The sequence below is a fragment of the Rattus norvegicus genome, chromosome 17 (assembly GCF_036323735.1).
Source record: "Rattus norvegicus strain BN/NHsdMcwi chromosome 17, GRCr8, whole genome shotgun sequence".
NCBI classification, from domain to species: domain Eukaryota; kingdom Metazoa; phylum Chordata; class Mammalia; order Rodentia; family Muridae; genus Rattus; species Rattus norvegicus.
The window spans coordinates 58214816-58286904 of record NC_086035.1 but is presented as its reverse complement, the minus strand read 5'-3'; the positions used below and the strand labels follow the sequence as shown (position 1 = coordinate 58286904).

General features: G+C 43.8%; 1 protein-coding gene across 2 annotated transcripts; it reads left to right on the top strand.

The window, feature by feature from the left end:
* The first annotated feature begins 47784 nt into the window (after positions 1–47784).
* On the top strand, positions 47785–61241 carry Lyzl1 (lysozyme-like 1). Of its 2 annotated transcripts, NM_001108882.1 has the most exons (5): positions 47810–47926; positions 49520–49683; positions 50181–50339; positions 60126–60204; positions 60901–61236. In NM_001108882.1, the coding sequence occupies exons 2-5, from the start codon at positions 49545–49547 to the stop codon at positions 60968–60970; spliced, it is 447 nt and encodes a 148-aa protein (NP_001102352.1). In that variant the 5' UTR covers positions 47810–47926; positions 49520–49544; the 3' UTR covers positions 60971–61236. The 2 variants fall into 2 exon arrangements, with proteins under 2 accessions (XP_038951908.1, NP_001102352.1); XM_039095980.2 differs by lacking the exon at positions 49520–49683 and having other exon boundaries at positions 47785–47926; positions 60901–61241.
* The last annotated feature ends 10848 nt before the right edge of the window (positions 61242–72089 follow it).

Sequence of the window (72089 nt, the reverse complement as noted above, 5' to 3'; positions counted from 1 at the left end):
GAAGCATTTGCTTTTAGAGCAGTTAAACACAATGGCTTCCTAGTAAATCTATTTGCAAGTCTAAGTCTTGTGTGATTATTCTGCCTCCCCAATCATTAACTCTCTAACATGGGGCAGTATAATCTCTGTCATGTAAACTCTCCCTGGGGATTTACAAGCACACCATACAATTAGGAGGATTCAGACAAGACAATGCTTCTCTTGAGGCCTTACCCTGAAGACAGAGCTGGGAATGAGGGCACGGTCAGCAAGACAGACCACACGTTGAGCCCGGAAAAAACAGTGTGAAAGGCACCATGCCTAAAGGGAGTGTTGGGGAAGGCCAGGATCATACCCCTCACAAAGAGACTAGAGTGAACTGATGACCCTGGAAGGGTTTTCTTCAATAACCAAAACCTCAGGACAGAAAGTTGTGGATAAGCCCTAAGTGACTTTCAGGTCTAAAAATACACCTCCTGCAAACTTGCTGTATGGTTAGACCTAAGCAAAACTGAGCCTCACAGAGAGTCCTCACCACACCTCAGGGCTCTCAAAACGAAAAGTCTGGCCTGCCTTGCCTGTCCCCTTCTGTCTTCTGGCTTTCACTGGTCTGATGCGCACCACAGCCCCTGACTTTCCTTGACTCCTGCACCTTAGCTAGTGCCTCACTGATGAGCGCCACCTACTGGCTGAAGAGGAAAGAGCAGACAACGGTCCAAGAAAGGAATCATTTGTTCCTAATTCCAAATTCTGGCCAGACAACCTTGTTCTGAGATGCTTTGCTCACACCAGATGTAACAAAGCTGTGCCTCTTGGTTTTCAAAGTTTTCTAACTCAGATGTAAAATCATGTTGGTACAGGACTGCACTGACCTGGAACAGGGGTGGAAATTAGTGTTTGTTCCAGGACAAGTGGAATGGCAGAGCTTCAAAGATGCTAGAGGGAGGGCCTAAGGTTTCTCAGTAGCTACAGAAGCTGCTGACAGCCACCGCTGCCTCCTGGGCTGGGAAGACGGTAGGAGCTCCACTTCCTGTCCCGAGTGATAGAAACCCAGATAGTGCTAGTCCAAAGAGAACTGAACAGATTACCAACATGAACCAATTCAGAAGTCAGAAAATTAGGATTTTGTTCATACTTATTAAAGATCCCTTGTTTCCAATTAGGACTCCAATTTAAAACTCCTACATCTAGTAGACTTTGAAACATGGCCGAGCTTAAAGCCCAGTGTGACAGATCCAATTTATACCCAGGTAAGAAAGCAATGTCATTAAGAAGCTGGCCCTGAACCCTGTGTTCACATTTTGCCTTCTGAGAAAAGAGGTGTTGATTTATTCCTAGTAAATTAGCCACTATCATCCTCATTTAGCTGCTTCCTAGGTGTGAGGTCCCCCTTGGGTAAATTAGTTACTTTTCTAGTGCCCTCCCATCGGCGTCCCCTGAGGTTGATGCTGTGTACATTTGGAACTAGAAGAACCTAAGGGACCTCCCAGAGCTGGGTGGAAAGCCTGAGGTGGCGGTGTTTCCGCACGCAGAGTCTGGTTCCAGGATCACAAATGAGTCTCTGATGGTGGACCGGGTTGGAATCTTCAGAATCTCCTAAGTGAGAACAACAGAAATTCTGTACGGAGATGGTGGGCCTGAAGACAAGGGGACACCATCGGAGGGACAGAAAGCAGAAGGCAGAGGTAAGCACCCACAGGCAGTTCCAGGATCTCTCTTCTCTCATCTCGCAGACTGTCTGGGAATGCAGTTCAGATGTCTGACCCTGTATTTGATAAATACTGACAGTGAATACCTGTTTGGTCCCTGTTCATGATGGCTTTATTAATTAAGCCTCTTTCCTCTAACAAGTTTAACTAAAGTAATTAAGTTAGGACTGGGGATTTGAGTAGATGGAAGGGCTGCCTGTGGTGTGAAACTTGTGCCTGGCTTTTCCTTCTCTCAGAAGAGTGTCCAGCCAGAATAGACCGAGCCCCACAAATAATATGTCTTCTATTCCTACCTCCATGCTTTATTGAAAATACCATTCATTGTTCCTCTGTCGAGTTCCTCCCTTCAACAATCAGAGCACTATCCCCGAGACTTGGCAAGGCTCTGACATAAGCAACAGTAAGGGAAATATTTTAACAGCTCTGTTAATGCAGCAACAGAGGTATATTGTCATCAAACGGACATTTCAAGTGAAGCCGCCGCTGCCTCCCAGGCCCACCTGCTCAGCTCTGAGGCTGGCTGGGCAGGCTGGCTGGGCCCAGTCCAACAGGGCAGAGGAAAGCTGTCAGACTGCAGGGCAAGCGGGACTGCAGAGAGTGGGGGCTTTGGAGCCTGGGATTCAGAGTCTGAGTGAGTTGAGTTGGCTCCTAGAGTCTGGAAGCTGTGGTAAATTGCTTAATATTTTAAAGCCTCATGTGCTTAGCACTTGCCTGGCACATAGTAAGCACTCAATAAACAGCCGCAATTTCTTTCTCTTTGATTTCTCTTTTTCTAGTTTGAGTTACATGTGTGTGGCAGGAATCTTAAATGTGCAGGAAGAGTTTCTACTCTAGTATAAACACACTGAGATCAGAATGGGGACTTGCTCAGTCATGCCTTTGTCCCCTTTCTTCCTGACAGCCAACGTCACACCGGAGAAAAAAGGAAAAAAGCCTCCCAATGTCTGTCACCATACTTGCATTCAACTCTTCTGGAAATTTCTTTCATACTCTTGTGAGACTGGTGCCCCACTCTTGGCTTTACATCTCTGCTCGTGCCGATTAGGGGCCAGCAGGCTGTCTTGTTGAGCTGCACTGGACTGTGTGGGAAAGCCAGTATGCATGGATCCATTCTACTGCAGATAGGCTTTGGGCTCCTTCTAGTTCGGGGCTACAGGGAACAAAGCCGCTAGGAACCGTCTTATGTTTCTCTTGTTATTTTTTATAGACATGGTCTGAGTCTGTTTCTGTCATTACTGGGAGATGGGCTGCTCCTGACCCATTTTCCTGTCTGTGTTTCTCATCTCTCACTGCACCTCGGTGACTCTACTCCAATACTGGCTGTGGAGACTTTTAATTTGTTCCATTATTGCGGTTGTCTTTTTCCCAGATTCTGACACCTAGCTTCTAAAACAGTATGCCAGGGATTGGTGGAAAACCCCATCGTGATATCTCTGATCCACTTTTTTGACTGGAGATATAAAACAAGTGATTCATGAAGATCGACAGCTTCAGCTTGTTTAAGAGTTATTTCTTTTTTTAATTATTTACTTTATGTACATTGGTATTCTGCCTGCATGTATGTCTGTGTGAGGGTGTCAGATCCCCTAGAACTGGAATTACAGACAGCCATGAGCCTCCATGTGGGTGCTGGGAATTGAACCCAGGTCCTTTGGTTAAGAACAGCCAGTGCTCTTAATCACCAAGCCATCTCTCCAGCCCCCCCACCTCCAGCTATGTCTTTAGAGTAAATTATAGGTTCACTCTAAACTTACAGTTTTTTACCTATAAGGTCAATATTATGTTCTGGAGTAGCAGGCTAATGTGAAATCTGACTGGAAGTGCTTACAGTCTGGCCTGAGGAAGATGCTTAGAGGTAATCGAGACAGCCACAGCACCAGCATGGGATATGTTCACTGCAAGAGCAGTCTAAATAAGTCTTCAAGAGTTCACCACACAGAACCCAAGACTTCATCATCCTCTTGAAGCACAGAGATCCACCCCCAAGTCCAGAGACATTGTCGGGAGACATTCCACTAGCAAATGCAGATGTCTGGACCTTAAGTCTGCCAGCATTTCTGAAGTGAAGACATCGCACGAAATAACATGCTGCACATTTGGACAAACTTGTGATGGCTAGGGCTACTGGACAGAGAGTCCCTTCCAATGGTGGAGGAAGCGATGTTTTCTAATCCTGGGCGCTTTAACATCAAGTTGAATGCTGACATAGCTATCATGGCTTCATTCTGAAACTTCATCGGAAGAACATTTAGCTTTTACCAAGCCACAGGGGGATAGTAAGACACCAAGGAATTCATCTGAAAGCTGTAAGTCAAGGATACTTGCTTCAAAACAGATGAGGAGGAGCTTGTGCAATCCTAGATGTGTAGAACTGGAGCTGGTTCCTCTCACCTCAGACCTGCTAAGGCTCAGGGCTGCTTTGAAGACCAGCAAAGATACCCAGCCCACAGTAGAAGTTCCCGAATGTGAAAGAAGTAAAGCGAATGACAGCACATGCTAGTTATGGGCTGGAGGCCATTCTGTAGAAAGTATATTTCCCTCTGTTTCTATGTATGTGGGTGTCTGAGGCCTTCTACTGTAAAGCTAGGTGACTGTCTTGTCCACTACACAAGATCATGAAGCCCTCCCTCCTAGACATATTTTAAATATCATTATTTGGATCTGAAATTTCAAAAGATATTTTACTGCACCAGCGTGGGAAGTCAATCTTTGCTGTTTATCTGTTTTATATTCCTGAGGTCTAGAAATTGTGCAGTAAAATATCTTTTGAAATTTGAATATTTATGCTTGAATTCACTGTAAGGGTGAAGACAAGTACTCAAATTGAGCCATCCAGCCTCACTAGTTAAGGCTGTAATTGCAAACACTCAGACAATCAAACACTCTTGCCCTGGCATAGATCGTGCTCCACCCAGTGTTTTGAATCAACGGTGTGGGAGTGTGTAGGGCACCGCCTTCCTTCTGCCCACGGGGTTTCCACTGACGTAGGTGGGAACCCAGGCGGCATGACCCCAAGTAGGCTCCTCACCAAAGCTAAGGCATAAAGGAAATCTGTCTGAAACCTCAGGTGCTGCAGCTTTCCTGAGGCCATCACGGAACTTAATCTTCTGTGCTAATGAGCTTAATAGGTAGATTTTAATTAGAGAAGCCATTCATCTGTGACTTTCCATCTGGAGCCACGGTGAGGCTTCAGCAGAAATCCCATTTTACCTGGATATTTGAAAAAAGAGAAGGTTAAACAGGTTAAGGGGAGGGCTCAGTGGGGAAGGAGGCATGAGGCCATACAGGCATGAGAACCTGAGTTTAGACCACCCTCCCCCTTAGAATCCAGTCAACCTGAGTAGCACACCTCTGCGATCCCAGAACTCCTGCAGAGATTTGTGAGATGGGAACAGCAGGATTCCATCAAGTTTTCATGCTAGCTAGCCTGGCAGATGCATGGACTAGCAATAAGAGATCCTGTCTCAAACAAGGCGGAAGGCAAGGACCAGCAGCACAAGTTGTATTCTGATTTCCACATGCATGTCACGACATGTGCATGGCTGTACTAACGCACACACACATAGACTCACACACACACACAGGACTATATTCCTCATACATGCAAACATACACATATAAACACACACACACACACCATTCACATATACACTACAAACAAGCTATACTAACATACACACATAGACTCATATCACACACACACACACAGGACTATAGTCATCATACATGCAAACATACACATATAAACATACACACACACAATTCACACACACACTACAAACAAGCAAACAAAAACACCAAGGCAAGCAGAACCAGGCATAGTGCTGCTTGCGGATCTCAGAAGGGGTGGGGGAGGGGGAGACTAAGTACCACATCAGAGTTGTCTGCGCAAGGATTCAGAGCAAATGTCAGCTGCACGTGGATTATCTCACAGACGCTCTGGGATGTGCCTAGCGACATGTGTGTTCAGCCATCATTCCCTTACCACTTGTGTGCCCTTCACGACATATGTGTTCAGCCATCATTCCCTTACCACTTGTGTGCCCTTCACCGTCACTCCACTTTAGAAGATTGTGTTGTGGTCCTGATGGTAAAATGGAGAATGAAGCTGAGGGTGTGTTCCGGTTACAGCAAGTTAAAGTAACCTTTGAGGGGAAGGTGGGAGAGAGAAGAAGGGTCTGTGGTAGTCTGGAAAGAATGAAATGAAGTTGAAGTTCCTGTGTGTTTGAACTTAAGCTTGTGTGGTCTGCAGGCATTGGATAGGTAAGTCTGCCCCCTTCCCTTTCAGACTAAGCACCAGGCCTACAAGTGGCTTTCAAAAGGTCACCGGTGAAACAGTTCTTTCAAGGGGCCCCGGTGTGTGACTGTAATTTCATGCAGCTCACCCAGCCATCCTGCCGGATAGGGACTCAGGAGTCTGTTCCCTACACTGGGACATCAAGCCCAGGGAGATTCTGGTCAGGAGTCCTGTATGAGAAGTTACTCAGCACGGCCTCTGGATACACTTGGATGTCAGAAATGGGTGCCACGTAGACATCCTCCAGGCTCAGCTCAGCCATCCTCTGAGAGGGTTTGCCCCCTTCAGCAAGCTTTTACAGCCCATGCCAAATATAAAAGAGCAGGTTGCAAGCTTCAGATGCTTGAAATCAACAGTAAGACAGAATCCCTTAGCCAGACTGCCAACCAACTTCCAAACAGCCAAGCTTCCCCTAGCCCTTCCTCCCATAATACTGAATGGAATCCAAGCATAAACTCTGTCCCCATGTCGTCAAGAAAGATGTAAACCTGCTACAGAGATGAGAATTCTCATCAAGCCCCACACTGGACAAATCTCATTTGAGGAAGCAGACAGACCCAGTTAGTTAGACCACAATTTAGTTAATACATCCTCACTTCAAACACCAAACAATTTACATTCTCATTGTACTTTGGAGTTCATAAAGGATATTTTAAGATATTAAAGAAGGGCTGGAGAGATAGTTCAGCAGTTAAGAGCACTGACTTCTCTTCCAGAGGTCCTGAGTTCAATTCCCAGCAACCACATGGTGGCTCACAACCATCTGCAATGTGATCCAGTGCCCTCTTCTGGTGTCGTTGAAGAGAGCAACAGTGTACTCATGTACATAAAAAATAAACAAATCTTTAAAAAAACAGTCTTTAAAAAATATTAAAGGTGTGTGTGTGTGTGTGTGTGTATGTGTGTGTGTGTGTGTGTGTGTGTGTGTATGTGGTGTTTGTACCTGCACATGCATGTGGATTCCCACATAAGATCTTTTGGAGGTGAGCTACAGGCAGTTGTGAGCCTCGTGAAACCTGGGAACCTGGTCTCAGAAGCCCCTACAAATGACTTCCTTCCTTCCTTCCTTCCTTCCTTCCTTCCTTCCTTCCTTCCTTCCTTCCTTTCTTTCTTTCTTTCTTTCATTTCCTTGCATTTTATCCTTAAAATAAATGTGAGAATTAATGTCCTGATTTTATGAGTAACAAATCCAAGCGATGGGTTGACTGGCCTTGAAGCATCTACTCAAGGAACACTGAGGTCAAATGGGAATCTGAGGACTCTGGGGTTACCAACAAGTGTAGATTAGGCTGCATTTCCTCATCCTGTCGCTAATGGCTCATCTCAGAACTGTCCCATCCATTTCATTTCGATGAGATAATTTCACAGACATCATATCCTTTTACCCCAAATCTTGGCATACCTCTCTCCTAGATTAGAGCACCTTTTCTTCTAACTCCAAGCCAGTGCTCTGCCCTCTACAGGTCTCACCTCCAGGGACCTACTTTCTTTGCTTGCACTTGCTATGCAGGGAGGAACTTACGTGTAGGACGGTGAAAGGCAGCCTGGTTCCCAGTTGAGCTAAGGCTAGAAACCCTGGTGACCCTAAGGGACAATAGGCATTTCGCCTGACTCCTGGTAAACCAGGCTGCATCACTGACCACAGCCCTCCATAGATTTGTGGCCTTCAGTCACATAAGGGCAACGCCCCAAGCCCCTCCACAGGTAGAGGACATAACCACAGGTCCCATAGACTCAAGACAGATCTCCATTATAATGAAGTACCTAAAGGCCTGGAGGCTTAACCAATACTCTTCCCTTCCCAGACACTCCTCCCTGCAAAAGGTACTTAATCTCAGGCTCACCCTGAGAAGTACAGTTATTACTCATCTGCTGTCCGCCATGACAATAAATGTCTTAAAAACCACGAACTGCCTCTTTTCATTGAGATCCACTGTGAGGAACCACAAAGGCCTTCACCTACAGAGCCATAGTTTAATCTCCCACAGAAGGCCTTCCTCTGCTCCCAGCCACCACCAAACCAAGCCTGCAGCCCACCACCATCAAGCCAAGGCCAAAGACTCTCCTCATGGGACCAGCCGGAGCTCCCCTCTTCCCCCCTCACCCGGGCTCGATCCAGTCTGCAGGCCCAGTTGGGATGCCATGGAAGAGCTGAGAACCAGAGGCCCTGCTCTCCTTGCAGGCCCAGGGACCCTCGAGCCAGCTCCAGCTGTGTTCCATGCCTCAGACTGCGCTTCCCCACCCCTGGAGTGGTGTTGTCCTGCCCTCCCCACTCCCTACTCCCCCTCCCTCCACTCCTCACCCTCCAACCCCCACTTAACACCTGCCCCAAGACAGACAACATAGGGTAAGCAGGGTCAAACTTCCTGCATCCTGCCTACAGAGGCCACGACCTGTACCTGTGGCGGGACTCCATTAACCCTACAGTCAAGGACCAGATGAATGATAAGCCCTTCACACTCTGAAATTTCTAAATTCTAATTCTGTACTCAAAGCAACCTTCACTGTCAGGGCTCTTGGAAACAGTTGGCCCTCGGTGTGCAAAGCTGTCCTCTCTAACTCTTAACCCCGAGTCCTACAGCTCAGTAGAGGAACTGGGGAAGCAAAGCTAGGATGATTGACAGATCAGAGATGGATTACCCAGTACCCTTATACTGAGCCCATCCTTCAGCTGTCAGCAAAGCAGGAACACTGGAATTATTTAAAAGATAAAGGACATGGAAAATTACAAACCTACCAGGCAAGGTAGTATCTCAAACAAACACAAGCTTAATTGTTCTTTACCGCATCTGCTTTATGTCTTAGCCCTGCTTTTATTTTGAATGTGAGGGTTGCTACAACTTACACAGGATTTATAGTTCCCACTGGGGTATGGAACTTTGAGTGAGGTGTGTTGCTGCTTAGGTAGCTCCTCTCTCTCTCTCTCTCTCTCTCTCTCTCTCTCTCTCTCTCTCTCTCTCTCTCTCCTCCCCCCCCTCCCCCAGTGTGCTGAGGGAAACAAAACATTTCAGAATTCAGGAACTGGCAGAATGGTGGTCTAGAGTGAGCAGATTGGATAAATCTGCCCTCTGCACAGCTCGGCTGAGCCTCAACCCTTCAAGTGGCTTTCAACAAGGTTTTTGAAGCCAGATCTGGTGTCATGCCTGTAATGTCAACAATTAGGCGGCCAAGGCAGGAGAATTACAGGTGAGTTCAAAGCCAGCCTAAGACTGCATAGGAAAACCCTTTATGAAAACAGTTGAGCTGGTTGGGAAGGTCAGCAGCCACCTATCACCTACCGCCAACATGGCGGATGGTAATGACCTCGCTCAGGCCTCTACTACACGTTAGCAGGGAGACATTAACAACCTGCTCTGTGGATTAACAAACTGAGCCTGAAGAGCCACCTTAAGTGGAATGCCCAAAGACACAGCGAAGCTCAGGCATGAGTCATGGTGTCATGAAGGCCTGGCATTTCATTTTACCCTATTGTCCCTGAAGGGACCATGTATGGGCTAATTTTCTTTCAACAGTGATACAAGCTAGAGTCCTCTGGTAACAGGAACTTCAATGGAGAAAACGCCTCTATCAGATTGCCTGCCTCCATCAGATTGCCTGCCTCCATCAGATTGCCTGCAGGCAAGTCTGTAGGACATTTTCTTGATTAACAATTAATGTGGGGAGGCCCAGCTCTTTGGGGGCAGTACTCCCACACCTGGGCAGATGGTCCTGGTTGGTATAAAAAAGCAAGGAAGTAAGTCAAAAAGCAGTGTCCTCCATGGTCTCTGCTTTAGTTCCTGCCTTTGGGTTCCTGCCTTGAGTGCCTACCTTCCTTTTACCTTCTGTTTACTTCTGCAAACCTTCCTTTGCTTAGATATGTAAACAGAATAAGCTCTTACTTCCTCAAGTTGCCAAGTCTTTATCACAACCATAGAAAGGAAACTAAGACGGACAGACAGACTCTGGAAGGCCCTGGGTGTCTCTAGCCTGTTCTCTTGCTTTGTAATGAACGTCTAAGATGCCTCCAGTTCTGAGGGCCTTGTGTCCCTTAGGGGTTTTGAGCATTCCATGGCAAGCTAGCCCAGGTTCTGCCACTGGAGCTGAATGACCCGCTGCAAGCCTGGGCATGCCTCAGCCCAGCTTCCTACCACATAGAGACTCTCTAGCAGACACCGCCCTGAAGAATTCAGGCTCAAGGAGCCATTTATTGATGTAGCAGATGATTAAAAGGCAGCAAAGATGCGCTCGAGTTCAGCTTCGCTTTTTCCATCCTAAGAGCAAAACCCGAGTTCTCGGGGGATCATTAACCCACCTGCCACTGCGTAAGAAGCATTTGGCTCCGTGGTGAGTGCAAAGGTCACTACTCCATCTCAGCACTGTCCCTGGCTCTTCGGTGTACACAGGGACCCGGTTCTGTTGCCTCGGAGGTATTCCAAAAGGAGGCCCCATGCAGTCAACTATACCATCATATAGGCTCTGCCAGCTTTTCGGCGCACGATGGATCAGCCCCCGTGAGTTCTGTGAAGTCTTTAACCTCCTGAAACAGAAAGTGGAAGCATGTGTCTGAACACAGTGCCAGGACTGCTGACCAGTTCAGCAATGGAGAGAATGGGGCCTGGGAAGTCACCTGGAGTTGCTATTGGAAATAGACATCCCTATGGCCAAACCTTAGATTGACCTGAGGGCGCAGCCAGCACATTTCTTGGACTTGTCACTACGTGCCTATTTGGTGGCTGGGGGAGAAATTACAGCAGGTTAAATACTCAGGCAGCTGATTATTTATAGCTCGTTCCTAACACAAGAGCTTTTACGGCAACCGTTGACTAGACAAAAGCACATATTAAAAGGCTAATGTAATTGCTCACATTGGCAGTGAAATATGACCAGCGTGGATTTCAGCGTGGCACCTAGAGCCATTCTGCGGCTGCAATCTGATTAGAGGGAATGGCTGGCCACTGGAACAAATTAGGAACTGCCCAGGCCAGCAACAGGGGAGCCCGAAAAGGGAATAAATCCTGACAATTAACATCTTCAAAGCGAACTTCTCAGTTCTCCTTTTTCCCAGTTGCTGACAGCAGAGCTGGAAACTGTGCACGCTGTTTTACCACAGCACATGAGTCTGGAGCTGCCAAAGAAAGATAACTGGGCTTAGGAAGCCCTGAACAGGAAAGGAGCTGAAGGTAGAAAGGGGAAGGAAAAAGAGAGGAGGAAGAAAAGATAGAGGAAGAGGAGGAAAGGGAAATGAAGAAAGGGAATAGGACAAAGAGGAGGGAGTGGAGGAGGAGGAAGAGGAAGAGGAGGAAGAAGGAAGAAGAAAAAATCCCTCTTTTAAAATGTACAAAGTTGTCCATACTAAAATACACTTTGTGTTAGGAAAACTCTGGTATATGTGGTTGAAAGGGCTGCATGGGAGAAGGCTGCTTGGGCAATTTTATGAGGACTAAAGTCTAGAAAATGAACTCTCTTTAGCCTCCCATGCCCCTAGCTTGTCCAACCCTTGGAGCCACTGCTGGTTTCTGTCAAAGATAGCTGTAGTTACAGCTCATTAATCATCCATCACCCAGACAGACTCTGACAAGAATGCCGATAGCATCAGGCTGCCCTGAGCAGACTACCGCAGCAGGATGGGGGGTGGGGACACATTCTCTCCAACCTGGGTCTACAAGACCACCAGCCAGAGAGCCTGCATTTTCTCAACTCCCTTTCACAGCCTGGGGCTCGGATCTGCTGCTGGCCCAGCACATAGACAAAGCAATCTTTAATACCTGAAGATGCCATCTAAAACACTGTCATAAGGAAAGACGCCCCAAGGCAGCGAAGGTCCTTAATTAAAGGCCCTCACTGCCCCACTTACACAGGGGCTGTGCAGATAACCCCTTGTCCATCATCTCCTCTGCCAACAGTAGCTCCGTTCTGTTTCTGAGTGCCAGGCAGAGGTGTTTATGTTTTAAATGGTGTCCACACTCGTGCACGGGGTGTAAGCCTTGTCCATAATTTTTTTTTAACCCAATATCCAAAAGGGTAGCAGGTAAGAGTAATATTGTTTAATCTTGAAAGAGTGTATGTGTTTACATAGACTTCAAAGACAACAGATAAAAGGGAATCTGAGGAGCCCCAGATCAGAAATTGCAGTAAACAAACATGAGTTTCTTTCCTGAAGAGACTAGCCCTTATAGGACTCAGCATCACTGCTTAACGAAACTCTCCCGCACTCACCCTTTAATCAGCAGTGACGCAAAATTTATTGCATTTTAGAGGAGGAAACTTGGAGGCTATAAAGATAAAGTGCCACCTCGTGTCACATGGGAAAGTCTCGTTCTCGGACACTCCATTCCGTCCAGATTTCACCTTTATCAAAGACCTTCCTTTCTTTCTTCTCATGGCGACTGGGATGGGCCTAGAGTTGCTGTGGCCCTGGGAAGAGCTTACATCCTCTGCCAGTTCTCCAGAGGAGAAAAGGGCCAGGAACCTGCAAGCTCCGGAGCTCAGGCTGCAAAGTGGGGGTTGGGACAGAGGGCTGCGTTTGACAGGTTCCGTTTTCCTGTAGGTTTTGAAAGGGGTTCAGGGCTGGCAGCTGCCCTGATGCGGGATCTTGAAGATGTTCTCAATTATATGAGAAGAGATAAAATAAAAGAAATGCTTATTTATTTATATGTCCTGTTCCATTTTTAATTATAAGCCAAAGACATCATGCAGTTCAGAGACGACACAGAATCAGAGAACAATAGCTCAGCAGATAAAGACACACACACACACACACACGCACACGGGCCACCAAACCAGACTACCTGAGCTCAAGCCCCCAGATCTACATGGTGGAAGAAGAGAACTGACTTCCTCCTGTGCAAACACACACATAACACAAGAACACACACACACACACACACACGCACACACACACACAAGAACACACACATGCACACAAGAACACACACACACATGCACACAAGAACACACACACACATACACACACATGCACACAAGAACACACACATGCACACAAGAACACACACACATACACACACATGCACACAAGAACACACACACTCACACACACGCACACAAGAACACACACACATGCACACAAGAACACACGCACACACACACGCACACAAGAACACACACATGCACACAAGAACACACACACACTCACACACACGCACACAAGAACACACACACACGCACACAAGAACACACACATGCACACAAGAACACACACACTCACAGACACGCACACAAGAACACACACACTTTTTAAAAGCAAAAAAAGAGCATATGTGTATGGATGGACTCAAGCCTAAGGCATGTTTTACATTACCTGTCATTTATCTACGCAGGTTTAGAGGAAGCCTGTACGTGTGTTGGTAATGAGACTCCCTGACATTTGTGTCCTTTAAGCACACGGAAGCTTGTCTGGGTAGAGAGAGAGTTCTTATTGAGGAATGACAGCAAAACACGGAAATAACCAAAACTGCCTCCACAGATGAGCATGAAACACAGTGACAGACAGACGCTCATGAGAGACAGAACTCCCCCTCCCTGCTAACCAGGAACAACACTTGCCCCACCTCCCACACAGCCATACCTGGACTCCAGAGAGGTTTAGACAGGGCGGGGGTGCACTTAAAGGTTGTTTTTTTTTTGTTTTTTGTTTTTTGTTTTGTTTTTTTACAGTGGAGTCTCAAGGTTAGGTTAGCCTCAAACTCAAACTGACACATAGGTAAGAACCTTGAAGTTCTGGTCCCTCTGCCTCCACCTCTGGAATACAAGAACTACAAGCATACACTGACATCTTTGGCTTCTTCCTGCTGTGACTGGAATCCAGACACTACTGGCCTGTAGATTTTGAACAAAGGCACGCAGACATCCTGATGCTTTGCAAAGAGCTTTCTTAGCTGAGGATTTCAGACACATTATTTCCATGACTGTTCATGTGTGCTGCCCTGCCGGGTAAGCCGTCTAGTAGGAAAGTAAGAAACACGCTTACAAGTCCTTTGTCTTAGCATTACAAAAGAAAAGGAAAGGAAAGGAAAGGAAAGGAAAGGAAAGGAAAGGAAAGGAAAGGAAAGGAAAGGAAAGGAAAAGGAAAAGGAAAAGGAAAAGGAAAAGGTGAGGAGAGGAGAGGAGAGGAGAGGAGAGGAGAGGAGAGGAGAGGAGAGGAGGGGAGAGGAGAGGAGAGGAAAGGAAAGGAAAGGAAAGGAGAGGAAAGGAAAGGGCTGGGAGAATGAATTCGTGCTTAGAACACAGGCTGCTTTACCCATAGGCCCTTGGTTCACTTTCCAGCATCCACACATGGCAGCTCACAACCTTCTGTATCTCTAGTTTCTGAGTATCAAAGGCCCTCGTCTGGCCATCAGAGGTACTGCAGCCATGCCGTGGCCAGACATTCATTAAGGGAAACACTGATGTGCATAAAATAAAAATAAATAAAATCTCCAAAAAAATTTTTTTAAAGACAAAAACACTTAACAGAATGTTTCACACACGCAACAGAGCTCTCCCACAAACAGAAGATTTTATGAAAGAGGTTAGATGAGCCAGGATCTATCCCTATCATTCATTCTCTCTTCCCTCCCCCTCCCTTCCTCCTCCTATTCTTTCTCTCCCTCTTTTGCTTCCTCCGTCCTTCCTTCCCTCCCATCTCCCATCTCCCATCTCTCCCTCTCTCATTCTCTCTCTCTCTCCCTCTCCCTCTGAGATAAACATTGTGAATATTTATGGAAAATAAAACTTAGAAGTAAGGCTTGTCAAAACAAGCAGATTACTTTCTAGCAGTTACAGTCAGTCTCTGACCCTCCCTGCCATAGGGTTAGTGAGATAATAGGAGGAGAAGGCAGTTGAATGACAGCTGACCTGTGAGGAGAAGGAGAAAGACATTTGTGTATTCCTGAAAAACTCCATAATGCATCTAATGCATCTTGAAAAAGCCATGCTTCCTTGGTTGCTTCCAGCAGAGTATGAGATTACTTGAAACCAGGCTTTATTTATATTGGGGTTTGATTGTGCATCGAAGGAGTCTATTAAACCGTTCCATTGTATCTTCTTGGTGCTGGAACTGAGGACCTAGAAGCTGGAGTACAGGGACTGGCCCTGGGGCATGACCACCCTTGCTCAGAGATACTGGCGAGAGGAATCCTGGCTGGGCTTGTAAAATAGCACCAAAGACAATTATTAGCACAGTTAACCTCAGCAGTTTGAAATGCAAAAACAACACTCAGTCCTGCTGGTCAAACTGTAAAGTTTTACTGCACATTTTAAACAGCGTCAAAACAAGCTGGCTATCATGTGAATTATCTCTTGACATGTGTCAAGCCCGGGAATTGGCACATGGGTCAAAATGGTGCAAGGATGCTTCTGGGACTATGTCCTTAGAGGGAAGTCACTTCAGCCCCTAGGAATGCACTCACTCCATCAGGTAGGCCCTACTGTCCAAACCACATACCTGGCACAGTGTCTGAGTTGTGATAAGCAAAGGCTAGAAATACCTTATGTGTGGTTAAAAATAGATACTCACTTAAAGAGGCCAAGGATAGCCTGTCCTCATGATCTTATACATGGCTACTGATCAGAAGACAGTCAGGGGCTGGGGACTTAGCTCCATGATAGAGCCCTTGTCTTCCAATACACTTGACCCTGGAGTCCATCCCCAGCACTGCAAACAAAAACAGACCTTCCTAAGCATGACACACATTGTAGAAACCAGAAGAGTAAAAGACCAGTCGTTGCAACATAACACACCTGAACACGGTACCCAGAACAAGGATTAAGAGAGATGAGTGTTTCATCTCATGAGCCAAGAAACATGAAGAAGTGGGTCTGTGGAAAACCTCAACAGTCATCAGAGAAATTAGGAGCTGAATATGAGTTGTTCTTTGGCTTTTATCTAATGCTTTATAATTAATGATCAGATAGTGTGGCAGGGGAGCCTCCCACACTGCTCCTGCAGCTCTAAGCTTTGGTCAAGATCTTACATATATATATATATTTTTAGTTTAGTTTTGGCAGGTCACACTTGTCAAAGAATGTATTCATTTTCAAGGTTCTTCCCAATGATCCTCTGGAAGTGATTAGAATCTGTTGTGTCACCCTCTTTGCCATGTCCAATTTCATTGATTTTGGTCTTCATCTTTTGCTTGGTATGGCTTGTCAAGCTTGTCTCTTAAAAGAAACAACTTCTTTGAAAAACCTTTCATTCTTTGTGAGTTTCAAATCATGCACCCCAATCCCACTCATCTCTCACTCCCCTCATATCTGCCCTTCACTCTTGCAACCTCCTTCCCCAAATAACAAACACACACACAAATAACAAACAAAGCCTAGGAAAACATCTCATCGTGGAAGCTACAGTGTGGAAGCTGCAGTGTGTCGCAGTGTGTTCTGTGGTATATCCCTCTGTCCACACGTTGTCACATTCAAACAGTCACTGCAACGAGTCATTGGTCTAGCTCCAGATCTCTGGCTTCTATGGCACCATCAATATTGGATCCTCACTGGGCCAATTCCTGGTTATCCTCTTGTCGTCCTGTGTCATGAGCTATTGCAGCTTTAGATCAGCAGGGCTGGCCCTTTCACACATCCCAAACACTCGCAGATGGTATAGATTTTCGGGGTGGACCACCACAGAGCCCTGGATCTGGGCCTAGGTGATAGCCAAGCTGGTCAGTCCGAAGGCTCTTCCTTATCCATACCACTAGGAAACACTCTCCAGCATTGCTTACACTAGGCCACTAAAGCTTCTATCAGCAACAGGCAGGGCCAATTATCCTGCTCTCATGCCCTTGGGGCCAGTTCAGCCACACCCACACCTCCTGCCATCCCAGTAAATGTGTAAGTTCACTATGCCAAATGCTGCAGTCTGAGGGGTCTAAGCCAGCTCTCCGAGTCTCCCACTGTCCCACTCTTGGAGCCAGGGCCAGCGCCACTGTGTTGCCTAGACAAGGTGCAGAGCTTGCTATCCCAATGTTAGGGTCCAAGAATCAGTGAAGGAAAACCCCAGACTCAAATAGTATGAAAGGCAAAGAGTGTTTATTCTGAAGAAACAACCAGCATGCAGGGGTCAACCATTCAACAAAATCGCAACCATGAGAGGAGCTTGCAGGCTCCTTTTTATGCAGGGATAGGGGAATTTTCTGGAAGGGTTAGGTAGTCTTTAACATGATTGACTAGGCATGCAGCAGTTACATTAGTACAATTTCTGGTTGGTTGCTATATTGGTTTTACCATTTTTGGTCACTAGACCAGATGTCCCAGGAACTGACTCAGCTCAGGGCTCATCCTCCTTTTTGGCCAAATGTCAGGGCCACTATTGACTAACAACCCATTTTCTGTGGCTGTCCTGAGGAGCCTTGCCTGCTTCTTTGGAAAACTGAAACTTAAGGCCTAACATGGCTTCCTGTTCTAAAATGGAGTAGTTTAGGTTCTCTCACCTAGAGCTACAAACAGTGAAAGTCAGAGCTAGCTCTCTCTCTCTCTCTCTTTCTCTCTCTCTCTCTCTCTCTCTCTCTCTCTCTCTCTCTCTCTCTCTCTCTCTCCTGTTCTCCTGCTCTCTCCTGCTCTCTCCTGTTCTCCTGTTCTCCTGTTCTCCTGCTCTCTCCTGCTCTCTCCTGCTCTCTCCTGCTCTCTCCTGCTCTCTCCTCTCCTGCTGTCCAGGACCAGTTCTCCTGACTACTGCAGGTGGTAGGAGTGATAGCTATCACCCCCACAAGAAAGACACCTCATGGCAGGCAAGTGACTGGGCCAGCTCTCCTGTGCTCCCACCCTTGGACCATCTCACCTATGCCTAAGAATTGATTCTGTGCATTGTTTTTCAGTCTGAATTTCTTTCATTGCTGGTTCAATCTTCATTATTTCCTGCCATCTATTTCTTTTGGTTTTGGTGCCTACTTGCCTAAGACCTTAAGGTGCATCATTAGGCTATTTACTTGAGACCCTTTTGGGTTTTTTAATATATGCTCTTTCTTGGTTATAAACTTTCCTCTTAGAACTGCCTTGACTGTGACCCAGAAGTTCTGGTAAACCATTCTTTCATTTTCATTTGATTCTAGAAATTCCTTAATTTTCTCTTGATGTCTTCAGTGACTCTCCCAGTTTGCTTCTAAGTTGTGTGGTCAGGCACAAACTAAACATCTTGGGAGAAGGAAAAGGAGCTCAAGACAGGAACCTAGATGCAGGAACTGTAGCAGAAACCATGGAGAAATGCTGCTTATTGCTTGCTTCTCCTAATTTGCTTGGCCTGCTTCATCATCCTGCCTAGGTCCCCTTGTCCAGGGATGGCACCTTGTGTGTGTATTTACAATTGTTCAAACTTTTGATGAGTTGTCCCCTTTATTAAATAGGAAATTTAAAACTATGGCACATTTCTTTCTACTTTCCCCCATAATAGCTTTAATTCCTCATTTCTGTGTACCAGTGGGAAGTAAAGGGAAAATCACATTAAACATTAATTACCTTATTGTGTTCTTTTCCCAGCAAATAGTCTACCACTACTACATCTCAACATTGGTATTCGATGGCGTTCATTAATTTTTTTAAATTAATAAAAAAGTTGCAAAGCAAAAGAACCAATCACCAGAATGAAGAGACAACCTGCCCATGAAACCAAAAACTTCTTGGCTAACTGTGCATCAGGTATTATCTGGAATGATTTTTAAAATTGTAAGCCACAAAATCTTCCAAGTAAATAAATTAAACAAACTGAGGGGGAAAAGTTTTTAAAAGAATAAATGCAAGTGGCCAAAAAATACTTGTGAAGACGTAAAAGTATTGAACGTCCTTGCCCTTCAGAGACGTGTAGATTCAAACTGTTTTAAAATCCCATCCCATCCCAGTCAAACTGACTATCGTGATGAGAAAAAAGCAAAGCAAAACAAACAAACAAACAAAAACCAATGTAATCAAAACAGTGCTGGCAGGGATATATGGAAAGACAAATGCTTCACCTCTAATTAAGAATGTAAACTGATAGAGACACTATAAAAATATCAATGTAGATGTCCCTCAAAAGATGAAAATAGAACTACCATTTGGCCCAGATGCACACTCCTGAGTGCATAACCAAAGTACAGACCTAGGTCATCAGACCACACAGGTACTTGCTCATTCCTGTTTGTCACAGCATCATCCATAGTAGCCAAGGAAGGAGCCATCTTGGGTGTCCACCACAGATGAATGGCTAGAGGACAATCAAAGTATGTCATTTGCAGGAAAATATATGGAACTGGAAATTTCTATGTTAAAGGAAAAAATGCAGACATGATATGTTGCTTTCTTATGCAAATCTTAGATGTAAATGCGCAGATACATGTGTTTGTGAATGTGTATGCATTGTCATGAGACTAGAAAGGGAAATAGCAAGTGGGTGGGAGACAGTAGGAGAGGAGGATGAATAAAAAACCAAAGCATCATGAAAATATCATCCATGGTAAACCTTATTATTTTATGTGTTGCCTTAAAATATAAGTTAATTAAGAAAATACAACTCACACAAATCAGACAATAATTACAGAGATAATATACCAAGAATAGTCTAGTTGTCCTATTGTTTTCTTTTCTAAGATGGTCTTTCACAATCACCCTTCTGTACAAATCTCATGGTGCTGGCATTAGTGACCTGGAAGTAAAGAAAGAATATAGTGTGGTGACATCAAAGCCATGCCTCTGCCACCCAGAGCACTGTAGGAGGCTTGACCAGTGCAGTGCAGTGCTGGGTGAAGAGACTGTTGGCTGGCTATCTCAGCCACCATTTATGAACCAAATCCCCCTAGCTCATTCTGACCCTAGAAGCTAAAGACGCTACATACTCAGTTTTGCTCTCTGAAGACACAGTGTGATCTGAAGGCATATAAAGAGCTGTGAAAAGACATTCACAGAACAGTCCATGCTCAAGTCACTTGAGGAATGAGGGGTCGTATTTTGCTTCTTAGTGTCTTGAATGAGAATGTGAAGCCTAGAGCAGAGGTAGCAATACTGTGATTAAGAGACAAGGTCTAGAACAATGGTTTTCAACCTTCCTAATGCTGTAATCTTTGAATACAGTTCCTCATATTGTAGTGACCCCTACCCATAAAATTATTCCATTGCTATTTCAAAACTGGAATGTTGCTACTGTTATACATCTGATAATGTTATAAATCTGATCTGCAGGATATCTGATATGTGACTCCCCAAAAGGATCACAGCCCACATGTTAAGAGCATCTGGTCTAGAGGATCCAGAGTCTTTAGCCCCAACTCACAGAACAGTCAACAGCTTACTATGTCCATACCATATAAGAGAAAGTGCCTCTGTTTGTCTAATGTAACTTGAGTCAGCTTTTGTATTACTAAGTGTAAATGTAAGCTAAGTCAGTTTCCAGATTACTGATTGTAAATGCATTTGTATTATATTGAGAAGTTAACAATTTTTAGAAAATAATACATCAACCTTTATATCAAGTCCCTTGTTATACAAGACGATAGAAGAACAAACTATGTATGTGTTGGCAGAATAACATTTTATGTTAATTATTTTTATAAAAACTCGATTTAGAATAGGATACTTGGATTCTAACAATATCAGTACCTCCTGAATAGTCATGAGTGAAGGTTCTGAGTAAAAAATCATTTACTAAGTCCCACAGCTCTCTAAAATGACCTATCCTGGTATTAAACTATTAAAAAAATAAAAACATATGATCATGACATTTTACTGTCAAAATACAAAGGGAAGATAAAAGTGGAGTATTACTGATGAGTCATTTGTTAAACAATGATAAATTTATGGGTTGACCTGTAGCTTTTGTTAAACCTGCAGTGAGGAGCCAGTGCCCAGTGGCAGGACACGGCCTAGCATATGTAAAGTACCAAGTCTATCCCCAGCAAAGGGAAGCATCCATTGAGCCATTCACCCCAGCATATGCTGTATACCTGTAATAATGCTGCTCTGGAGGCCGGGAAAGGGGAAGCTTGGAAAGGCAACCCTGATCCCTGTTCAAAGAGAAAGAATGAGAAGCAAGAAGAGTAGAAGGGGGAAAATCATTTGTAAAAGAATAGATAGTAACTGATAAAACCGAGCCAAATTTGCGCTGCATGCCGTGTGTGTGTGTGTGTGTGTGTGTGTGTGTGTGTGTGTGTGTGTGTGTGTGTGTGCGCGCGTGTATGAGTGTTGGGGAGGGTGCTCCACACTGGAATCCATAGCCTGTGATGTTTGTTGTTGTTCCTGAAGACTGGAAACATATCCATCTTGTCTGCAGGACTTATAGGAAGCAGAGCCTGCCAATAGTCTTTAAAGGTTATGTTAAATAAATTAATATATAAAAGAAGTCCACTCAACTAGTTCAAGTGAGATTGTTTTTCTTTCTCAGTTTTTGCTTTGAACATTTATATATCATTTAAAAATATGTTCCAGTGGTTTTATACTAAACATGACCCTAAATTAGGAAAAACTTGTTGGCACAGGAAAATAAACCCTTCCTTTCTTTGGTGTCATTTTCTTCACCATCATGTTTAAAGAGCATGGTGCTTTCTAGGTAGAACATTTACCTGGCATATATGAGCCCTTGGTTCCATACCCCAAATAATTTTTAAATATTAAACTATGAATAGCATGCTACCTTCCTACCTACCAATTTGAGGTATGCACCGTAAGCCTAAGATGTGCCAGGTTGTGCCATTCCTATTATTTAAGCATCTACCTCCCCTCCCCCAAGTCCATCCTCTAGTGCTTGCTCCCAATGAGACCCTGATTCAGCCTTCTTGTTCACACCTGTATCTCTTCACCCCTCTATCAGCAATCCAGAAAAATTTATATTACACCGAAAGTCTCTATTCTCTCTGAACCTTCTTTATGCCTGAGAACAAATGAGCCATCATGAGCAGACTGAACTTGATAATGGGAGAAGTAAACAAACATCTATTCATCTTAGTAGGTTTTCAGCTGGCACTGTATAGTCCAAATTAGACCTGATTAAAAGTAGATAATGGCAGGTTTATTAGATGCTGCTCCCAGGCGGGTTCACCGGTTCCAAAGAATGGGACCAGGGAAATCATGTACCCAGGCTAACACAAAGGGATTTTATAAGTCTTAGGTGCAGCTAGGATCTGGGATCAAAAGCTGAACCCATGAGCAGATACTCTTGGGTAGGTTCTCTTTGGTGGGTTGCCGGTAATGTGGAGGTGAAAAGTGATAATGTATTAGCCTAGAATTTTCTCCCTGTGAGTTGTGTTGAAGGAGGGAGAGCAGACATGGTTTCCTAGACTGTGGGGCAAGCAGGGGTTCCTAAGCACACCCCAGATACAGAACCAAAGACAGACCGAATTAATGATATCACCAAAAGGATCAGTATTTGCTTAGAACACCTGAGTCCTGGTTCTCAGCACAAAGGAGACTTATTTGCCCCAGAGGGATTGAGGGCAGGAATAAGGGACAAAGGCAGGAGATAGAGGATGAGGGGAAATGGGGAGGGAACAAGGGAGTAAGTATGGGGGTATGTGACAGACATGGCCCATAAGCAACTGGCAGTTTATTAGGATGCGGTATTTAATTTTAATTGGACATGTTAATTCAAGTGAAGTAAAGGGACCTTTTGATTGCTGGACTTTAATACTTTGATAGCTGGACTTTGGTAGTTAGCCTTGGGAAGAAGAAGTGGCCAAATAAGGGAATAGAACTTGGGTGCTAGCTTTAGAATGTAAGCTAACAGTTTTAAGGAAGGCAGAGGAGAATCAGGGAGAAAGGCAGGGCTTACCAGAGTCATGTTTGTGAGCTGATTATAGACCCTTCAACCATCAAAGTACAAGTTGGTGAACCAATAAATGTATTGGGTAAGTACAGGAGCATGGATGAGGGTCACTTAGAGCATGACTCAAAGGCAGCTGTATCAATGGCAACCCACCCAGTCTGTGGGATGCCTCATGAGACCTGAGCCTCTGGAGCTTTCCCAGTGACCTGCAGGCAGCTGGACTACTTAGACAGTCTCCTCTCCTCAGCACTCGCTATTGAACACAGAACCTTGTCGACAGGACCTGGTTAGATCTGGTTTCAGGTACTTCCTGAGACTGCTGAGTTGTTTACTTCCTGAGTCTCAAAGAACTTCTTTCATAGTGGAATGTTCCAATTCAGAAAAAATTGCTACATAATGGTTAAGAAGCTAAGCTTAGTATTTCCCTTGCAGGCAGTGATTGTTGTGATAGGAAGTAGGAAATAGACCTTACGAAATCTGTGGAAATCAGAGTATGATTCAGGAGGCTCTGCTGACTCAGATTCTGAGGTAGAGGACAGCTAGAGCAAGATGGCTGCCACAGAATGGGGACCAGGACAAACCCTTGCTCTCTGCTCATTCTCAGGGAGCCCTTTTAGACACAAGAGCAGCCATTGTCACTGACTGAGTCCCAAGCCCATGATATAATAATGACTTGTTGCCTCGTTGGCCACACAGTTCAGGTATTGCTGGGAAACCCTTCTGCCTGACCTGGCACTTCTGGGTCATCATGGGAGTTAACTGTTGAGAGTGACTGCCTCATGGAAACTCCACTTTCACTATTAGTATATTTTATGTATCTCTCTTCTCCCGTTTCATTTCAAGAGACAGCAGTGCTATTGTGAAAGTCTTGCAAGACGGAAATAAAAGAAATTTTCAAAAATGAAGGCAAAGATCATGATAGAAAGAAGAATATCGCAAGCAACAGTATGAAGTGCACCTGGAGTTGACTGGGCACTCTTCCCAGTGATGTCAAGAGCCTCTCTAGGATTTCATAGCTGTGACCCCAAGAAGCTCATCCCTTATAGGTCCCTCAGCCTTGCAAGATCCAACTTCACTTCAACAACCATCCTTGACCTAGAAAAGGCCAAAGTTTGAAAATAGTGGCAGCTGAATGTCAGACTGTTCTGAAAGCACACTGTTGTGCATGTATGAGCCACAGGGCACCAGGTGACCAACTGTTTACTCAACCTGCTCAAAAGTGCAGAGAGACAAACCCTTACACCTACCTTAAAATATAGGCAAATGGTTTACCATATATGAGTTCTATATAGGAGTTCTTGTATCTATTATAATTACAGATAAAAACAGCAACAAAGCTGGGTCATCTACACCGATGAGTGCCTTTGGGTTGCACAGCACCCTGCTGAAGCCAAAGCAAGCTGACTCAGATCTGAATCATTTCTTTGATGTCTTGAGAGCAAAAGGAGCTTCTGTGCCCAACCATAGGCTGAACTAGAAGGTTCTGTTTTCACCCTATTACAGAAAGAATCCACAGCTCTACCTCCCTGAGATGGGCAAAGTTCAGCCATTGGATTTTCTTTCCATATAGTCGAAACTGCACACATGGAATTTGCCTTCATTTGAAAAGTTGTGAAAGATACATCACTAGAAGACAAGGGGTTGAACAAGAGAAAGGGAGGGTTAGGCCCCAGGCAGCCTAATGGATGAGCCTATACCTCAAGATACAAAAGACACTACTATGTGAATATGTGGCCACCCACATAACCAACTGAACTGTTTTATATGCCACAGCTCTGTTGAATGAATACATATTTAAATCTTTCCAGAGCAGCAAGGACAAGGCTGTCTGCCCACTCTGTTTAAAGCAGCCAGCAGCGGAGAGCGTACCCTAGTTGAGTGGTGAAGAGATGGTCAGTGAGTGCCCATGTTCACCACAGGGAGGAGCAAGTTACTAGTCAGCCAAGTGCACTATTTATCCTAACTCCTCCCTTGACGTTGTGTGTGTGTGTGTGTGTGTGTGTGTGTGTGTGTGTGTGTGTGTGTTTGTGTGTGTGTGTGTGTTGCTTTGTCCCTAGTCCTGGGACTCATTATGGTTGTTTTGTTTATATTTCCGAAATGCAAATTGTGATTTTTCTACCTGAGAACACTACCAAGTCCTTCCTCATAAACATTGGGGATACAGGAAAATCACAGCTTCCCACAGAAGGAGTTCTGTCCTTACTGTATACAGTGCTTTTCCTAACAGCTTCCAGAAAATGGAAGGCTCCTTTTCAGAAGAAGCAAGAGGCTCAGATGCACCTGAAAATGGAGGAGCTGAGTAGAGGAGGCTTCTTGTTGACTTTGTCTTCAAAGCCTTGCAAAACTTGATAATTAATGGAAAATTCCAAATATGTTTAGAATTTTCTCTATGACCTACACCCTCATGATATCTTTGATTACATTGATACAGATGATTCCAGAAGAACTGTGTCCTCAAAGTGTTAAAGATAAATTCTTAATTTCTTTTCTTTTCTTTCTTTTTTTTCTTTTTCTTCTTTTTTTTTTTTGGCTAATCAAACTTCATTTCAAAACTTCTGATATAAAAATTATATCAGAAGAAAATATGGATTGAGAATATATTGGTGTCATTTCTTCCCCACATCCATCTGGACCGGGTTGGATATGAGTCTACTTTTATTCCCTATAGTCAGATCTTGCATAGCAGCACTGAGGTTGGCACAATCTGTCAACCTAGGACTAATCCTTTGTGTCCCAGAGCATCTTTAGCCATACATGCCAAGCTTACTACATCAGCTATACCCAATGGACCCACCAAAATCAAATGTTACCCTGCTTATCTGGACCCTCAGAGGATCTAGAAAGAATGGTAGGTTAGTCAAGGTTCTTCAGAGGATCAGAGCTGATAGATTGAATCCCAATCTCTCTCTCTCTCTCTCTCTCTCTCTCTCTCTCTCTCTCTCTCTCCATATAATAATATAATAATATATTAATAATATTAATTAGTTATTTATAAATAAGTATTTATTTATCATTTATTACAGTGACTTACTGGGTAGTCCAGCTAGTCCAAGGATGGCTGTCTGCCAACGGAAAGTCCTAGATTCTACTAGCTGGTCACTACTTAGGGCTGGATTTCTCAGTTGACTTTCTCCTCATAGTCTTAAACCACAGACAATCCATTCAAATGTAATACTTTCCTTGGAAGGGACTACGTCTATTAGCTGTTACTGAACTTGATCATGCAGAGCAAACCTGGAGGTCAGTGCTAAGGAGGGTAGTAAGGGAGAAGAATACAGGAGGTTGGTGAGACATCCAGAAAGCTACCCACCAGAAGACTCAACCTGGGGACAGGTCTCTTGTTTAGAAAAGAACACCAGCTTTGAGATTATTATAAATGATCTCCAGGCTCAGGGATATTTGGTCTTGGACAGCGAATGTCCTCCCAACCTGCACCTCATCCTTTCTAGTCAAGCATGCACTGTATATACAGTGAACAATTTGTGGGGCCTCCTCCAGAGACCAGAGTCTAGCGACAGTGTGAAAGAGCTGTGCCTCTGTCCACTTCTTGTTCAAATTATGTTTCAAAAGAGTGAGTTACTTCAGAAATGTTTATTGCTCTAAAACATGTGAAAGAAAACATCTGAGGTTATTTTTTTTTTAATGACGTTATTCTTCTCACAATAAAGTATTCCTGGCACTGGGTCAAAATGTACCCATTTCAAAGAAAATATTGAAATAAAAACATCAAATATTTACCAAAAGGAAAAACAAATTATGCCTGCTGGAGAGAATCAAGGGAGTTAGCCTTTTGCATGTCTGTTGGTGAGATGTTCCAGGGTTTGGCATGGTCCAAGTGTCTCTTAAAAGGATAAAATGGTGATGAATGTGGGTCAGGCCAGCAAGTTTACCTCTCAGCTGGTGAACCGTTCCATGAGTGATGAGATGGAACAAACAGGATTTGGTTTCAGAGAGTCTGCTTGGTATAGGAAATGAAACAGGATTCCCCAAGCTAGAAGTTGTCACAGCCATCTGTGTGACTTCTTCATGTGGGTACTCATGCTTTGGGGCGAAACCCTGTAGCCCTGGGGAGTTCATGTGTGTCAGCCATGTTTTGCATCAAATTCTGAGGTGACAGTCCTTACAGGTGAAGGGCCAAGCCTGCAAATCCAACTGCATCCTGCTAACTCTTACAGTACTCGGGATGCCAAAAGAAAGTTCTGGGGGCAAGATAGAACAGCTTGTGTCAGATGTGTCAACACAGAGTCCAGGAGTCCATGGGGGGATGACCCTCAGGTGAGGTTTACCTGAAAACATAAGCTATCAGGAGAGACTGACAAACCCACAGTCAGAAACAAAAATGTGCAGCCTCTCCACGAGCCCATCTCTGCTAGCACACCTACTTAACCACCTCCATTCAACCTTGGTCTGATGCCACCCTTGCTATGAATCCTCAGGCCTCAGACAGGATCACTGTCTACAAACAACATATATAACCTTCCTCAGTTTACCTCTGCACACTGCAGTCACCTTTTCTCCCTGAATATATCAACAATCCTTCATTGCTTTTGTATCCAGATCACAGTCCCATCAAACCATTCAGTTCTGAATTCAGTGCTCAACAACAACAACAACAACAGCAGCAGCAGCAGCTCCTTGCAAATGTTACTTAAATTAAAATCTCTGAGTAAGTGTGGGAAAACTGACAGGGTAGGTGAATGAAAAGAGACCAGAATCCTGAGAGAGGAAGGCGTAGTGTGGGAGCTGGGAAGACAGGGACAAGCAGAGGGAGGAGAGGCAGCCTAATGCTGTTTACTGCTTTCCCAGGTTCCTAAAAGGCAGGGCATGGTCCAGGCTACTCTGCAGTCATTGTTTCTGTAGCAAACATGATGAAAGTCAGACAAAATAATCACCCAAAGTGCTCTGCTGTGACAGCTTGGTCCTTAGGGGTTTACTAGACTTGACTTTCCTGAGACCTTGAGGGAAATCTTCAGCCAAAGTCCATTAAGCAAATTAAAACGCAGGAGAAAAATAAACACAGATTGACAGAGATAGCAGTTTTACGAGAGAAAGGAGGCAGCGGTGCCCCTATGAAGCTCCCAGCTGGAATTTAACATCTCTGGCTCCCAGTCCTTCGAACTCTTAAAGACTTGTAGTCTCTAAGATAGCCTGGCAGGCATAAAATAAAGTTATTGGAACTTTGTCCCCTACAAATACAAGAGCTGGCACATGCTAAAACACACACACACACACACACACACACACACACACACACACACACACACTTCACTGGATCCCTCATTCAGTTCCTGACACAGTACAGGGGACCAAGTGGTAAAAGCAGAAATGCCATCTATACCATCCACAACACAGAAACAAACCAAATTAGCCCACGTCTCCTCAAACTAGAACCCCAATGTTGCAGAATCATGTTGAAGTCATGCCGTTTGAGTGTAAATAATTTCATTTATAGAATGACGTGTCTTGTTATAGTGTAAGCTCTCAATAACACAGGACAAGACTCAGTGTGCACGGATTTGAAGTATCTTAGCCCTGCAGAGGAGAAAGCATTCAGACTGGGATTCCTTTTCCTATGTAGGAACTTAAATTTTTTTATTTCAGACACTTAAAAATAAAGTCATCGCTTGTGCTGTGTCTCCAAAGCTAGGAATATTCCCTGGGGCCAATGACTGAGCACTATGCATATTTTCCTAAGGGGCAGGGGCAAAGAGGCATTAGATTTTCCGTTTAGATCTCTGGGGCAGATTCCGAAGGCCTTTATCTTTACCTTGCCCTGAGGTTATGGAAAGCAAGCGGGTGCCAGCCGGGCTCTGCAGCTGATTCTCAAGCACCAGGAGGGTCCCCTTTGGGCAGAGCTGTGGCAAGAGGAAGGGTGTTGTCTAAACCCAAGCTCAGTCCTTGGATTTTCTAAACCAAATTATTTTCAGTGTTTTGAAACGTCCTCAGGCTCCTAAAGGCTCAAACTTCCTGGATAGTGAGTTGAGCCATTCTTGACTTCAGCTCTTTCGGTTTTGCTTCACTTTGCACATCTATGTGCAGAGTCATAGGCTATGGTCTATTTCCAAACACAGGAAAAGACACCACAGAGGCATCTGAACCCATAACAAGTGGGGATTACTGCCTTCCAGAAATAGCACGGGGATATCTTTCAGAGAGAACAAAAGCAAACAATGTGTATTGTTTTCAATAGATAATGGCACATTTTCCCATTATAAAAGACCATATTTTTTAAATGTAAAGGACAAGTGAGGTCTGGTGGAGTAGGCCTGATGATAGACTCAAGGCCTGTCTGGACTACAGGCTGAGCTCAAGGCCAGCTATATAACTTAGAAACACTGTCTCAAAAATAAAAGGTTAAAAGAGCCTGAAGGCAGGCATGGTTGAGTGTGCCAACAATCCCAGGGCTGGAGGGTACAAAGAGGTGAATCTTGGAAGCTTGTTGTCCAGCCAGGCTAGTCAAAATAGGAAGCGTCTAGTTAAGATGGGTGAGGATGGGGGAGAGAAACAGACAGAGACAGAGACAGAGACAGAGACAGACATAATAAGTTGGAGAGGAATGGCAGAAGGCACGTAGCCTCCTCTTCTGGCTTACCCATGAGTGTAAGCACACAAAGATCATACCCTATACACTTGGATTTGTGTACCACTCACACACACAACACATAACATGTCCCTCCACACATGCATACACATACACACATACACACACACAGACACATGCACAGAGAGACACACACATGCATACATATACACACACATAACACACAACACACACACACAACACAAAGAAATATTTTTAAAACCTGAAAGATAGTCCAGTGGTACATGACTTTGCTAGCATGCATAGGATTCTGCATTGACTCCCCAGTACCACAGAACAAACAATACTATACAGGGCAAGATTTCCTCAGTCCACAGATAGCCAAGTGGCCCTCTAAGAATCTCAAAGGCAAGCTAGCTGATGTTCAGCCTTGCCTTGCTTTCTCATGGGCACAGGAAGACTAACCAGTTCAAATCCAGAGAAATCTCAAATCTTCCTTTCGCAACTCTTTTTAAGATCTCCCTGGAATTCGTCCACAACAGCAGCCTTGAAAAACAAAAAGACAGAGTCCAGGCTCCTTTCTTGCTTGTCTTTCCTTCTGGTTAGTGAAGTTAGAAGTGGCCAGGAAAACCAACGGATATTGGAGGTAAAAAAAATGGAGACAGGAGATTCAAATGCTCCCCAAACCTTGTTGCCAGCCAAAGGAATAATCTGAAGAGGCAAGAATTTTCCCGAAATCCCAAGTGAAATTAGAAATAATCACCCCCTGGAAGTGCCCACAACTTTTAACATCCATGGAATGCTTGCTTGAGTTAATATCACGTATTATTGCCACATCTGGATTGGCCAGTGTAATTTCCATGCAGTCTTAGAGCCTGGATTTTTCCCATGCAGCCCCATTAGTGGCATGAACTCTGCCATGAAAACTCAGATTTTCAGCCAGTATTCCCATTTGTCAAAAAAAATGTTAGAATGTGTAAAATCCCACAGCGTGCACAGTGGAGTCAGACGGAGTCACGGTGAGGGGCTGATGGGATGGGTTCTATAGGAAACCATATCAATGCTGTTTAAACAGAGTAGCAGTGAGGACCAGGCTCTTGAGCACAAGGCTTTGCGAGAAGCAAGGGGGCTTTGACTGTAGTCGTAGAAAAACTTTATCCCCTAGAGACTATGAAAGAAGTAGCAGTGTCTAAATGAGACAAACAGCCTTTCATTCAAGATCCTCCGGCGAGAATACAAGTACACATCCCAGTTAACTTGCTAGAAGGGTGTTGGGCAAGATCAGGACTTTGCAATTGTGGACTGTACTAGATGACTGCTGTGTCCAGGAAGAGATGTGAAGACTGGCCTTGTCACTAGACCTAGATAGGGGCTGCTCTGTGGAAGGCTGCAACTCCAAGTTAATTGGGAGCTTACTGTTCCTTCGCTAACTCAGCTTTCATAGATGTGTCCTGTTAACTCAGTGTAATGCCGACAAGTCCAATCAGCAGGAGGTGCCACCCACTGAGAACCCCTTTCTTTCCTTTCCTCTCCCTCCCTCCCTCCCTCCCCTCCCCTGCCCTCCCCTCCTCCTTCCTTTCTGATACAGTCTTTCATAGTCCACAGTGACCACAAACTTGCTATGTAGCTAAAATGACCTTGAGCTCCTGAGTCCTCCCCACACACCCATCCCCTACCCACTCCACACCCACAAAACTAGGATTATAGACATGTGCCACCAGGCTGTTTTATACAATGCTAGAGATCAAACCTGGGCCTTCATGTTTGCTAGGAAATCTAACCCCACCTCACCCCAACCAACAGACTCTAGCTATGGAGTACATGTAGCTATGCAGCTATGTAGTAACTCTAAGCTCTCGGTGTAGTTTAAGTTGGCCTGAAACTTACACTCCTCCAGCTAAGACGCTGAGATGAGAGAGGAGTATTACAAACTCCATTAGTGGCCCCTTCCTTAGAATTAGCCACTTGATCACACACACTTATTCAAAACCACTTGTTGAGTATCTTTTAGAGCCAAGCTTTGAACTACATATTAAAATATAACAAGATAGCCTTCTGGGATCCAGATTTATAATCTGAAAATCAAAGTACCTCATAATCTGAAAGCCAACAACAGTTTGGGGACTTCCTCCTGCTTAAAAAATAAAATTTAATTTTCATGGTTTTATTTCTTTTTTATAACTAGTTTTCTTTAATTCATAAGCTTCAAGACTCTAGACTAGTTATTGTGATTTTCCCCCCTCTTAATCTAAACTGTACAATTCGAAAGGTCACTATACCGTCTCACCCACCAGTTCTCACCCTTGGAATCTGTCGACATAGAGGAAAGAGAGAAATGCTAGCTGGAATTTTAAACACAAGCTTACAAATTATTCCAAACCTCAGATGTAACAAATAAATGACAGAAAGGGAATTGAGAGCCTTGGCTTATTCCCATAGAACTTCAGTGACACTTGCTAGAGAAGTGTTAGCAGGGATTCCCTCTAGAGATATCGTGCCCAGGACCAGAAGTGGTTGATTGGCAGTTCCCTTTCATCGCTATTAGAAGCCAGCCCTGGTGTGTCTGCTAATTTTCTGACGTTTCCTATTCTGGGAGTGCACAGTTGGATTGAATGGTGGAAAAAGTCATGCCACACAGACATTTTCCTTTCGAGAAGCTGTGCAGAGTTCAGCCACAGGGCAAGCAAGTTCTGTCTGCATTTATCTTGGAGAAAGAAAAAAATGAAAATGGCTGTAATGTGACATGCTGACATAGGAGAATAAAAATGGGGAAGAGTTACAAAGATATTGGCGAAGTAAAGAAGTTTACCAATGGTCGGGTACTTAGGGCAGGGAGGATCGTAAATGCAATGGGCAGGACTGAATACACACACACACACACACACACACATACACACACACACACCACACATACACACACACACACACATACACACACATACACACACACCACACACATATCACACACACATACACATACACATACATACACACATACACACACATACACGCACACACCATACACACATACACACACATACATACACACACCACACACATACACACACACACACCACACACACACACCACACACATACCACACACACACACACACACACACACACACCACACACACACACACACACACACATGCTTCAGGAGTACGTATGACAGAACAACCGAAGAAGTCTGTGATAATGTACAAATGTTAGCAAGTTAGTATTTCATTTGTGGAGTGGTGGATGCTATCCTACTGTCCTGAGTTCTGTGTACAAAGTATTCCAAAGGTTTGGGATCCTAGAGAAGACTCAATTTGCATGTACCAAATACCACAAGTATCAGAATAATCCGAAAGGCCCAGAGCCAGATGACTATCCCACGAAGGACACACATGAAGGATTTGAGTCAGGTGCAACTATCCACCTACAGGCAGAGTGGAACTCAGCCAGCAGACCTGCTGACTTAGCAGGCTTAGGAGTAGAAGTTAGGTCAGGTTTAGTCTGTCACTGCCAAGTGAACACAAACATCCTTGGTTCACTCTGTCAGTCTGAGATACATTTACTAAGAAATATCCCAGAGATCACTGAGGAGTGGGTCTCCATTTGAATGGCTTCGGAGCTCTTCAGCATAATAACTGACAAGCCTGCAAGTCGCTCCTCCCTAAGACTGGTTTGTCACTGTGGTAATGGTAATAGTCAGAGGACTGATCTCTATTAATGATGATAACCAACATGTGTTCTTCCTTTCTTTCGTGCCTAGTGTTTTTCTAACTGCATACATGGGTTTCCCCATTAAAGAAGGCTCAGTCATTATCACATTTTCCAGATCAAACAGAAGAGATTCAGGAAACTTCCTTCAACTTGGACTTTAAATGTCAGCTAACCAATATGCTGGAGGCTTTGTCTCCCGCTTGTGGCGCTGCTGTCAAGTGTTAGCACCTTTAAAAGTTCCTGAGGCCTAGAGGAAGCAAGCTAGGTAATTGTCTGTACTCTTCAGTGGACATCAGGCCCCTCCCAACTTCACTTGCTGGACACCCTGGAGTGAGCAGGCCTCTGTCACATGCTTCCACCATACTGTCCTATGACCAGAGTAACAGAACCAAGCAACCATATTTTGCAATCTGATTCCAGAGCTTGCATTATTTTTAGATTTATTTTATGTATCTATTTTGCCTCTGTGTGTGTGTGTGTGTGTGTGTGTGTGTGTGTGTGTGTGTGTGTGTACATGTACCATGCGAATGCCTGTACTCATGAGGGTCAGAATAGAATTGAATCACCTAGAAACGGAGTCGTGGGTGGTTATAAGAACTGAACCCCAGTACTCTGTAAGACCAGCAAGTACTCTTACCAACTAAACCATCTCTCCACTCCCAAGAGCATGCATTCTTAACATTCCAATTTCTTTTACGCATGAAAATATTTTTGTTACACAGTATACAAATGTATACAATAAACAACTATGAACCAAAATATATTGAAATCAAACTTTTTCTTGCTTCTTTATTCAGAGGCAGCACTGCAATTGGTAACCTAGTACTTGCTCACAGTGTCCATCCTCCCATATGGAAGGGTTGCTCTGCAGCCCCAGTGCCCAACCACAAATGCTGGTCTGCCTACCAGACACTATCCAAGGGGACTTGTGGTGGCAGGCAACAGGATGCAATGGGTAGACAGGGCACGCAGGCTGGCTGTAGGCAGTGGGCGGCTGGCTAGGAGCCAAGGTCGGGGCAACTGAGAGGGAAGTGACTGTGGTAGGTTTAAGCAGCTTCCAACAACAAAAGCTTCTGGAGAGAATTCTCTTCCCCAAGGTGTTATAGCTGGATTTGACAGACACTCTCAGATGATCTTTGATGAAATAACTCATGCACTTTACTACATGTGGGTAGGGTCTAATATACATTTTTAGGCAGATTGGGATCTAAAGGCAGATACATACTTTCTATTGGCTTGGTCTAGATGTTAGGGATGCCTCATCTGCATGTGTGCATGTAGAGGGGCTTCAGGTGTTCCCCTACATGACTGATTGTCACAGTCCTCTCAATGGGGTGTCATGGTCACGTGTTCCAGGACAGAAACCTGGTCAGGAGTAGATTAAACAGCTACCATTCTCAGATATAAGAATTACCAGGGTTTCTAAATCCTCTCAAATCTTCTCAAGTTTTCTGTCTGGTGGTAAAAAGTCCACTGTCCTCCTACACCTCAGGGAATTTACAGACCAGAACCCTACACAAACCCAATGCATGATGTTAAGACATATGGGTATCTTAACTGACTAGGAGAGAATCCTGACCTAAAAGTGGTCACTGTTAGAAACATCTAGAAGACAAAGAACAGTTTTTTTGTTGTGGTATAATTGCTTTCTCATCTGCATTTAGAGTTTTTACAATGAGCTTAGATGGCAATTGTAGCCTCCTTTCTCCAAAATAGCAGAGGCAGAAGTAGGGTAGCCATAGGAGAATGTGGCAAGTGCTGTGACACAGAAATGAGTTATGATTTACTACTAATCAATCTCTTGTTGTTTTATGAGGCTTCCGTATGCTCTGTTCACCTGTCTGGTACTGGATAAATCAGTCAGTCAGGACCCTTCGCCAATCCCACCTGACTCAGGGCTTCATCACCAGTGAGCCTCACTGACCTTGAGTGCCGTGTCAAGCTCTCTACATTTCCATATAGTACTCTGAGACTTAGCCATTTTGGTCATCAAAGTGACACAGTGGTTCCCACAGGGTTCTAGCAATGCCAGAAAGCTCACTACCAACACTGTGTGGTAGTACGTGTCTATAATCCTTAAGGGACTGGAGGATCATTAGTTCAAGGCTAACCTGAGCTATATCGTGTCTCAAAAATAACAATAAGTAAATATTACAACCAGCAGTTTAGGGTAAGAGAAGCTGCTTTTTCAAAACTGTTTTCTTTTAGCTTTTAAGCACAATTCAAACCAAGCCCTATTCAGAGCCCCAGTTTTCAAGATTCTACTATTTCCCATATTGCCCTGGGGATAAGAATGGTTTTTGCTCACTCCACAAGATGGCTCAGGTCTCTGTTGTTGAGTAGGAGTATAGTCTTGTGGCACCTCTATGAGGCCTTTCGTCTCTAAAGAACAAAACTTGAAAAGTGAATGTATGGGCAATGTATTTTTCTTTTTTTTTTTTCTGTATAAGGGATATCATTTTATTAACACACAGAAATGACACTGAATCATAGAGACATACAGTAATGGTCAAGGGCATAGTGTACCTTGTTTCAGGCATGAGATTTGATTGTACACTCTAGGCAGACTCATAAGAAGCTATTTGGTGTTCTGCCGCTGATGCATCCTTAGTGCTTCTAACACTATAAACCACACAAGCAGGAAACAATCACTAATCCGATAACACAAAGCTTAAACAAGCAAAATAAAATCAGAACCACTTTACCAGTGAGTAATGTTTAAAGTCATTTGGGAGACTATATTTTAAATTTTCATTTTTTTTTCAGTGCCAGGCTTCTGAGATACTGTTTCAGCCAGCCCCTCTTACCCCACAGAGCAACCTCCAGGATTACATATGAGAGAATGAAGTCACTCGTTTCTTTCCATAAGAGAGAGTTCCGTTGACCAGCATTTTTTTAAACTATGTGATATGACTGCTTTAGTGACAAATGACCTTGGTGTCCTTTGGATACCTTAAGCTTTTCCTTAGAATTCTAGCTACTTGGATTACTTCACTCTCTATGCACAGCAAATGACGACTTGTAACTTGGCATCACCCAAGCTCTGGCGTTCTGTTTCCGCTGTATGGTACAGTTCTCATTACTATCCAAGGCTCCCTGCCTCTTCTCTCCTACCAGGTTCTACTTCTACCTTGCAGATGACTTAAATCCAATTTCACCATCCTTTTATGTTCAAGAGACAAATGTGGCAAGAGTCTAGCCAATCCAAAAAAACCAAAAACAAAAAGTCTAGTAAGGAGATGGGTGCTACATGCCGTATGACTTCCTGCTGAGATGATCATCACAATGGTACCCCTGAGGTAGACGCCTAAGCAACCTGAGGTACCTGAGGACTTCAGAGCCATCTGATCTATATTTTCGTGTTGCTGTTCATACTGGCGGTGCTGTATCTGAGTTAGGACAGCATATAGGGCAATGCTCATTTCTTTTTTTTTTTTCAGATTCTGGTTTTATTTTATTTTTTTTTTAATTTATTTAATACTTAATAATAATTCTTTGGTTTCCGGGCAAACATCCCCCTCCCCCCTCCCCTTCCTTATGGGTGTTCCCCTCCCAACCCTCCCCCCATTGCCGCCCTCCCCCCAACAGTCTAGTTCACTGGGGATTCAGTCTTAGCAGGACCCAGGGCTTCCCCTTCCACTGGTGCTCTTACTAGGATATTCATTGCTACCTATGAGGTCAGAGTCCAGGGTCAGTCCATGTATAGTCTTTAGGTAGTGGCTTAGTCCCTGGAAGCTCTGGTTGCTTGGCATTGTTGTACATATGGGGTCTCGAGCCCCTTCAAGCTCTTCCAGTTCTTTCTCTGATTCCTTCAACAGGGGACCTATTCTCAGTTCAGTGGTTTGCTGCTGGCATTCGCCTCTGTATTTGCTGTATTCTGGCTGTGTCTCTCAGGAGCGATCTACATCCGTCTCCTGTCGGTCTGCACTTCTTTGCTTCATCCATCTTGTCTAATTGGGTGGCTGTATATGTATGGGCCACATGTGGGGCAGGCTCTGAATGGGTGTTCCTTCAGTCTCTGTTTTAATCTTTGCCTCTCTCTTCCCTGCCAAGGGTATTCTTGTTCCCCTTTTAAAGAAGGAGTGAAGCATTCACATTTTGATCATCCGTCTTGAGTTTCATTTGTTCTAGGCATCTAGGGTAATTCAAGCATTTGGGCTAATAGCCACTTATCAGTGAGTGCATACCATGTATGTCTGTCTGTGATTGGGTTAGCTCACTCAGGATGATATTTTCCAGTTCCATCCATTTGCCTACGAATTTCATAAAGCCGTTGTTTTTGATAGCTGAGTAATATTCCATTGTGTAGATGTACCACATTTTCTGTATCCATTCCTCTGTTGAAGGGCATCTGGGTTCTTTCCAGCTTCTGGCTATTATAAATAAGGCTGCGATGAACATAGTGGAGCACGTGTCTTTTTTATATGTTGGGGCATCTTTTGGGTATATGCCCAAGAGAGGTATAGCTGGATCCTCAGGCAGTTCAATGTCCAATTTTCTGAGGAACCTCCAGACTGATTTCCAGAATGGTTGTACCAGTTTGCAATCCCACCAACAATGGAGGAATGTTCCTCTTTCTCCGCATCCTCACCAGCATCTGCTGTCACCTGAGTTTTTGATTTTAGCCATTCTCACTGGTGTGAGGTGAAATCTCAGGGTTGTTTTGATTTGCATTTGCCTTATGACTAAAGATGTTGAACATTTCTTTAGGTGTTTCTCAGCCATTCGGCATTCCTCAGCTGTGAATTCTTTGTTTAGCTCTGAACCCCATTTTTTAATAGGGTTATTTGTCTCCCTGCGGTCTAACTTCTTGAGTTCTTTGTATATTTTGGATATAAGGCCTCTATCTGTTGTAGGATTGGTAAAGATCTTTTCCCAATCTGTTGTCCTAACCACAGTGTCCTTGGGCAATGTATTTTTAATATCTCCAGTTAATACCAACCAGCTCTATATCTCTGCAGATTCTGTATCCATGAATTCAGCCTCGGGTTGAAAATATTAAAATGTGAAGGACTCGAATCTGAGACTGTGGGCTCTTCACTTGTCATCGTTTTTTTCAATGACGTGCGGTAACTGTTTCCAGAGCATTTATCCCACGGGCTACTGCAGATAGCCCAAAGCATCTAGAAGCAGATGCACAGGTTATATGCAAATATGGTACTGTTTTATACCAAAGATGTGAGTGCCCAGGAGGTACTCGTGGCCATGTCTCTGCAAATGTGCGGGGCAGCCTTATTGTCCATGTCTCAGAAGAGGTTACTGAAACAGCCTCGGTGATGAAACACTGCTGTGGGCTTCATTATCAAACTGCCTAACTGAGGGTGGCCAGACACACCATCCATGTTGCTAGAAGACAGAATAGGTACCCTGTTCTGTTTCCCAGTGGCACTACTGGCACATAGGAAGTATGTCAGCTCTCATATGCTTGCCTACACGCGATTCAGAAGACCAAGAAAACGTCATTTAAGCATGCTTTGTAGGTGTTTTCCAGACCGTGCTTGCAGAAACTGTCACTAAAAAAGCATTGTAGACCCATTTAAGAGTCTAGAGTAGGCAAATTTAAGGAGGCAAAGCATAAAGGATTCCCAGGGCTTGGGAGGGGATGGGAAGAGCTGGTTTTCAGAGTGGAGGGGGGGAAGGGAGAACTGGGATTCAGTAGTAGAGGATACATGGCACTGAGTATGCAAATGCCTCAGGATTGTATGCTAGAAAATGCCAGAAAAAGTGCAGTCCGTGTTACATGGACTTTGCATAGTAAATGTGCACATGTTGCACACATGGAAGCCACCACTGCCATCATACCATTACAATGGCTAAGTCTACATTGGGTTGCGTTGGTGTTTCTGACTTGGATGTTTCCTGGGGCAGAAGTCAGTTTAGCTGCTTGAGTGCTTATACGCATGCTATTTGGCTAGTGTGTCCTTGTCTTACTTCTACAGCTCCCGGATCAATGGATTAAGAATAATGCACCTATTCATTGATTTTAGTGTATGGCAACATACGGCAGTATGCCTCAGTATAGAAGGAAGGCTATTACATAAAATTCCAATGCTCAGACTTCACATCCAAGCGTACCTGTATGAAGAGTAGTGCTTGTAAGCTTTCCAGCACCATAATGAGATCTCTGAGTTAATCAACTTATAAAGAGAACATGTTGGTTTCAGCTCACAGGTTTGGAGGTGCCAATTCATGATTATTCTGGGAACACAGGCAGAATGAAACTATTTATCTCAGTCAAGAAGCAAAAGTGGTGAACAGGAGTCAGAGGCCCACAATCTTCAAGGCACACCCCAGGGATCCTAAGCATCCCAGAAGGCTACATCTCTTGTGATTCATTTTATAGAAAGAAAATTCTTAATAGAGTTTATACACTAACTTTCCATGAGGAATACGCTTTAAAAACATCTATGATATCTGTTTACTGAATTTCTTATTGGTAAATAACTAAAAAGAGTGTCACATGTGGGAATGGGTTACTCATTTTCCTAATAGTGAAACATGTCACGTTTGCTAAGCTTTTCTGGGATTGGTGGGTCACCATGGCATAGTAATCATCAGACCCTTTAACTTGCTTTCAAATCAGTTGTAGACCTACAGAAAATGTGCCCAGGGGCACAAAGGCCCACTGTGTTTTCCCCAGGTTTCGCTCACAAAATATCACACATTACCACAGCATGCCTGTCATTGAACCTGACTACAGCCTTCTGTGCACCAGCTCTAAGATCCCAGCTTTCCGGGACCTGCTAGCTGGATATACTCATCATAGTTCTGCCTTGCCTTGTCTCTGAGAGTTTCCTTGAGTCATTTGTCATGACTTGACAAGTTCCAGAAGTACTGGCCCAGTATTTCACAGTTATACTGGTGTTCTCAACATTTTTGCATCATACTGGGCCTATTGATTTGAGGGAATAAAACCACAGTGGCCCATTACTGATGAGGTCAACCCTAGTCCCATACCTCAAGTGGAGTCTGCCAGACTTCTTCACTACAAAGTTAGCCTTGTTGCTTTTCCTTGTCTGTTAGAAACAGGGATTAAGCCCAGCCCCTACTGGAAGGGAAGGGAATTAATTTCCATTTCCTGGAGCTCAACGATAATCCATGAAGATCATTTAAAATGTAACATTCTCCCTCTGACATTTGCTCTGTCCTTCACTCACATGCATTCAGCAACATTCATTTCCTTCTTGCTCATTATAATATCATAGCATGGCTGTTTATTTCGTTGTTCAAACTGTGTCAGTTCTGGCCCTGAGGAGTTTATTTAGTTTGGCTTCACTGTCCCTTTGATATGTTCAACCACTCCACACCCTCTGTTTTTTCTCTTTTTAAATACTTCCTCTTACACTAACAAGATGATCCAGGCTCAGCCTCATCTTGCTTTTTTTTTTTCCTGCCCTCATTCTAAAACCAGCCAACTTTCCAGTAAGTTCTGGTTTCTTTGGTTGGAGAATAAAACTGGATGCAGATTCTGGGCATTGGGTACGTTCATTACCACTGAAATGTCACTATGTGTAGGTTCTCTGAGAAGACAAGTTAAGAATAAACGTATTTGTCTACACATATCCCAAGAGGAGATGATAGGTGATAGATAGAGGATTGATGACTGGTGGTAGATGTTGATACTGCTCCCTCACATTCACCATCTTTAGATTTATTCTTTTGTTTCTATATAGCTACCCTGTCAGTGTGAAATCTGCCCCCTCTTCCATTAGCTATAATCTATTGGTGCATTTGTTCAACCCTAGTTTATACACACAGTTTTGATTGTGTGTGTGTGTGTGTTTGTGTGTGTGTCTGCTCATGCATGTATGTGTCACTGCATGTGTATGTTTGTAGGCATGTATGTGGAGGTCAGAGGTCAGCGGGTTTCTTCTCAGTTGCTATCAGACTTTTTTGAGACTTTCACTGAGCTCTCTAGCAAGCTCTGGATCATCCTGAAACCATCTTCCCTGTACCAGGATTATAGGCATAAATCACAGTGCCCAGCTTTCTAGATGGGCACTGATCATCCAAACTTGGCTCCTCACAACTTTGCAACAAGCAAATCACTAACTGAGCCTTCCCTGGTCCTCACACCAGACACGTGAACCCTTCGAAGAAACAAAGTCATTAACCAAGGTCAGAATCTCTGTACAGTTCTTTTCTTTAGACTTAAATAGCTAGGAAGAAACAAACATGGTTTCTCAGTTCTATTATTAGCTCTTCCTACATCTCCCTGGGAGGGTCAACATGCCTTTGTAACAAGTTGTTGTTGCGCTTGAAGTCATCTCAGGAAGCCCCCACATTCTGGTTGCTTTTTCTTCACTCATACACAGATGCTGACTCTTAGTGCTGTGTGGTTTTATGAGCTTCAGCTCATTCAGAAAGTCAAGTGTGCACTACCCTGCTACTAGAGAATATCTCCAATGACTTGAGATTCCTCTGTCTGACTCTCTGTCATCAAACCCTTCCTTGATCACTGGCTTAACTAGGGTTTTACTGCTGTGAACATACACCATGACCAATGCAAATCTTATAAGGACAACATTTAACTGGGGCTGGCTTACAGGTTCAGAGGTCCAGTCCATTATCATCAAGCCGGGAGTATGGCATCGTTCAGGTAGACATGGTGCAGGCAGAGCTGAGAAGTTCCACATCTTCATCTGAAGGCTGCTAGCAGAATAGGGCCTTCCAGGTAGCTAGGACTAGAGTGTAAAAGCCCGCACTCACAGTGACACACCTATTCCAACAAGGCCACACCTTCAAAGAGTGCCACTCCCTGAGCCAAGCATATTCAAACCATGACAATCACTGACCACAACTTCCTGTGTTCTAGACCCATGGTTTTGTCTTTTCATGTCTTTAGACTAAGTTGCTTTCACTAAGCAAAATGCATCTGAATCATGTGTGGTCTTGAGGGTCGGTCCCTTGAGCAGTCCTGCTGTCCACAGTAGGATGTACAAAGGCTCATGACTAACTTTCCCCAATGAAGGACATCTTTGCTATCTCTTGTTCCTTTCGTTTACCCACAAAGCTATGCTATAAACCTTGCTTAACTTGTTTTTATATGAATACAATGTTTTGATTCCTTGAATAAGTAGGTTAGGGTCATTAGGTTTGTACCATAAGCCTGTGTCAAGGAACTAGCCAGGCACTTTCCAAAAAGGCCAAGTCATGCTGCCTGCCAGCAAGGAACAAATGCTCATTTGCCTCATTGACTTTATCGGGTACAACCAGTTTGCTATCAGAATTCCAGCTTGCACTAAAGCAATGAGTAATTATAGTTTTAAAACTATCTCAGTAACAGATGATGGGAACCAGCCTCTGAACTGCTTTGCCATCTACATTTCTTTGATGCTAGTTTCAGATGGCTTTGCTCATTTTACAAAGAAAAATGTAAATACATTTTCTTCATTCCTTGTGAATTTTATATGCATGCATACACATAATGTATGTTGATTATACTAGAGCTCCCACATCTTCCTTGACTCCTCCTAGACCAATCTCCACCTGGACATCCCCTCCCAACCTTGTCTCTTCCTTTTGAAAAAAGAAAAGTAACAATTCACCAAGTGTAATTGGGCTTCCTGTGTATTCAAGAATGTAGAGTCATCCACTGAAGCATGGTCAATCTATGAGGAGCCATACCCCTACTGACTTTTCCCCAGAAGCCATCAACTGTCCATGGCTTCTTAGTTAGGGGAGGAGTCTTGAGGGCCCCTCCCCACTCCATGCTGAAATGTTGATGGCTTGATCTTGTGCAGGTCCTGAGCAGACAGCCTTAGCCTCTGGGATTTCATGAGGGCAGAGGAATCCTTGAGTCCAGAGGACGACTTCACTTCAGTTCTCCCTTACTCAACTCCCACTTCACCTTTCATGATGGTTTCTGAACCTTTGGAGGAGGGGTGTAGTAAAAATGCCACAATTGTCAGTGTTGCTCACTTTTTAATTGGGTTATTCGCTCTTATTGTTGAAATACATACATACATATATATGCATATATTCACATATATATTCACTCACATATACATATATATTCACACATATATACATATATACATATACATTTACATATACATATATCTAAGGCTTCTATCAGATGCATGATATGTAAATATTTTTTCACAAACTGTGGCTAGTCTTTTTATTTTTCTTAACAGCATTTTTCAAAGAGGTAAAGTTTTGATTTGGCCACGTCCAGCTAATAATTACTTTTTTTTTTTTTTTGGTTCTTTTTTTCGGAGCTGGGGACCGAACCCAGGGCCTTGCGCTTCCTAGGTAAGCGCTCTACCACTGAGCTAAATCCTCAGCCCCTAATAATTACTTTTAATTACTTTATGAACTGGTCTTAGAAATGGAATTTTAGGTATACTACCCCAAAAGCACAAAATTCAGATGATTTTTGGTGTTAACTGACAGAAGGTTTACAATTTTACTCTTTCCAAGTAGGTCATTAACCAACTATGAGTTAAGCCTTGCGTAGAGTGTCAAATACATCTTCTCCATGCCTTCTGTTACTGACTCTGTTGTCTGTCATTGTCCCATTGCTGTTAAAATGACCATCATCTCATCTAATTACATCTGTGTCTCCATCAATACTCACCAAGGCTGTCTTGCTCCTCGAATGGGCTCTGGATTCTCTTCCACTGACCACTGATTTTCTTCTTGCTAGGGGTCCCCACCTTGAGTGATGCTATTTTAAAGTCAGCTGCTGTCTGCCCTTCCCTTTCGTCATCTTTTCAGGATGCTTTTAAACATCACAGTCATCTTTGTTTTCAAATATGTTTTAGGATAACCTGACTGATATTTCCAAAGCAACGTTGTGGAATTTTATCTGAGACTTTACTAAATATGAAAGTCAAATCTTAACGTAAGTTCTGAAGACTGATGAGTCATTTCTGTTCATTTAGATTTTCTTTGATTCTTCAACAGCACATAAACTTTGCATTCATTTTATTAGATTTATTTACATACTCCACTTTTTATGGCTATTGTAAACGGTGTTTTTATCATTCTGTTTCCTACGATTGGTGCACTGCAGTGGTTTGAATAAGAGGGTCTCCCACAATCTCAGCCATTTGAATAGGTAGTTTCTACTTCGTGCTATTGGGTAGGTTAGGGAGTGTGGCCTTAGTGGAGGAAGTGTATCAGTGAGGTTTCAAAAGTCATCTGCCTGTTGGCTTTTTCTGCTTCCTGCTTGCAATGTGAGAGATGAGCTCTCAGCTTGTAGCTCTCAGCCTCCAGCCCCAGTCACCATTTGTGACAGTCATCATGTGCGGCATTTGCTTGCTGCCCTTTGGATCCTAACCCTCTGGACCTGTAAGTCTAAACGAATTCTTTCTTCTATAAATGTGGGTAGTGATGGAGTGTTATCACATAGCAATAGAAGAGTGACTACTATGATAGACAGAAATGTGAATGGCTTTTGTATATTTCCCCCATTTCCTACAAAGACATTAAGCTTGTATTTTAGAAAGAATAAAAAAGATTCTCAAGCTGTTCCTATGGTCTCACTGACTGGTAAAATCCGGCTTGTAGCATTCTGAAGGGGATGGGGAATGCACCTCCACTTTTTCTCTCATCACACACTTCCCAGAACATCCATGAGCAGAGTCCACATACAAAGGTGCTCAAGCAATTTGGAGTGAGGGAAGCAGAAGCTGAAGCTCCATTGGAACTGTATTTTACCTCATAATGGAAACTCCTCTATTTGATGTTTAAGTGTGTAAGGAAGGCAGTGGGGAAGGAGCCCTGCCTCTTGGTGTGAATGCATATGGAAGGCAATGCAATGATAGATTACAGGATCATAAAAACTCAGCCATTCCAAGATAATTTAAACCAAGGAATTTAACCTGTAGATATTCTTAGAAAAGTAAAAAACAAAACCTATGTGTAAGATTATTAATTATAACATGTTTATATTAGAAGAAAGAACCAGTTCCAGTATACACAGTATATACAGTATATACAGTACACACAGAGATGAGCTGCAACTGTTAGGCTAGCTCTGAACAATGTTATATGATGCAGACTTAAAAGTAAATTTGGGGAAAATATCTGCATTTTTTTACAGATGAGATTTCAGAAAATGTAGTGATTAAGCACAACCAGTAATACCTTTCTAACTAGACCTGTGTTCTCAAATCAAAATTAGCTTGATGTACTGTCCCATTGAAGTTTGGAAATAAATGAGCTTGAAATTAAATCGTTCGGGTTATACCGATGCTTTCAGTACTAATGAAAGGATGTTGTCTTACTTAGGGTTTCCATTGCTATGAAAAGAAACCATGACCAAGGCAACTCTAATAAAGGCAAACATTTAGTTGGACTTGTTTACAGATTCAGAGGTTTAGTCCAGTATCGTCAAAGCTAGAAGCATGGCAGCATGCATACAGACATAGTGCTGGAGAGGAGCTGAGAGTTCTACATCTTGATCTGAAGGCAGCTAGGAGAAGACTATCTTCTAGGCAGCTAGGACAAGGGTCTAGCAATCCATCCCCACAGTGACACACTTCTTTCCACAAGGCCACTGCCTGGGCCAAGCATATTCAAACTACTACATTCCACTCCCTGGCCCTCATAGGCTTGTTCAAAGACATGAGTCTATGGGGGCCATACCAAAACATAGTATTAATGGAAAATACATTTAGACTAACTTCAAAAGTCCCCATAGTCTATCATGGTCTCAAAGGTGTTTTTTAAAGTCCAAAGTTCAAAATGTTTTCTGAGATTCATACAACCTCTTAATTGTAATTCCTTATAAAATAGAAATAAAAACTAGATCACATACTTCCAACATCAAAGAACATTCCAAAATGAGGACCAAACCAAGACCAAGAGTCAGCTGGGCTAACTCTAAACTCAGCATCTCCACGTCTGACGTCAAAGTGCTCTTCAGATCCCAATTCCTTTCAGCTTTGTTGACTGCAACAAACTTCTTTCTCTTGGGCTGGTTCTACGCCCTGTTAGCAGCTTTCCTCAGCAAGTATCCAGGTTTGGCACCTCTAACATCTTGGGGTCTCGAGGCAACTTCAACTTCACAGATTCTTGTTTCAATGTCTGGGATCCACACATTATCTTCTAGGCTACTCCAAACGGCTGGCATCACTTCTCCATCTCTGCCCTCTGCAGCACTCTAGGCTCTAGTTGACTCGACTACTGCTGCTGCTCTTGGTGGTCATCCTATGGTACTGGCATTTCCAATATGCTGGGGTCACCTGCTGAAATTAGGCTTCACCAATAGCCTCTCACGGGCTCCCTTCACGGTGCTAAGCTCAACTTTGCATGACCCCTTCAGTCTCAGGCTGTCAACTGCATCGGCAGCTTCACCTTCACCAATTCCTTTCCTGGCCTCTCACATTGCCAAGCCTCAGCTGCTCTTTATAACCCCTTCATGCCTTCAAAACCAGTACCACTTGGGTAATTTTTACTATGCCAAGTCCAGTTGTACCTGAGGTACAACTTTGGTTATCTCTGGAACTCAGCTTCTTTGTACTCTCAGAAAACTCTCACAAGATTTCACCTCAACGATGTTGTTCTCTTCTTAATTTGTGCTAATCTGTTAGTTCCAGCTAATCAGCATCAATTGTCTCAGAAACCCCTTCTATTCTTGACTCTAAGGCCAGAATCACATGGCTGAGTTCTGCTGCTTGCTGGGGCTGGAACATGGACCCCTTGTTCTATTACATTCTTCACTTCCTGAGCTTGGCTATCCTCGAACTTGCCCTGTTAACTGACCTTGAACTCAGAGATCTACATGCCTCTGTCTCCTGAGTTCTGGAACTAAAGTTGTGTACCACCACACATGGACCTAAGCTTTTATCTACTTTGAACTTGCTCTGTATCAGGCTGGCCTTGAACTCAAAGATGTGCATGCCTCTGTTTCCTGGGATTAGAGGTGTGTACCACTATGTCTGAGTCTAAACTTTCCATGGACAGGCTCTGGGACAGGCAGAACTGCAGAAATAGACCCTTGGTACCAATGTCTTTCATATTCCTACTAGGGTGGTCTGTTAATCCCTACTTAAAGCATTCCATTGTTTCCCAAATCCAAATTCAAAGTCTCCAAATCTACATTCTTCCAAACTAAAGCATGGTCAGGCTTATCACAGCAATATCCAACTCCTAGGACCACCTTCTGTTTTAGTTAGCATTTCCATTGCTATGAAGAGACACTATAAGCAAGGCAACACTTATAAAGGCAAACATTTAATTGGGACTGCTTTACAGATTCAGAGGTTTAGTCTAATATCATCATAGAAGGTAGCATGCATGTAGACATGGTGCAGAAGAGGAGCTGAGAGCCCTACATCTTATCTGAAGGCAGCTAGAAGACTGTCTTCTAGGCAGCTAGGAGGAGGGTCTCACAGTGACACACTTCCTCTAAGGCCACACATGCTCCAGTAAGGCCACTGCCTGGCCAAGTATATTCAAACTACCACAGATGCTAACCACATTACAAGTATTTTATTAGTCCTGGCAGTTCTTTGCACTTTTGTAAATTGTTTTCCTGTCTTCTTGGATGCTATTAAGTTGTACTTGAATTCTCCTGGTCTTCTAGAAATATTTTATTAATAGCAGTTTGCTTACAGCAAATACATTTTATGTTGATAAAACCGTTAATGTTAATTTAACCTCTATACTTTAAAATATGATATATATGTTGATAGTTGGTAAGACATGGAAGTGTAGGAACCTGTAATTGGATTTGGGCTTCATGCCCACTTAGTGATGATGGTTGGGATGAAGTTTAGAGATTGCCATTTTAGAGAGGTGATCTTACTTGGGAGACACTGGTTAAGTGGTCTAATGGCTCAGGCATATAGCAAGACTGTTCTGAACTTCAGGATTCTAGAACCTCCAGGCAACTGGAAACAAAAGACATAAGAATTCTTCCTTTGCTAAGGCACTACGGAGAAACCCTGAAGTTTGTGAAGGGTCACTTGTGCCTTATGAGAATCAGAAATGGCTTCAGGAGATTCAGGAAAGTACTGGGAACTACCACTCACTGACTGAGTAAGTAGAACCAGGTTCCTCCCACTGATCACCTAGGAAAATGATCTACAGACAGCACTGGGAATCTGCCTTCTCCATAAGAGCAGAGCCTCATCTGTTTGACCAGCTCAGCAAGGGCAAGCATTCAGCATTTCCAAACAGTTGCTTGGGGCTGCCATTGCTATGGCTCTTGTCTTAATATGTCTCTGAGCAGATTCTGATGCAGTGGATGAAATCTGACTTGATTTGTAGGCTCTGCATCTGACATCATTTATCTGACTTTGTGTACCTGGTATAAAGCCGCAGACCAACACATTTCCTATGAAGAGACAGATAGTATTGTAAATTTGGTGCTCTCCACCCTCTGACATGGTTCCTTGGGCCTGACACTGCGCTATGGAAACAGTCAAGCACAATGAACCTCCATATGGGCAGACTAAGGTTCCAATTAAACCTTACTTGGTAAACTACATCTAGTTTGCAAGTCTTGTCCTTCACCAGCACCAAGTTACTCCCTTGCTTAGAAACTGAAAGCCCCTCTGTGGTTCTCTACCAGTCCATGTTTGCACACAGAACCTGGTTTTCAACCTTACTTCTCAACTGGGGAATCCTTCTCTATAGGAATAATTAAAACCTTTAGAAGATTCTACACAGGTGCAGAAAACAACAATAGACAAAAACTGTACAAATCTTGAGTCAGTGTCCCAAGTAGGTATCAGAAACTTCACACCAGCCTCATCCACCAAAGCAGGGTTGCTTGAAGAAGGTATTATTTGTATGGGAGATCTTGTTGGAAGCCAGTCACTAGCAAGAAGGGCAACTCTTGCTTCTCCACCCCTTTAAACAACCTGTCACCAGCTTCCTTGGTTGTCCCTGTTCCTTATCTCTCAACAATTCCCACTTATGTGACCCATTGTCCTTTCTCCACTGTAATTCACCAGGCTAAACATAAAGGTACCTCAACTGGAGTAATAGTGCAGAGACCCCTAAAAACCAACCAACCAACCAACCAACCAACCAACCAAACAAACAAACAAACAAAAAACCCATCCAATCACAGTGTCAGATGAGAGGCTGATAGGTTTGAAGCAACACCTCTCCATCTGGAAAAGCATCAAACTTGGAGAATGACAGAGAATAGATCTTTTACCAAACCAACGTTCCATGTCTTCGTAGGTCCTCCTATATCTCATCTCTGGCTGCAATAAGAAAATTCTGAGTGCATATGTAGGGAGTGCCTCCCTCCATGTGCTCTTCTTTTGTCTTCTATGTAGACAGTTAAGGTGAAAATCTAGAAATGCCGTGATTTCCCCCTGGATATCAGTGAGGGAGGGCTCATTTCTGTTTGATTCTAAAGACACAGCAGCAAGGGCTCCAGTCTTATTCCTGCCCTGTGTACTGTGTCTGAGTGGGTTTTTTTTCTTTTTTCCCTGATGGAGGTTCAAAATGGTTCAAAATGGACAGAGAAGTACTCAGATGGGGTGGGGGGTCCACAATGAGAAAGTCCTAAGGCGGGGATGCCCACAAGCAGGTTTTCTCTATTCTGAGTTGCTCACTGATGACTGGTGGTCTGGGGGTGAATCGATGTCTGACTGCTCTCCTGATCTTCGGCAGGCTCTGCTTCCAACAGGCCTTCAGGATGAAGGCTGTCGGTGTCTTCGCCCTAATTATGAGCCTCGGCATAGTAGCAGAATCCAAAGTCTACACTCGATGTAAACTGGCAAAAGTCTTTGTGAAGGCCGGCCTGGACAATTACGGGGGATTTACCCTTGGAAACTGTGAGATTCCTCCCAAGCTTCCAGCCTCAATCTACCTTTGAGAGTTGGTGTCTGCTGAGGTGCTCTAGGTCCCCTCTGTTTTCACCTGGGGGTCTCCAGCTTGGCCGACTCTACCCCTACTAGAGATGGCTGCTAGCTCTTCACATGTTCTCCCAAACTGCACACTCCTCCCCCTCTACCGTCTTCCCATAGCCCTTGGTTTGTCCTTGCTACAGTCCTGTGTTCGTGACCTCAGGGAGGGAAAAGAAGAAGGATGCCATCCATCGCAGTGTGTGGAATAGGCTAGGCTTCCTCTCTCAGATGAGGCTTAGCTACTGGCTACTGTGCAGGTTCTGGTGTGGCACCCTGCTCCTGTACACGTCTCTGTATCTGGATGATATTTCTCATTTGTGTGTCCTGCCCAAAGGGCTGCTGGGAGGAAGCCACTGGATAGCATGTATAAAGAACTTCACCTCACAGAGCAGGCTGAGACAACATTTTTTCTCCTCCTCATTTAGGGCTCTGCATGGCATACTATGAGAGTCACTACAACACTTCAGCAGAGACTGTCCTGGAGGACGGGAGCACTGACTATGGCATTTTCCAGATAAACAGCTTCACGTGGTGCAGAAATGGAAAAAAACATCAGAAGAATCACTGCCATGTTGCCTGCTCAGGTACTGTTTCTGATTACCCAGATTCGGAGGAGCTTCAGGGCCAAAGATATAGATCAAAGGACATACACCTTATCTGCTTTAAAGCTCAGAGGTCATATTCACAAGTAAGTCTGCTCCAGGCCACGTGGATGACTCGGTAGCTTCCCCTGTGGAGTGTGTGTGCACAAATGGCTTATTCCTGTGAGGGTGGTTTTTAGTAAGCTCTCCGTGAAGACAGGATTGAACAAATGACCTAGTTCTTTTCATGGATTGAAACATTCCTATTGAAAACTGGGAAGCGTTCCTTGCCAAGGGCATAGTAGAGTTGATCTTCTTTGTGCCCAGGACCATTTCCTTGAGTGGATTAAGAAAAATGGGCTCAATTTCCACTTCTGAAAGAGTAGAAATTAAACTGAAATTCACTTCCTGCTCCTTCACTTCTGTTATTTCGGGACACTGTGTGGCCAGCATGGAAATCAGAAAGCAATAAAACATAGTGGTCATGTTCTGCTTCACTGAGCCTTACCCAGTAACAAGAGAATATGGACTCATACAAAAGCTAAGTCCTTGGCTGGGCAGGACAGGGATCAGTTGATGGGCTCCAGAGAAAACTGATATTTTAAGAAATTCCAGGGCTGGGGAACTATTGTATAATATTTGTCTGGCATGTTGGAAACTCTAAGGTCAATCTCTAGCTCTATCAAAAAAAGAAAAAGGGTTTTATGAAAACCTCTAATCTGGGATATGGAAGATATACAGGATTTGAGAATCCAGAGACAAGAATCATTCCAGGCAAAGGAAATAGTAAAACAAAGAACTCACATGGAAATGTTTAGGGGCAGGGGAATACTGAGACAGTCTTCTCATGGGGAAGAAAAGGAAACTAAAGAGACATGGCAAACAGGGTAGAAAAGGCTAGAAACTGCTTTTGAGGGGTGAATGGCGGCTGGGCATGATTTGCAAGAAGGGGGTGACATAGGTCAAAGAAGATGCCACCTAAGCATCACAGTGTCAACTGTAGTGAGAGCAAGTCCTCAGTGGTGGTCACCAGGGGAGAAGCTGGAAATAGGGGGAGGAGCTGGACATAGGGGAGGGAGCTGGACATAGGAGGAGGAGCTAGTGAAAAGGAAACCCAACTATGAAACAGGTAGGAAAGATCCAGGAAGAACGCTATGTTTCCTCTCTCAATTATAGATATATTCCCAATACCTAGAACATTATCTGGCTATTGTTGGTGATCACAAAATACTCACTTATTAAAGACAGAAACAATAAAGGACAGAGTTGAAGTCAGTCATAAAATATTCTCATCCACATCCTTGGGGAGCAGAAACTGTTTTAATTGATCTTTGGTACATTCAAAGACAAGCAGCACTATTGTTGCATGGACAGAGAACCAAATCATGCATTGATTGATCTAGAGGATTGTCCATACTCAATATTAATGCAGAATAGTCATAGACTTCCGAGGCAACCCCTAGTTCTTTACCAGCCTTCAATATAAAACACTGTTCCCTGGGTCTACTTCTCCTTGATTTTAGGTTTCTTTTCTGAATCCATTCAAAGCAAATTTGTGCTGTCTTACAGTTGAGGGCTATTGATGTCATGTAGCAGATTCCTTTTCAGCTTTATATCTTCTGTGCTCAAACTGCCTGTATCCTTCTCTTCCGGAAGGTAAGACTTTTCAACCCTCCTAGGTCCAGGTCAATCTCATTAGCATTCTCTAACTGCTTGTTCATAGGGACTTCCTGTTAAGTGAGATCATTAGACCTGTGCATTTCCGTACACAGAGCTGAATAGTGGCACTCCTGAAGGTTTGTTCTCTACTTTGGTTACTTTTAATTATCAACTAGATTAGTTTGAGGGACAGCTAGACCACTAATGAGGCACACCTCTGAGCATGTCTGTGAAGGTGTTCACTGAGTTTAACTGAGGAAGAAAGATGTGCCCTAAATGTAGGCAGCACCCTCCCATGATTGGAATAAAGAGGATGAAAGGAGCTGGGGATAGCGATATGTGCCTTTAATCCCAGCACTCAGAAAGCAGAGGCAGATGGATCTCTGTGGATTCAAAGACAGCCTAGACTATAGAGTGAGTTCCAGGGCAGCTTGAGCTACATAGTGAAACCCTGTCTTGGAAAAAGAGAGAGAGAGAGAGAGAGAGAGAGAGAGAGAGAGAGAGAGAGAGAGAGAGAGAGAGGAAGGAGGAGGAGAAAGAGGAGGAGGAAGATAGGAGAGGAGAGAGGGAGAGAGACAGAGACAGAGAAAGAGAAGAAAAGAAAAGGGGTGGAAGGAGAAGGGAGTTGAGCAGCATCCATGAAACCATTTCTGTGTGAGCCAATGCATGATTTTAACCCTTTCACAGCACTATAAGAAAAGCTTGTGCTGCTAAGCCACAATGCTTGTGGTCAGTTGGGTGCTTGTGGTCAGCTGGGAGGATCAATAGAAGACCACATGACATCATCCCCACTTGGTAGCCACTGTGTTCATCAGGGGTCATTGATAAAGCTAGAACAAGAGGAAACAGGGCATCTTGAGAACAGAACAAAGAAAGCATTTGGGATTTAGCAACTGGTGACAGAAGGCAAAGCTTGAATGATTAGAGAAGGAAAATACCATGAGGAAATCTCTCATAGCAACATGGGGGGGTGGAGAGAAAGATGGAAATCAGGAGAAATAAGGACAAGATAATAAACAATATTGCAGAATACAATGATACATGACTTGCTAGGAGAGCAGAAAAACGTACAACCGTTCCATCTCACTTCCCCCCACAGAACAACATACACAAAATACCCAAACTAAGGGCTAGGACTCCAGTACCTGAGATCTGCCATGTGATTCATATTATGGAGGCTCACTCTCAGGCTCATCCTCCCCAAATTACTGAACGGTAAAGAGAAACGAAATCCACTGTGTTCCTACTAAGAGAAAGAATGTTTGTGTTCCACACAGAAGATTAAACAACATAACATTTCTCAACTGCAACACTGGTGTAGTAGAAAGAGAAGAGGTATCTAATTCCGAAGAAGAGTAACTTCCAACAGAAATTCCTTCCTTAGTCAAATCATCAGTATATTTTGAGTATCATGAATACATTTTTGGACAATTTAAAAACTAAAAACTTCACCTTGTATATCACATGGTGTCCTGACTTCACAGAAAACTCAGTTTATAATTATGGAAAAAAATTAAGTATTAATTCTTTGATAATACCATAGTTTATTTTGATCATGCTTCCCCTGTACGCCACCTCCTCTTAGATTCATCCTTCTACCTCCCCTCCATGCACGTTTATGTTCTTCCTTCCCCCTCTCTCCTCAATGAGTCCAGTCTGTGTTGCCCAACTAGTCTTAAAAGTGGGGTCTAGAGTATGGTTGACCTATCAGGTTTCATACCACTAAAGAAAATGAACTCTCCCAGCAGATATCAAACTCTAGTAATTCCTCAGCTCATAGTAACATTTCATGCCCACCTCTACTTTCCCTGCTGGGATTCTTTGTGACTTGAGACTTTCATGGCCTTATGCATGTTGTCACAACCTCTGTAAGTAGTTCGTATGTATATGTCCCCTTGTGTCTGAAAAAGGGTTCCCTTGAAGTTATCCATCACCTCTGACTCTTTCAGACTTTTTTTAAAAATTTTATTTATTTTATGTATGTGAGTACACTGCAACTGTTTTCAGACACACCAGAAGAGGGCACCAGATCTTGTTATAGATGGTTGCAAGCCACCATGTGGTTGCTGGGAATTGAACTCAGGACCTCTGGAAGAGCAGTCAGTGCTCTTAACCACTGAGCCATCTCTCCAGCCCTCTTTCAGACTTTCTAACCCCTCTTCTGTAAAGATCCCAAGACTTTCAGGGAGGGTGGTGGATATCCCACTGGGGACTAAGCACTGTGTTTTCTCAACTAGTCATCTTCACTAGTTGAGGGTCTCACTATTAATTGTTATCTGCCTCAAAAGAAAGTTTCTCTAATAAGGGCCAAGTGATGTTCTGATCTCTGAGCATAGTAAAAAGCCTTTAGGAATCATTTTCATATTGTGTCAATTTGGCATAATAATACTATTGAGTCGTCCCTAGGTTCAATAGGTACAGCCATAGATTCTCAGCTATGCCAACAGTGCCAGGTCTGGGTTTCGTCTATGGAGCAGGCCTTAGATCCTATCAGAAAGTGGTTGGTTACATTCATGCCACTATTTCACTGGTGGGCATATCTTGTCAGGATGGTCATTATTATAGATTACGAGGCAAGATTTAAATTACCCTTCTCTTCCAGCAGCATGCATGACCCAGGGCTGTGACCAGTTTCTCACTGAAGAATCTGTGGAGGAGACACGACATTTCTTTGGGGACACAGCTATGTTAAGTGACCTAGAGAAAAATATAGATGGAAATAACCCCAGACTCATTGTCCTCCCTCTTTCCCTATCTACCACTGTTCACACCCTGACTTAAATCGTGGGACGTCAGAGGACATGGAAGTCCATTGGTGGCTTCTCTCTGGATCTGCTTGTCAGTACGCAGAGCATGGTGAATAAGAATATGGAGGAAGATTCCAGCATGCCCCCCCCCATGGAAGTTTTTCACCAAGAGGATAAATTAAAGCAAGAAAAACAAAGACACAAATATAGCGGGACTTTCTCAGACCCACTAGTGGTATAAATAACAACACAGAGGCTTTTTAATATTTTAAAGCTTAGGTCTTTTAGCTAGGACAGTTTCTCAGCCAGCTGTCTAGCTTAACCCAACTAATCCTGGCACTGTGTCCTGCTATGTGGCTAGATCTGCCTCTCTGATGTGCTCTGGTCTGGCTGTTAAACTCTATGTCCACTGGTGAATCTTCCAAGACTCATTTCATCTCTCAGCATCCCCCCTTCTCTCTCAAAAGTTCTGCCTTCCACTTTCTGTCCAGCTATTAGCCCTCAGGTCTTTATTGCAGCCAATCAGATACAATTCCAAATTGCCTCTAGGTTAGTGAGGAAAGACGCATGTTTTAAAATATGATGCTGAGATGGGCCATAGAAATAACAATACCCGGATCCTGCCAGCATTTAGCTCTCTTTGGGTACAGAATTAACAACTGAAAATACAAGGACATACCTTCACACAATGTGGCCCAACACACAAATCAGGAAAAAAGAAATCCAGTAAGCAGGACCTCAGCAAAGGAGAAAGGCCAGTGCAATGTTCAGTATGACCTAGGGAATATACATAATTATAGGTTTTACAGCCTTAACAATTGATCTTTGCTCTCAAGCACAGTTTGTCTCCATGGCAAAGAAGCATTTAAAGAAAGCTTGGGGGCTCTGTAGTTATCAAACAGATAACACTTCTGTCTTGTCTTAGCTCTGTTGAGAGTGAGAAAGATATTCTTCAATCATTGGCTCTCATAGTTTTGTTTCTTCTTTCTAATATATGCATTTCTGAAGCTCTGTTAATAGGTACATGCTTATTGATGATGGTGTTCTTCTCAGTGGGCAAGCCATGCTCTCACTAGAGTATGTGCCTCCCCTTAACCAGAGTACCATCTCTTAAAGACACAGAAAGCAGCCTGGTGGTAACCCCAGCTCCTCCTGGGAAGTGTCCACATGGCCACTTTCCCCTCTCTCCTTTCACTTTTTAAAAATTTTTATTTTTCTTGGATGTTTCATGTATTTACATTTCAAATGTTATCCCCGTTCCCCCCTCTACCATACTCCCTCCCCCTCCCCCTGCTTCTATGAGGATGCTCCCACTCTCACCCACCCACTCCAACCTCAATTCCCTGGCATTCCCCTACATTGGGGGAATGGGCTTTCACAGGACCAAGGGCTTCTCCTCCTATTAATGCTGGATAAGGCCATCCTCTTCTACCTTTGTGACTGGAGTCATGTGTTCCTCAATGTGTACTCATTGGTTGCTTGTTTAGTCCCTGGGAGCTCTAGTGGGGTCTAGTTGGTTGATATTGTTGTTCTTCCTATGATGTTGCAAACCCCTTCAGCTCCTTCAGTCTATTCTCTAACTCCTACATTGGGGTCCCCTTGTTCAGTCAAATGGTTAGCTACAACCATCCTCATCGGTATCAGTGGGGCTCTGGCAGAGCCTCTCAGGAGACACCCATATCTGGCTCTTGTCAGCAAGTACATCTTGGTATTAGGAATAGTGACTGGGTTTAGTGGCTGTATCTGGGATGGATCCCCAGGTGGAGCAGTCTCTGGATGGCCTTTTCTTCAGTCCCTACTCTACTCTCTGTCCCTGTATTTTCTCCTGTGAGTATTTTGTTCTCCCTTCTAAGAGGAATGAAGCATCCACATTTTGAGCTTCACATGATCTGTGAATTTTTTCTTAGGCATTCCAAGTTTTTGGACTAATATCCACTTATCAGTGAGGGCATACCATATGTGTTCTGTTGTGACTAGGTTACCTCACTCAGGATGATATTTTCTAGTTCCATCCATTCACCTATGAATTTCATGAAGTCATTGTTTTTAATAGCTGAGTAGTACTCCATTGTGTAGATGTACCACATTTTCTGTATCCATTCCTCTGTTGAAGGGCATCTGGGTTCTTTCCAGCTTCTGGCTATTATAAATAAGGCTGCTATGAACATAGTGGAGCACGTGTCCTTGTTATATGTTGGAGCATCTTTTGGATATAGGCCCAGGAGTGGTATAACTGAGTCTTCAGATAATACTATGTCCAGTTTTCTGAGAAACCGCCATACTGTTTTCCAGAGTGGTTGTACTAGCTTGCAATCCCACCAACAATGGAGGAGTGTTCCTTTTTCTCCACATTCTTGCCATCATCTGCTGTCACCTCAGTTTTTTTATCTTAGCCATTCTGACTGGTGTGAGATGGAATCTTAGGGTTGTTTTGATTTGCTTTAAAATAGAAAACAGAATGTTGGCTTTACACCCAGAATCAGCCTTCAGTGTCTGCTCTACTTTATCTTCGGGCAGAAACGCAGTAATCAGGAACAATGTCCTTCTGTATTACTGTATAGAAGTAGCCACATTGTCGTAAAACCCTAGAAACCAGTTGACTTTAGGTATCTGCACAAAGTACATGACATTACATGCATGTATAGTATAGATTGACATATATATATACATATACATACATACATACATACATACATACATATGCATTTTTATTTTAAAACTGTATTTCTAAAACCCCCACCTTCCTTCTTCAAACTACTCAGGCAGACCTTAGTTTTAAGTGCTTGCTGTCATTTAACTGTGTTTCCCCCTCCCCAGTTCATATGTAGAAATTCATGTGACTGGTATTTGAAGTGGGGTATTTGGAAAGCAGTTCAGGTTAGATGAGGGTGAAAGAAGTGGGACCCTATCTTGGCATTAGTGATTTTATAGGATGGGGAGGGAGGCCTGCATGAGCATGTCTGTAATGTGCTCTCAGTTAGCAGACACCAGCAATATGCTCTAAACTAAACTTATTTATAAATTGTCTAGTTCTTGGCATTCATTTTCTTAGGGCACCAGAAGATGGACTAAGTAAATATTCACATTATAAATTAAAATACCCAAATATACGCATGCACATATGCATATTTATGAATGTCCTGATATAATGGCAATCTTTATTTTCTTTCAAAACATAGGCTTTGCCAATGACAGATGGCTTTGCCAATGAGAGACGGTTACAGGAAAGAAAGTGATTGCTGGTGTCTGCACAGAGTGTAGTCCATGAGTGCTAATCTTGGTTCTCACTGGATTAGCATCTAAGTTGGCCTTTGTTACTTCAGAGAAGAGAAAGAGATGTAAGGCAGAACCATGGAGCTTGTAATTATTTGGGAGGCAGGAGGAGGCATGGGGACTTGGACATGCTCTAACTGGAAGCAAGCACTTCTTTGAAAACAACTGCTGCTGTTTTCTGGTGTAGAATGTAGCGTAAACCATCCCTCTACATACGGATCCTGAAGAACTGTTCCTATTCTTGTTCGACTAGACAGAATTGTCTATTAAGAGTAAATTGAGCAGAAACAGTTATTGGCATGAATCCTTCTAAAAGCCTGTTGCCTTTCCCAACTTCTGCCCTCTGCTGCCCCTGTGTGGTGATTTCTCTGTTTCAACATCTCTGCTCTGCATCTGGTTCCTTATTTCTCAGCCCCAAGCTTCGTAAACCCTAAGTTAATCCAATCATTTTCAGGAGACTTTCTTCCTTCCTTTCTTTCTTTCTTTCTTTCTTTCTTTCTTTCTTTCTTTCTTTCTTTCTCTTTCTTTCTCTCTCTTTCTTCCTCTCTCCCTCCCTCCTTCCTTCCTTCCTTCCTTTCTTTCTTTCTTTCTTTCTAACTTTCTTTCTTTCACAGTATTGATTTTCTGTCATCCAGACTGAGCTCATACTTAATATATAGCTGGGGCTGACCTTGAACTCATAACTTTCTTGCCTATACTTCCTAAGAACTAGAATCACAGGCATGCTCCACCACACTCAGCTCCAAGTAGCGCTCCAAGCTGTCAAACAACTTCCTCCATCATGCTCTCTTCCCTAATCCAACAGCACCTGATCCTGCTGTGAGTGAACCCTATTCAGGGCTCAAACTGTGCTCCAGGACCAACTCTTGACCTAAGACACATACATAGGATGTACTCTACACAGAAGAATAGAACAAGACAGGTTCCCCCCTCACAATGTATGATGTTCCCTTCCCACCTCTAGGGACATCATCAATTCCACTTGCTCTAGGGTCAACCTAGTCACTTCTAAAAACAGGCTCGTTTACTGGGCATGTGGGCTCAGTTTATAGAGACAATGAATGTTGTGAGTATTAATGGGCATTGTCATACAGATACTTACTGTGTGTCTGACACAGTAGATGTTATGTTAACTGAATTAACTGATGGCAATGAATAGCTGTTGTAGATATGTGTGTTTCTAGAAACAAGACTTACACGCCGGCAAAGCTCTGCTTCTCTTGGTGACACTAAACAGAAAGCAATGGTTTGTACACCGTTTCATCTGCTCCTGCCTCCAGATCAATCCAGTCTCAATTTTTTTCCCTTGTTAAGTGGTAGATTGTTTTAAATCAAAATAAGTCACATTTTGAATAAATTTGCTTGAAGGAAATGTCATGACCACAATCTTCTAAGAAAAGTAGTATTAAAACTAAGCCAGCACACTGAAGGAAAAATTTACAAACAATTGCCTATTATGATGTTTTATTAAAATGTGACATTTCAAGTCAGTGTTTCTTATTTCTGGTTGCTTTTTTTTCTGACAGTCAGAATAATGCATTTCTATTGTAAAATGTTAGGCTACACAGCAATGGTGTCAAATTGATGACCACCGCTGGGAGCTAGACCTCAGTAAGACACTGGCAAGTCCACAATCTTTTCCAAAGCTGTTAAATGGACCTTGTGTAAAGGTCAGAAATAACTCAGGGTCAAGGTGTAAGTGTGTATTCTCTCATCTCTGGGACAACCAGGTCTAGGGGCCCATACTTCGTACTACAATAGATAGCAAAAGACCAAACCTCAACACTTTTCTTTTTCTTTTCTTTTCTTCTTTATTTGTCTGATGTTTGACTTTTTCAGTCATGTTTACATCAAGGAGGCTTGGAGGCCATTTCTAGGCAGGTAGTAACCACCATTCTCTCCTCAGGTAGGCCATAGTGAGGACAGCCTTAAAACAAAACCTGTATTATTGGTGAGGAAATTCATGGGTTTTTGTTCTGTAGGGAAAGTCACAGATCTTCCAAGCCTCTTCCAGAAAACTGCAGAGAGAGGCTCTGGCATAAGGCGCTCTGGCATAACAACCCCCAGACAGCTGAAGCCCTACTGACCCTCACATCCCCTTTCTTTACAGCACTGACCACTGATGACCTCACAGATGCCATTCTCTGTGCCAAGAAAATTGTTAAGGAGACACAAGGGATGAACTATTGGTGAGTGTGTCCTTGGGAGACAGGGCTAGCATGCATAGACAGTGATGTTAGTGATGTGAGATCTACAGTGTGTCTGTTCACCTTGGCTAGCATAGACATGAAAAACTGCTACCTATAGAGTGGTCCAAACAAGAGACCTGGGTGTGTTGATACTCATCCCGTGAGAGTGTGGGTCCAGAGGAGCACAGTACAAACAAGTATGGGGAAAGTCTTGCTGTCTTGTGAAGGGAAGAGGCATTTATTGATACACCAAGTAGCAGGAAGCCTGGCTTTGCTCTGGATTCATGACAATGAGACTGCAGCAATATTTGGTGGAGATAAAAAAGAGTAGAGAGGAGGAAATGGTCCAGTCTGTGAATGACAACTGGGCAAAAACCTCACCTAAGACTGAAAAGGATCCATGTCTTTCAGCTGTATGTCTAATGAATACTGCTGATCAGGCTGCTCATTTGGTAGGTCAGAGCTGTGGGTCTTAGGGATCCATCCTTACCAAACTAGTTTGCTTGTTGGTGAGGCCAATAGTGACTAGGAGAAATTGGGGTGAGGGTGGAAGGACAGAAGGCATCAATGAAACAGAAGAATGGCAACTTTGGATGTTGGAAGCAGGTTAACTGGTAGTACCTTCTGGAGGTTACAACTACAGTCATTTGGTTGGTGCACTTTCTTCCACTGTCCCCATTTCTATCTCCTCCTCAGGCAGGGCTGGAAGAAGAACTGTGAGAGCAAAGACTCGTCTGATTGGAAAAGAGGATGCGATGTTTCCTGATCTGCAGCAGGTGCAAGGGCGCTTTGCCATGACTCCTCAGATCCGTAATGAGTATCCCTTTTCCTCACAGGATCCCTTCTCAACATTGGAGAGGGGATCCAAGGTGTATTTTAAGAAAGTAAATATTTCCCTTTCTATGTCTTCACTTCTCTTTGATCTAAGTTCAGAGATGTCAGAATAACTTGATGATGTTAGTACTTGGAAAATCACCTCCACAATGTCTAAGGACTGCAGAGAATAAACTTTTCTTCTTTGTTGTAAAGATTCCCAAGGATGTAGCCATGACTTATTTGTTCAAACATGAGACTTTTGAAGGTTAAAAGTTGTGCCACTAAGGAACCTTACAAAGGCTGCCAGCCAGTTTGCCAATTCCTACATCCTCAAGAGACTGTGGCCAATCTTTCTGGCCAGGGAACATTTCTCAGATCAACACTGCTGGAGAGGACACTCCTGCATCCTGCGTAGAATTCTGATGGCAATTCTTATGGGACAAAAAGATGAAAATCATGGTACTTATCACCAACATACACAATATCCACTCAAATTAAACCTACCAAACTCCACTTGACTGTCAGGTTCAAAAGAAACTCAATGCAAATGGATATCTGTGGTATCCATTAGCATACAAAGTGCATGCTGGCTTCTAGGCTCTCCCAGTAATACCTCTCTGGCTCTTCTCAGCTCTTCTCACCCAACCCCCTACCCTAAATGTCTCAGGCTCATGAGCTTCCCTTCTCCCAGCTTCCTATTCCTATATAACCCTGATTTTTCAGCACCCTTTCTCCTCACATTATACAATATCAAACTGTCTTCATCTCAACATTCGCAGATTAGATCAGCTTGGCCTTGACCTGATGACCACATAAAAGGAGTCTACCCACAATGCGGTGGCCTGAGGACATCATCCCCCAGATATTTCTAGGATGGCTCTGCTAGATATGGGGATGACTCCTCCTGCCAATGCACACAGCAGGATGGCTCTGCCCCATGGGTCACATTCCGTTTCCTGTATTTTTCTGTCTCTCTGGGCCATAGTTGGCTGAAGCTGCTTTGTTCTAAAACTGAAGTGAAAGTAGTAACTTGTTGAGTGCAAGCTGATGTACACTGCACCGACTAAGGGTTGTTGGAGAAATGTGTTACAAAGCAATAAGCCTCCACTAGGACAAAGTTCCCAGCTGATGAACACTGTCCCAACCCTTCCAAACCCTTCAGTGTTCCTTTGTGGCCATTGCCCAACTTTGACCATGGCTTACTTCATACCCTCTAGCTTAAGAGGGACCCCCAATCTTTGAACAATCATGAGAGCTATTTGTCAAAGAAGACACACCAGTATTGTCATAATTTAACAAGCATCATAAGCCACGGAAGAAAATGCTTTTGAAAACCATTTAACGATTGAAAAATAATTATATCAGATGACTTAAGAAAAACTGAAAGAAAGGAGAATCCCCTAAGGTCCTCTAAATTCATAGATATGTGTTTTTTCACTGTCATGGCCAAGTCATCCAGCTGTTCTATAGGCCTTATTCTTAGTGGGGCTCCTACTTCATTAAAACCAGTGGCACCAAGTTAATGGATAAGCTTGGCACAGACCTGGCATGAGCTGTCATCCCAATATCTAGGGAAAAGGAAAAAACATCTCCAAAGTTCAAGATAATGGGAAGATTGTTGGCACTACAATGTGATCTGGCTCTCTCTCTCTCTCTCTCTCTCTCTCTCTCTCTCTCTCTTTCTCTCTCTCTCCCCCTTCCTTCCTCCCTCCCTCCCCTCCACCTGTCTCTGTGTCTGTCTCTCAAAACCTCAGAATTTCTAAGCATGCAATCTTACTATTTCCCTCCCTGAATGTTTTATTTATTCAGTATTTCTACAAATCCTAATTTAGGATGAAAATCTAATTTTCCATGATTTGGAAATGCAAGAGGAAGTGATTACTTCTTTTCTTAGCTTATCTTTATTTGGCAAAAGAGTCTTGAAGCAGCAACCCTCTTTCTATCCAAGCATGTGGTTTTCAAGACATTCAGAAGTAGACTTCTCATTTTCCTCAGGACCAACCACTTTGTACATTATGAGCACACTTCTTTTTCCCTTGGAGACTAGTTCTTGAGAACTCCCTCCCCCAACATCTGTGCCCTTTGCATCTCAGCTTGCTCTCTGGTGCCCCTAACACTTTCTGGACCCCTCTGTCATCTTCCTTGATATTTCATGCATCTAGCATGCCATTTCCCCTCCAGAGATGATTGACACTGGTTCTTGCCTAGGTTGGAAAACTTTGCTCCTTTGCTGCAGCTAATTAGAGCTTGCTGGCCATCAGCTTAGCTCTGGGTTCAATGAGAGACCTTGTCCCAAGGAAATAAAGGAGCAAGTGGTAAGACACCTGATGTCTTCTGGTACATGTATAAGTGCATAGCCACATCTGCCTGAACATTCATTGCCTGTGTGCACACATATACACTGAAGAAATTTTTTTGAAAAGTTTGGAAAGTAGAGCCTTTATAGAGAAAGCACACTACTGGGGGGTGTGCCTTCAAATGGACATTGATGCCCTACCCCTTCCTCTCTTTCTCCTTCTTGACCCATCTCTCTACCACAAAGCTCCAGCTCACAGCAGAGATTATGGCTCATGACTCAGAAATCTTGAACCAAATGTCTTCCTCCTTTGTCCCAAGTATTTTGTCCCACTGGCAGGACTCTGGCTGACTCACAAGCTAACGTCCACTGGGGGCTAGAGAAAGAATTCTTTCATTAGCCCGTTACGGAAGGCTTTCTTCTGACCGTCAGGCTCCCCACTGCTGACACACCGTATACCAGGCTGTGGCATTGTTTCATCTCTTCCCCACCTTACAAGTTAGTCTCTGATTATGATGGAAATCTATATTTGTCGTGGATCGTGAAGAAAAATACCTTCCCAAACTACAAGGTGAAGTCTCATCGTTTAATAGCTACAATTAATATTTTGTTGGTTTTCCTCCTACTTTATCTACCCCACATATTTTATGTTGTAGTCTTCTCCTTTCTGCTTACTATACCACAAGAGTCCTGCCACAGAAATGTCTTCCAAAATAGTCACTTGGAAGAGCCCCAGACTCCCCACAATTCCCCATCGTTCATTTGTTCTTTCCTCTGCCGTTGTAACTTTGAATTAACGAACAGCATTTTCAGACCTTGGACTCTAGGCCAAATCCTGCAAAATATCCGTTTTCCTCATTGTTTACTCTGCTCCAAACTTCATCCAAAGTCTTCAATGTATTTTACAGTCTCTGTCATCCCATGGCTTTAGAGAGTATCAAGAGCTTCTTTGGGGTGAGTGTGAAGAAGGTTAGAAGGATAATGTTGATCACAGTCTCAATTAGAATCTGTTGTTTGTCATTAGTTGGTGCCATAATGGGGGAAAAAAATTACAGTTTCACTGTCTCTGGTCATAGATTAAAGCCAGTACCAAACAGGGCAAAGAACTCTGTAGAACGTGCCCAAGCCAGCTGCATTACTAGCTGTGTGCAGACAAGGTACCACGTGCCTGCACCTTTCTTGTCCTGTGGGAGTGCTGAGTGACATACAGAGTATGAAAAATGGGGGGACCGCACATTAGCTGAAGCACATGGTACAACACAGACCTGAATCATGGCTATTGCTGCGTCCCAACCAACTGGCTTTCCCTTCTCCAGTGTGTTCTAGCAGGGGGCATCTCTCATAGGCTTTGCAAACACTTCTCAGGTACAACCATATTCTTCATGAGATAAGGAATGACTGACTCGCTTCGGAGTAAAAGGAGTAAATCCTGACAGAAAGAGAACCATATGAAACTGTGGCTGGCTTTATTTAAAGACCTCTCTGTAACTGCAATTTCCAAGCTATGGAGAATAAACAAATAAATAAAACCAACTCTGCGTCTAGATTTTCCTGCCGCTTGCTACCACGTCGACACCGGCAGAGCAATCGTTAGTAGGGAAGAAAAATCTAAATCTATAGTTACCTTGAAAAGCATTCATGCAAAAATAAAGGTCAGATTCAGAAGTAATCTGACTTCTGCCTTGCCTTTCAAAACAGTATCCTGTTACGGGCTAAAGCAAACAGAGCAGTTTGGAGCTGACAGGCTGTGCAAAAGGGCAGATTGGAAAAGATTAAATATTTGTGCAAAAAAAAAAAAACCCCATGCCCCCCTTCACAACGGGTTGCCTCAGTCTGGAATAAAAGGGAAGGAAAGCAGGGCCTGGGGGTGGGGTGGGCTAGAAGAGAGCCTTATCTTTGCAGGGGAAGACTGGGCTAGGGACGGAGAATGTGGAGTGAAAACATCAGAGGGGTATGGGGCTTCTTTCCTGCCAGTACAGGGCTGGGCTCCAATCCTGAGCTCCCAGGCTGCACTTTTGACCTCTTGGGGAAGCCACATATGGAATAAAGATAAGTAGCTGCTTTGAAATTGCCAGGCTGGGATGGCTGAGAAAGAGGCACAGCTTCATACCACTGTCACCCCTCAGCACCAGCACATTAATTTGCAGGAGCTGGGGTGTGGAGAGGAGGGGAATGGAGGCAGGCAAGGAGAGGTGCCTGAATTAAGGTCAGAGAACAAGGTGCTGTGCACATCAGTTCCCTGAAGCAAGGCCTGCCGCCGGTGGGCACCAAACAAACCCTTGAAAAAAGGGAGATTCGGGGAGATTGCTAACAATTGCCATTTTCAACTCAAAACTAGTTTTTGCCCCAGAGACATTTCAGTGGCTGCCAGAAGCTTAAAACTTAAAAGTGGGGAGGGGGAGGGTAAAATGAAGTGAGGAAGAATGCTCTCACAGTACAGCCCTGTGCTGAGCTGGAGAGGAGGTGGTGAGAGTGTTGGGTGATAGGATTTTCCTGCAGACTTGGAGCTCCTCTAGGTGGCTGAAAGACTATCAGGGTGCTTCACAGCCCTCTCCCCTGGGGATACCACCCAGTTTACCCACATTTGAAGGGAATAGGAGAAGAGCCAAGACACAAAGTCCCTTGGGCTATTTGGGGCAGTGTTAGAGCTGTAGTTGGCCAGCTTTCCTCCTGACAGTTCCTGGGACACTCCGCAAAGATGCTGACAACTAACCAGCCTAGTTCATTGGGAAATTAGGCTTCCTAGGGAGTAGGACTCTGAGGTGTAAAATTTTCCTCAGTTCTCCAGTCAATTCACTGTGTGTGTGTGTGTGTGTGTGTGTGTGTGTGTGTGTGTGTGTGTGTGTGAATATGTGTTATGTGAGTGTGAATGTGTGTGTATGTGAGTGTGAGTGTGTGTATGTGAGTGTGAGTGTGTGTATGTAGTGTGTGTGAGTGTGTGTGAGTGTGTGTGAATGTGTGTTATGTGAGTGTGAGTGTGTATGTGTGTGTGAGTGTATGTATGTAGTGTGTGTGTGAGTGTGTGTGTGAGTGTGTGAGTGTGTGTGAGTGTGTGTGTGTGAGAGAGAGTGTATGTGTGTGTATTTGAATGTGTATGTGTGAGTGTGTGTGAGTATGTGTGTATGTAAGTGTGTGTGTATGTGTGTGTATGTGTATGTGTGTGTGTGAGTGTGTGTGTTTGTAGTGTGTGTGTGAGAGAGAGTGTATGTGTGTATTTGAATGTGTATGTGTGAGTGTGTGTATGTGAGTATGTGTGTATGTAAGTGTGTGTATATGTGTGTATGTGTATGTGTGTGTGAGTGTGTGTGTTTGTAGTGTGTGTGAGTGTGTGTGTGTGTGTGAGAGAGTGTATGTGTGTGTATTTGAATGTGTATGTGTGAGTGTGTATGTGAGTATGTGTGTATGTAAGTGTGTGTGTATGTGTGTGTGTGTGACTGTGTATGTAGTGTGTGTGAGTGTGTGTGTGAGAGAGTGTATGTGTGTATTTGAATGTGTATGTGAGTATGTGTGTATGTAAGTGTGTGTGTGTGTGTGTGTGTGTGTGTGTGTGTGTGTCTATATGAATGTGTCCATGTAAGTGCACACAAGTATGTACAGGCCAGAGGTTGGTGCTGGTCATTTTCAACCACTCTTCATATTATTTTTTGAGATGATATTCCTCTAGGCTCTGCCCAACACCTACCTAGTAACGCTTGCATCTCCTAAGATCAGATACAAGCCAGGAACCAGGCATATAAGAAGACCCCCCCATTGCCACATTTTCTCTCTCTCCATAGAAGAGATTCTCTAGGAGTATTCTCTCTTTTCCTCATGTGTCCCCAGAGGACATCATCATCTCTCTTTTCTCTGTCTTTCTGTCCTCTTCTGTCCCTTCTGTCTTTACCTCTTCCCTTTTCCAGGTCCCCTTCACTTCCCCCAGTAAACTTCCTTTTGTCCTAGGCCTATAGCATGGTGGTAATTCCTCAGGGAACACCTTGGCCCGGTGTATTCCTCATTAACCTTGAACTCCCCAGATATCCAGACTAGCTGGCCAACAGCACCCCATCTCCCTTTTTCTGCATCATGCTACCTCATTCTACTGTCGGTTTCCTGCCATCCCGGAGCTGGCAATCCAGGCAGATAGCCTCAAACCAGATTTTTTTTTAATTAATATTGCTGCTTGGGATCAGTTCTGGTCTTCATAAAACTTCCTTCTGGGGACAGACTTTCTTTGCATCTTGTCACTCAAAGAAGTACGTCAACTGCACTCCTCTTGTATCCCAGCCTCTATCCCAAGTCATTCCCTCCAGTTACCCCCCACCCCCCAACACACACACACACACACACACACACACACACACACACAAGTCTAGGGATGAACCTGGTCAACAAGGCAGAGAAGGATGTAAAGAAATAGGTGTGTCACCTACTGTCAGTCAGTGGGTAATTCCCTGCCCAGAGGCATAGGAGAGGGAAATGTGGCCAATTCTGCTGCCCTGGAGTCCCTCAGCAGGCATCACGCACACCCACACTTCTGAGGTCCATGGGCTCAGGGAAAGTGCAAGTACAGTTAACACACATGGTAATTATGACTCTTAATTTGAATATGAGAGATCTCCGGTTCATTTATAAATGGTGGAATCACCAGGTATTAAAAACCAGTTCCGTGAATGGAGAGACAGCTGCTGGCTAAGAGCATTTTCTGCCTTTACTGAGAATCCAGAGTCAATTCCCAGCATTCATGTGATGCTTCATGAGCATCTGTAACATTGAATTCTAAGAGATAAGGTACCCTCTTCTGACTTCCTCCTGGTGCACTCACACACACACACACACACACACACACACACACACACACACACGTGTGTGTGTGTGAAAATCTCCAGCTTACAGTTTTCCTAAATTCGGGCATTTGAGACAGCAGTGAACAGTGAGCTGAAGAAAGTGCTTTTATCCCTGAAACACGTTTAAAGAACGTGATTACTGCCTGCTTCTCTGTCTTCCTTCCAAGTATTTAATCGTCTCTCTTAGTAGTGAGGAAATAGGTAACGGAACCACCCTCCAAAGAAGAAATGCTCGGGCAGCAATGTGCACAAGAACGCCTAGACTTGTAAGTCACAAAATTAGCAGTGTCACTATTCCTGCAGACAGCCATGCTAGGGTCACCACACACTAGCAGTGGCCACCGTGCCTTTTAGAGTGGATAGAGACAGATTCTGTTCTTTAAGCAGCAAACACAGCCTTTTGGGCGACTCATCTTTCTAACATCGTAACAAAGTATCAAAGTATCTGAGACATTCATTTTATAAAGAGGAAAGTTTTACTTGATGCTCCTGTAGTTAGCTATAGAGCTGCGGTTCTGAACCTGTGGGCTGTGTGCCAACCCATGGAGGAAAGGTCATAAGGGTCACATATCAGATATCCTGCATGTCATATATTTACATTAAAATCCAATAGAGCAGCAAATTAATTATGAAGTACAGTTATGAAGAACAAAAATAATGTTATGGTTTGGGGGGTCACCACAACATGAGGAACTGTATAAGAGTGGTCGCAGCATTAGGAAGGTTGAGAACCGCTGATCTATAGGGTCACACAGAGGCTTGGTTATCAGCCTGTGGCACTTTGAGGAAGTGATATGACTTTCAGGAGAAAGGGCTAACGGGAGGAAGTTACAAACCTGGAAGGAAGTCACATCTCCAGGAGGAAACTAAATCACTGGGAGGAAGTTATATCATTGTGGGTATGCCCTCTGTAGGAATATTTGGACACTGGCCTCTTCCTGACCCCTTCCTTTCTTCCTGCTCAACAGGAGGCAAACAGGACTCCTCCATATGTGGTCATCTGTGGCGTACTTCATACCACAGCTCCCAAAGCAATGATACCAAAGGATACCTGAGGCCTCTGTGGGCCTTTCCTCCTTGCATGTACACCTGAGGCCAGGGACTCAGAGCTTTGCAGAGTTCAGTCCATGACAGGCTGTCCCCTTAACTTTGGAACCTTGGTGTTCTGTGCACATGCAAGAGAGCCTAGTATTGCTCCCTGTCCAAACTCTCCAGGTTCTGGCTGACTTCTGAGGACTGAAGAGCTTCAGTCCCACACTGTACTCTGGGATCCACTTGATTTATTATGAAACATCACCTATTTCTTGCTACTGTTGTCATCAGCAGAAAATGTATCCCTTCCTCCCCCCTCAACACAAAAGAAGACTCAACCCCTTCCCCCAACCCCATGAGGACTTTGGGACCTCCGTGGGAGGTTTAGACTTCTGCCTCACAAACAACTTGGGTATGCTCAATCACTCCATCCCAAAGGCCCTCCTCAAGCCAGCTTTCCTCATGTAGCGTTTCTCTCGATGAACAGCCCGCCCTTTTGGTTTTTTCTTAATCATCTTGGTGGTTCACAGTTGTACCTTCTTTTTAAGAAGCTGGATAAAAAGCTGGATGTCATGGTGTGCTTGTGGGTGAGAGTAGGAGGTTTAGAGTTCAAAGACAGCATTGTCAGGTACACAGGAAATTCGAGGCCTGGGCTATATTTATTTCTATCTATCTATCTATCTATCTATCTATCTCTGTCTCTGTCTCTCTTTGTCTGTCTCTGTCTCTGTCTCTCTGTCTGTCTCTCTCTCTCCCCACCCTCCCTCCCTCTCTCATACACACACAAAAAAATGAGTAAAGTTGCAGCTAATGACAAAACAAATTTCTCATCCAGTTTTATAATAAACTTATAACCCAGCCTTTACACCCTGAGGCCCTATATTCTTCCATTCAACCAGTCAGATGGAAAGATATTTGGGGAAAAATGTACCTCTACTGAGCACATTCAGAACTTTAAGTTTTTATTGTTTTCCAAACTCTGTTATAACCCAGCAGACTTGGCCCGGTCCTTACACTGTAGTGGACACTGCAAGATGTGCAAACTGACTTACAGCAGATAGAACAAGTGCAAGTTGCATGTGAATCCTGTGTCTCCATGATTTGCCCATCTTAGTAAGCTATTTCTATGCAGCATTTAATGCACTAAACTAAAGCAAAAAATTACACAAGGAACAAAATCTCAAAGTCACCATCTCTATGCTATTTATTTCTTATGCCTGAGGTTTTAGAGTGGGTCTGCATGGTGCTGGGAGTGACCTTTGCTTTATTTCAAGATTCGGATATTTTGTTCATTATAGGCTTTCTTGAATTAAAGTGTGTGTGTGTGTGTGTGTGTGTGTGTGTGTGTGTGTGTGTGTGTGTGTGTGTGAAGGTAGTGATTTCAAATGCCGTTATCTTTCTTTTTCAGTTTACAGAACCTACTTAAGTGGATACTGAAACCTGAACCTCATGTGAGCCCTAGTAACATAACCAAGGTGGAGAGTAAGCATGTTAGAGATCTTTCTGAGCAATTTGTTGAGGAAAGGGAGGTGAGGGAGGGGAAGGAAACAGGGAAGGGAGAAAGAAGGGGGGATGAAAGAGGGGCGAAGAGAGGGTCTTACTGAGAAACAGAAGATGGTCATGGTGGGCCACTTAGGAGTCTGAGCAAAGTTCAGGTCACAAGTGTGTACAGCGCACAGCACACAGGAGAAGAGGGAGAGCCATCTAGGGACACAACGCTGTGCGACCTCAGCCTCAGCTGCAGACTAAGAACTTGTCAGACCAGTGATTCTTACCCCAGCTGTTCAGGACAGTCACGTAGGAAGCTTTTTTAAAAAGGCCATTTCGGGGCTACAGTTGTAGTTCAGTAGGACAGCACTTGCCTAAGCATATCTGAGGTCATCTGTTCAGCACTGCCAGAAACAAAACCTAAATAACTCAGCCCTCAGCAGAGTCCCGGATCTCTAACTCTGACCTAGCAACAAGGCTTCTAACAGCCCCAGGCCCTTGTCATTTGCCTTCATCTAGTCCAATGCTCACATTCTCAAGTCTATTCTCCAGCTGCTCCTGGAGTAATCAATACACTGGCTTACGGAAACTCTGACTCACACCTTAGAAACCTGTGGGAGGCCAAAGAAAGCCATGCCTTTTGGTCTGTAGAAAAGCATGCTTGTTTAGGACACATGCTCGTTTAGGGCAAGCCTTAAATTCTAAGGGGTCCTATGGCCTCTCCCTTACTCCAGAGAAACCATCAGTTGGTTCTAAATTTAAAATTCCTAATTTGGCAGAGCAACCCCTAAATGTTGAGATTCCTCTCATGTAACCCTGGGCTAAGGGCATCAAGAGCTCTTCCTGTGGACCATTCTTAGGGAGCTGGTTCAGATACAAGGCCAGGATGTGGCTAACAAGCAGCTTCCCAGGCCTCTGCAAACACTGAATCAGGGCCCCACCCTCAGAGGCCCTTAGTTCCTTATCCAAAATGGATGTGAGTGCTTTAAAGTCCCCTGTGCCTGTTTTGGCAGCCAGAGTTGTGTGCCATCTTGACAAGTCAGGCTGCGGGAAAGTAGTGAGGACCTCACTCAGTGACCTGCTACATAGGAGAGCTAACTCCAGGACACATTCTAAATCTCTCCTCATGTGGGCTAAGCTAAACAACTGGTTGTATGTGCTCTTTAAAGTTTAGTAATCCAAAATATTGAGGGCACTTACCACAGCATAGCTAGAGCAGGAACAGGTAGGGAATGAGAAATCTCAAATCTAGCTGACTTGAGCTGCCCTTCCCACCTTCAGGAACCTCTTTCCTCCATCAGTGACCTTTATAGCCTGCTGGGCCAGGCAGTCCTCAGTGCACACCTCATCTAGCATGGACGACTAATTGAACTCTTCATGTCTCTGGTGATCTGCCAATAGTGTAGTAATGCTGTCCTATAAGTTTGGAC

Excerpts from the sequence above, each read along its gene's own strand:
- Lyzl1 (NM_001108882.1), top strand. The coding sequence starts at position 49,545 with ATGAAGGCTGTCGGTGTCTTCGCCCTAATTATGAGCCTCGGCATAGTA. Across the intron at positions 50,340-60,125 it reads CTGCCATGTTGCCTGCTCAG|CACTGACCACTGATGACCTC; the intron begins GTACTGTTTCTG and ends CTTTCTTTACAG. Across the intron at positions 60,205-60,900 it reads ACACAAGGGATGAACTATTG|GCAGGGCTGGAAGAAGAACT; the intron begins GTGAGTGTGTCC and ends TCTCCTCCTCAG.